This window comes from Pseudonaja textilis, chromosome Z, assembly GCF_049901715.1.
Source record: "Pseudonaja textilis isolate UNSWEBS1 chromosome Z, rPseTex1.2, whole genome shotgun sequence".
In the NCBI taxonomy this organism is placed as follows: Eukaryota; Metazoa; Chordata; class Lepidosauria; order Squamata; family Elapidae; genus Pseudonaja; species Pseudonaja textilis.
Genome location: NC_142008.1, coordinates 114,023,176 through 114,095,264, shown reverse-complemented (window position 1 = coordinate 114,095,264; position 72,089 = coordinate 114,023,176). Strand labels below are relative to the sequence as shown.

The following is a 72,089-nucleotide window of genomic DNA, read 5'->3' as shown; positions in this document are numbered from 1 at the left end:
CAACGTTTCGGCAGAATTTCATCTACCATCATCAGGCTTCTGTATTGTGTTCGTCTGTGAGTCAGACTTTTACAGTTGTTTCAGTTTTAAATTTGGGGCTAGCCTACTGCTGTGCCAGAATGGTTTTTTCTTCATCCTGATTGGTTGGAAGTCTTGGTCGGTGTTTATTGGTCTTGGAGTTTGCTGTATTCTGCTTGATTGGGGTTTCTAATTACTAATTCTGTCTGTTTTGTAGCTTTTTTTGTCTTGATTGGCTGGCAACATTATGTTTCCTGTATTGGAGGCTTTTAGTGTGGCTTAGCTTTGGGTAAATGGACAGCTATCATTTATTAGGAAGCTAGGTTTCATCTGGGTGCCTAGTTGGAGTGTGTTTGAGCTGGAGTTTTCGGGGGTGGTCTGTTTGTGCCCAGGTGCTTGCTTGGTTTGTGGTTTGGAGATTTTTTTTGTTTGTGACTGCAGGCTTCCAGATAATTAACAGTCTGGTGTCAATTGACAGTCTCTTCTCTTCATGGTTTCAGGAGTTTTTTCAATCTCTATGGCTTCTCTGATAATTCTGTAGCTGGGGTTTTCTATAGTGGCTAGGGTTTTGGTGCCATTGAAGTTGATGCTATGACCTGTTGCTTTCACGTGTTGGACTAGTGAGGAAATGCGTTGCAGATTTTTTACTGCGTTTTTGTGTTCATCCACGCGGGTACTTATTCTTTTATTGGTCTGTCCGATGTATGTGTCAGGGCATGATGTACAGGGGACTTCGTATATGCCTTGGTTTTCCAGGTTTTATCTTTGGGGTTCCTTAGGATGGCTGATATATTTCTGTCTGCTTTGAAAGCAGTCTTGATGTGATGCCTGTGAAGTATCTTACTGATGTTGTCTGTAGTACCTCTTATGTAGGGTAGGACAGTTGTTCCATAGGTCTGTTCATCTTCTAGGTCTCCATTATGTCTCAGTGTGTTTTTCTGGATCAGGCCAATGATTTTGCTTTTGCTTATGTTTTTCTCCTTGAATGGTTTGCATAAATAATAAAGGTGGAATAAAAATAAAACATAAAAAGATAAATAAAGTCATGGTGTATTCTTTCTTCATTTATGACTGCAGTATTAGAGGAATCCAAGGGTCTTTTAATCCTAGAATTTATACATGACTAAGGACAATTTAAATGGGCTATATGTTGACCATTTGATTTGAGCAGAAATGTAAAGAAGAAGAAAAATATAGCTTTTAGGTAGTGATGGGGATGGGGGTGAGAGTAAAATATTTCTCATATACTTTTAAAATACTTACAGGTACTGATCAAGCATATCATGAGAAGGAACACTTTGAAAAAATATCTGATTTGAAAGAAAGAAGACCTGATATATAATAGCAGCAACAATTAAATCTCCAGACTGATAGTACTTGTGAGAAATTGGAAGAGGATCTCTGAGGTTGCAGTTGTGAACAGGATAATTGCACATCAACTTAGGAAAAAAGAATAAAATCAGTGTTCTGAACAGAAGCAGCTCAGTATAAAATATGGCCATTGTAGGTATCAAAGGATAGCTTCAATGTTTCTATTCAAATAAGGATCTGGGTCATAATCAGTCTTTCAGGAATATTATCTAAAATGAAGTATTTCAGATTAAACATACTTCTTTTTTGTTTTCTCTACTTGTAAACCTGTACTTCTGAGCCTGTGTTAATATAATGCAGGTTTTTTTAGCCTGGGCCCATAGATTTTTCATGTTTACCAGGATTCCTTTGAGATATGGAGAAAAGAACAATGATGGTACTTCATTTAATAATTACTTAGAAGATAATAGCTTACTTGCAATACTATTTTTTTGCTTCTGTGAAAATGTCAAAATGAAACATATTGATTGAGAAAAGTGGGAACAGCACCATATGCACCAAAGAAGAAATGTTGGGACTTTTTTTTTTCTACAGATGGTGCTATTTGGCATAGATTCATACGGTATCTATGATCAGATTCTAAACTTCATTGATTGAAAAAAACAATTGTAAAAGGACTGAAGTCCATGGGTTACAGTCAATTTGACAATCTTCTGCTTAAAGCAGTTTTTGCTATGAAAAGTGGGAGCTTAACATAATTGATTTAGATCAAATATGGTTTGAAAGAGGGAAATAATATTGGAATATTCCATAAAGCAGGGACCCCTGAAGAGTAGGTTCATCTCCTTGAGCCTGCCAAATATAGTTCAAAGTGAACCTTTCTAGTGGGTCTGATGGGGCTTATGCTCACTTAAAAGAACACATCTATTTGTATCCATGATATCAATCGCTCAGAGACATTTTCTCTCCAATTGATTTATTTAGAAACAGACCTGGCATGTCAAAAGCAATTTCCCAAAGTGAAATTATTTTCGTGCATTGCTCAGAATCCACCTTCTCTCCTTCTACTTCCACACTTTATAAATCATGAGAACCAATTAACTGCAACTGGAATTTTTTAATATGACATACAGAATAACCTTGAACTTTTCAACTTCTCCACCCCACCCTTCCATGAAACGTGACAGCTGAGTTTTAAAGCTGATGGGCATCCCTACTTGAAAATTCCTCTTCCTAAAAGAAAGGAAAAAAAAAAACAGATACAGGGTTTAACACATTTTCCTTAACCCCCTCTCCTCCCCCCACAAGGACCCTTTGGTTTGTGGGGGAAATCCTCATGGAATTGGTTAACCAATTGATCAGCATGAACATCCCAACTCCTTTCCCAACTAGCATCTGAGAGAGGGTATCCTTTCCATAAGACCAAATATTGCAATTGGCCATGGTGTAATCGAGAATTGAGAATTTTTTTGAATTTCATAATGTGTTTCCCCCATACCATTAATGGTTTAGTGATTGGTGGTGGTCTTATCATTGATGTAGTAGCTGGTTTTAGTAAACTACAATGGAACACTGGATGAATTTTCCCCAATATTTGAAGAAGACTTAATTGGACAGTGACCGGATTGATTATCTTTGAAATTGGGAATGGATCCAAGAATTTTGGACCCAGCTTCTTACTGGGCAACCTCAATCTAAGATACTTGGTTGACAAATATACCTTGTCCCCTACTTTAAAAGGCAGTTGAAGGGATCTATGTTTATCTGCCTGTTCTTTATTATTTTTTGCAGCTTCAGTCAAAGCTTTTTTTGTATCTTCCCATCCTTTCTTTAATGAGTTCATCCATTCTGTTAGGGACATGGATGAGGTAGGTTGTCTAGGTAACTCTGGCATCAGGACAAAATCCATTCCAGTGTTGATTTGGAATGGAATCAATCCCATGCTGCTATGTACTGCATTATTGTAAGCAACCTCTGCAAAAAGTAATAACTCAGCCCAATTTTCTTGTTGATAATTTATATAGCATCTAATATATTGTTGAATCATGGCATTAGCCTTCTCCATTGCTCCATTACAAGCAGGATGGAAAGCTTAGGATAACACCTGAGAGGAGCCAATGGATTTCAGAAATTCTCTCCAAAATTTTGTGGTAAATTGTACCCCTCTGTCTGATATTATTCTACGAGGTACTCCATGTAGTCTATAGATATGGTTCACGAACAGCTTTGCAAGTTTTTTCACAGATGGAAGTCCATTGCAGGCCAGAAAATGGTCCTGTTTAGAGAATAAGTCAATTATAGTCCAAATGATCATATTCCCTTCACTCTTAGGTAATTCAATTCCATTGCGATCTCTTCCCAAGGTGGGGTTGGTTCAGTGACTTGTTGCAGGAGGCCAGGGGTTTTTCCAGTTCTGTGTTTCATTGTGGCACAAATTGAGCAACTTTTGACATAGTCCTCAACATCAGGTTTCATTTTTGTCCACCAGAACTGTCTTCTCAGTAAATGTAGGATTTTTAGGAATCCGAAGTAGCCTCCCAGCTGGGAGTCATGTCTACTCTTTAGTACCAGTAGTATTAGGGTTGTGGGTACATAAAGCTTAGTCCCTTTCCAAGCTAGTCCATCATTCATTGTCAACTCGGTTTGATGGTCTAGGAACCAAGGATCGGTCAATAGGACAATTTTCAATTCTGCAGTCAGCTTATCTTCCAGGTGTTTCGGGTTGCAGTTGGCTTGGGCTCAAGTAGTCACTTGGCCTGCTGATTGAGCTTCTGAAATTAAGGCTTGTACTATTTCCTCTTGGTGGCCATCAAACGGAGGTTTTCTGGATAGAGCATCTGCCAGGATGTTTTTCCCTCTGGGGATATATTTAATGTTAAAGTTGAATCGCTTGAAATATTGGGCCCAGTGGACGTGTTTGGGCGATAATCTCCTAGGGGGTCTTTAGAGAGTCGAGGTTCTTATAATCAGTCCATACCTCAGAGGTATCTGGTGCCCCTTCTAGAAAATGCCTCCAAGTCAACAAAGCCCATCGTACGGCAAATGCTTCTTTCTCCCAGACCACCCATCTTCGCTCTGTGTCTGTCAGCTGTTTGGATACATAAGTGCAAGGCATCAGTCGGCCTTGAGAGTCCTTTAGCAGGAAAACAACCGCTACATCACTTGCATCTGTTTGGACAATAAAAGGCTTGATCACGTCTGGGTGCTGGAGGATGGGCTCAGTTGCGAAGAGGCATTTTAAGGCCACAAAAGCTTTCTGACAGTCCATAATCCAAGCCAGAGGTTGACTTGGCTTCAGTTTGGTGGGCAACGGGCCCATTTTTAATAGCTCAATCAACGGAAGGGCAACTTCAGCAAAGGACAGAATGAATTGTCTATAGAAGTTGGCAAAGCCCAAGAAACTTTGAAGATGTTTTTGGGTTCTGGAGGTTTGCCAGTCCAGCATCGCTTTTACCTTTCTGGGATGCATTTCAGTCCCCAGGTTGGATATTCGGTAGCCTAAGTAGTCCAACGATTCTTTGTAGAATTCGCATTTTGAGAGTTTCACATATAATTTGGCAGCTAGAAGATTTTCTAGAACTTGTCAGACCAATTGAACATGTTCTTCCATGGTTTTGCTGAAGATAAGGATGTCATTCAGGTACACGAGGACCCCCCAGTAAAGGTGAGGGTGTAGAACCTCATTGATGAGCTCCATAAACACTGCAGGAGCCCCCTGAAGTCCGAAAGGCATGACTTTAAATTAGAAGCTACCCAGAGGGCAGTTAAAAGGAGTTTTCCACTCATCTCCCTCTTTGATGCGGACCCGGTAGTAAGCTTCCCTGAGATCTAGTCTTGCCCTTCGACAGGTGGTTCAATAAGTCCTTCATAAGGGGGAGAGGGTACGTGTTTTTTTAAAAAAATATATTTTATTAATTTTCAATAAGCAAACAAAACACAAAACATAAAAACATAAAACTTCTTTTTGGAAAGCGGCCTAGTCCCGGGTTACATCGTTTGGTACAGACATAAATCAAGTTCATGCTGACTTTATATACCATTTCATATCTTATTTACCATTGTATATTTTCTGTATGGCTTCTCCCTTCTTTTCACTCTCTTAATTCTATTTTATTTATTTCATCTCAATTTAAATCATTATACTAATATCATTTGTCCATTCTGTTTCAATCATCTATTTTTCTTTCCTCATTAACACAATATTTCTCCTGTGATCACTAATTGAAGTATGACGCCTTTATATCTTTCCCCTAAATTTAACACTTAAGATAATATATAGTTCTCATTCTGATTCTGCTTAGCACATTCTAAAACTACCTACTACATTTTAGGATAGAAAAATAATAAGTTTATAATATATTTGAAACAATGATCCATAGTATATTAAACTTTATCATTAAATCTTAAGCATTTTACACATTCCCTTTGGTATTTTGTTAAATCATATAAAAATCCAATTTTCTAACATTGTTACAAGTAAAAATACAACAATACAGTCTTATGTACTTTTGCAGAATCTCTTTTGTAATCCTAGTCTTTTTACCTCCCCCCCCCCCCGATCTCCACCTTCTTAGTCTCTACTCTCTTCTGTAAGCTATTTCCTTTAGCCCTTTCTTCTTTTTAAACTTTTTCTTCCTGGGATCTATGTTTCCCCTAAATTTAACACTTAAGATAAAACATAATTTCCATTCTGATTCTTCTTAGTACATTCTACGTACATTTTAAAATAAGAAAATAAGTTTATAATATAGTTGAAACAATAATCCATAGCAAATTAAAACTCTATCATTAAATCTTAAACATTTTACATATTCCCTTTAATATTTTATTAAATCATATAATATTCCAATTTTCTAACTCTATTTCAAATACCATACTATGATACAATCTTAAGTGCTCTTGCAGAATCTCTTTTTTAATTGTATTTTATCCTTTGTCTCTGAAAAAAAATCCATTTTTTTACATCTTGTTTCAAGCCTTTGTAACTTCTCTTCCCTTTTCCCCTTCCTTTCTTGTCCAATCTAGCCTTTTTACCCCCCATATCTTAATCTCCACCCTCTTAATGTCCCCTCTCTATTGTATTCCTCTTTTCTGTTGCTTTCTAACATTGTATTGATTTTTCACCTTATTTTCCCCTTTGGTTGTTTTTTTAAGTCTTGAATTCCTCATTCTCTCTCCCCTCTTTCCCTTTTCTTCCTCAACTAAAGTTATTTGTTCATTATAGATGGCTTCTTCATCAACCCAGCCATCTTGTTGTTGTAATTCCTGGTAGGTAGAAATCACCATTTCCAAAATGTGAAAAACAGATCCAGAAGAGCCTTCCCCTCTTGTTCCTCTTCTCTTAACTTTTGAAATTCCATTTTCAATTCTTCAACAGATAATGCCATTGTGAGATTTTTTTAAAAAAACCAAAAGTTTTAAGTCTTTCAAAAAATAGTTTCCAAAAGTCACCAAGCAATCCAAATCAACACAAACTGTTTTATTTAGCACTTTCTTCTTTTTATACTTTCTCTTCTTGGGGTAGAATCAATTGCAAAGTTCCAAAATGTATTTTTTAGAAGTCTTATTACAATTTGTCTCTGATCTGATAAGCTCCAAGCAGTCTCCTCCAACAAAGTCTTAATATAGATTCTTTACCTCTCCCTTCCCACTTATAGCAAAAAAATAATTTTTAAATTTTTTGATTCGAGTGTTCAGAAATCTTTAATATCCCCTTGGCTTTAATTTTCAAGTTTAATTACCTTCTGTTGCCAAGTTGGGTTTTTCCGATTTCCTTCTGCTATTTCCATAGGGAAGGAGAGTGAGAAAAAACAAACTTTCCCTTTTACTTTCTCCCGCCACTTTTTACGATCTTCTTAGGGAACAATGTATCTTTAAGAAAGTTGAATTTCCAGGGTATTTAGATGTTGCTTGTTATCCCGGTTCAGCCAAAAACTTTCACTTTCTCAGCTTCCTCCTGCACAGTCTTGGCCAGATGACAGTTTCTTTGTGGCGGCCATTTCTGACCACCGCTCCACCGCTCTTGGAAAAAGGAGTTAAGCCAGCTGAGGAGGGGGGTTGCGACCCCCAGACCCCTTCTGGGCCTCCTCTATCTTCAGTCACCTCTACAGGGTGACTATTAACCATCAAACCCAGCTGGATCGGGGGCACACCAGCGGCGAGCGCAGCAGGAACCGTGCAAGGTCATGGATTCCTGCCGCTGAAGCCTTTCAAACCGGAAGTTATTCTGGGTACATGTTTTTGATGCATAAGGCATTCACGCCTCTAAAGTCAACACACAATATCAACCCACCATCTTTCTTCCCCTTGAACAACTTGGGGGCAGCTAGTATTGATTTGGCAGGCTCAATAAAACCTCATTCCAAATTGCTGTCAATGTATTTCCTTAATTCAGTCATTTCAGCAGGCATCATGAAATACATCTTTGATTTTGGTAATTTTGCCCCAGGCTCTAATTCTATGGTGCAATCAGTGGCTTGATGGAGAGGTAAAACATTACACTCTTCTTCACTGAATGCTTCAGCCAAGTCTGTGTATTGGTCAGCTACCTGGAAGAAGGTGGGATGCCAAGGATGCTGGCTCAGTCTCTGGGTTCAAGCTGACTGGTGGCTTTGTAGTGGGTGGAAGAGGGGGCAATGGGCCTGGTCCAATGAGGATTTTTCTGAATCCATCCTCCCATTTGATCATCAGGGCCCATTTGTCTAGCTAAGCAAGTCCCCGTATGATTGATTCTGACATCTTGGGGGCCACTATGAAGTGTATGAGTTCGCGATGAGGCCCTAATTCCATCTTGATCAATTCAGTCATCTGAGTGGCTGCCCCCTCTCCAATTAAGGTTCCATCCACTTGCTCAAATCAGATTGGGCGTTTTAACTGGTTAGTCTTTATGCCCAATTGTTCAATGATGGGGAGTCCGATATGACATCTAGAACACCCAGTATCAATGACAGCTTCTAACTCCCCAGCCTCCTCTGTGTTTGGTACCACTAACTTGACCTTGACTATAAAAGGTATAATGGGATCACTCACCACTGGGTTGTCTTTGCAGGTCAGATTCTTGGGGATGTGATGGCAGTCTGGTGGTCCATTGCTCCCATCTGCGCAGACGGGGCTTTCCCAGCTGTGTTTGAGAACCCACCCCTGGCCAGAGGTCTTTCTTGATTCTTCCAACCTCTAACAGCTGGATTAGACTTTGACTGTGGAGCTTGTGGTACAGGAGCAGGGGCCAGACAGTCTGCTGCTCCATGGCTGACTTGGCCATATCGGTAACATTTCAGCATCCTGGTAGGTTGGGTATGAGCAGGTTCAGCTGATCCAGTCATTGGTCTTTTACCCACAATTCTCTTAGGTGGGAATGCCAGAACGGGTTTCCTGTGTCAGTTGATGCTGCGATCTAAGCTGAGTGATGCAACATACCACCATTTAAGGTCTCTGGGATTGCCCTAATTTCACAGGCCTTCTTTACTTCTGGATCAATGGCTTTTTTAAAATAGTGTAAATTCATTCTTTCAGGCCAATCCTTGAGGTGGCTTGCAACCCTTCTAAAGTCCGAAATATATTCTGACAAGGGTTACTTGCCTTGCCTCATTTCCACTAACTTCTCTTCATTCTCTGCTACCCTGTCTGGATTTTCAGATCTGAGTCTTAATAATTGAATAAATCCATTTACATCGTGTAATTCGAGGGCTTGTTCATTGTGTAGTTGGGCCACTCAGTCTGAAGCATCCCCTTAATTCATCCCATTTGTTATGGCCATAACCAAATTGTGCTCTGTGGCGTATTGCTCTCCAAATTGTTCTATATGGTATCAGATTCAAGTGAGGAAGTAATTGAAATGTTCATGGTGGCCATCGAATACAGCCTTAAACGGTATTTGGTCCAGCCTGGGTCATGGTTGCGGAGGTGGCACAGGCCAGGCCCCTGCAGGTTGTACTGGAATGAAAGGAACTGGCCTGGTGGCATATATAGGCTGTATGTATGCCATATCCTGTATCCTGGCTGGGTGGTGCCTCTCTGGAATAGGGGTCCCCGTGGCCTCATTGCCAGTTGGGGCTGCATTTGTGGTTGCCAGGAGGAAGATGGGTGTGGCCGGGTTCCCTGGTTGGGTGGAGGGAAAGTGGCTGCTGTCTGTTGTCTGGGCAACCCCCCTTCAGACCAGGGCTGTGTTGGTGATGGCTGCCATTGGCATTGAATCCACCCCTGGCCTGGATAAAATCCCCACCCTGGAGGGATACTCTGCAGGGGGCAAAATTCCCTCTGGAAAATGAGGGGATTGCCTCGGAGGCTGCAACATACCTCTGTCAGTTGATGCATCTTTCTGGCTTTGTCAAACTGGCATCTGTATAGTCTCCTCCAAACAAGGGCTTGCAGATTCAGTGAATGTTCCGGAGGGATGGCCCGCATACTCTCCCCCCTGCATATCTCTATCAACTTCAGGTGATTGTTGATCTTTCTCCATCTCTGGGAAAAAAAACTCTGGGGTATCAGCCAAGCCCCTTCAAAAAATAAAAGTGGACTTTGGGAAATAAATGTAAGGCATCCAGAAAATATTAATGATATCAATCACTCCAAGACATTTTCTCTCCAATTGATTTATTTAGAAACAGATCTGGCATGTCAAAGGCAATTTCCCAAAGTGAAATTATTTTTGTGCATTACACAGAATCCACCTTCTCTCCTCCCCTCTCTTCTCCCACTTCTACCCTTCATAAATCATGAGAACCAGTTAACTACAACTAGAATTTCTTAATATGACATACAGAATAACCTTGAACTTTTCAACTCCTCCACCGACCCTTCCATGAAACAGCTGAATTTTAAAGGTGACACTATTATCTATTCATCTATCCTGTTTTTCCTAAAATAAGACCTATCCTGAAAATAAGATCTAACATATTTTATGTGTACACTTAATATAAGCCCTACCCACAAAATAAGCCCTACTTAAAATCCTGCACAGCCACCCACCCACTCACCCATTTCATCTGCTTCACTGCCACCTGGTTAGGTGGGGCAGTGGTGGAACTACCCCATGTGCCCTGCACTGGCTTGCTTCAGGGACCCTACAGCCAAGCCATCAACATCCTGACACCTTCCTTGTTGTAGCAACACCAACCATCATGTGCCCATGTGGCCACCAACATACTTCTGCTTACTTCCTCAACAGATTCTTTCTGCTGAATGGTGTGCTGGTTTCGTAGCTATGGGGTGAGGGGGGTGTCAGGGTGTGGGGTGGCCTGTCTGCAGGGGCCCTGAAATAAGCCAGTGCAATGGCATGTGAGACAATTCCATTCCCGACCTTGCAGCAGCGGCACTGGCATATCGTGCACCTTCCTGCCTCCCCATGAGCAAGCAGAAGAAATGGGTCTCCCATACATGGGAAAAAATAAGACACTCTCCAAATACCCCCTAGTGCTTATTTGAAATCCAAAAGATAATAAGAAGCAGTTTTATTTTTGGGAAAACACAGGTTATCTCCTTATCTATATACCTACCTGCCTACCTATCCAACCATCCATTCATCCATCCATGCATCAGTCCATGCATCCATCTCTCTCTCTCTCATTCTAGCTCTATCCTATAATTAGGATATTACTGTGAATTTTTCTCTACATTTTTTTTAATGGTTGTGAAGAATATTTGGAGGGTTTTTCAAAGGGCAGGAGTGTTATAAAGTTTCTGAGCTGCAAGAGAAAACAAAGTAATTTCTTGTATCCCTATAAACAAGAAAGAGCTACAGAGAAGATAATGCCAAAGCAGTTTGTTGCATGAGACATTTTATTTGGTCATGTTGCCTAATAAAGAGAAAAGTGCAAAGGAAAGAAAGGAGAGGGCGATGCGAAGAGGTTCCTTTTGTTGGCTTTGATAATGGGAGTATCCTGGTGTTTAATAAAGATCTCCATACTAAAGCTGAGATGAAAGATTAGGAGATAGCTATGACCAGCAAAAAAATTCCATAAGTCAGGTAAAGTTATTGTTTTTTGAAGACAACTACCTCGATCTTTGTTTGGATAAAGATCTCTTGGACATGAAAAGCAATCACCTAAATCTGTTGAAAAAAGAAACAAAAAAGAAAAAGAATATAGTTTTTTTTAAAAAAATCAATTATTAATAACACACTAGATCCACTAAGGTTCTGTGACTTACATAGGAGTTCCGTTTCCTCTTTTTTCTTAAAATAATTCATGATACAATTAACATACAACATATTGTGGAATACTAGCTGCAATCTGTGCTTTGTTTTTTGCTATATATAGTTAAACCTTAGCCCCTCTTTCAAGAATAATACTGATGATAAACGTAAATTGGAAACAAAAAGACAGAACACATTCTCTGAAACAGCCAGCACCCAGGTAAGCATGGATGAAAAATAATAAATAATCAGGCAAAAGAATGCTGATCAAAGAAGTACCAAGGAGGAAATCATACACCAACCAAAAGGGCTAGGGAAAATACAGTATACAGACAAGGAAAAATCCCAACTTTTGCTCACACTGAAGAAGCAACTTATTCAGCAATGAAATATCTGCAAACAAAGCAACCAAACTAAGAGAGCAGCAAGGACTCCACAATTGAAACTGACATCTATATTCTCTTCCATTTTGCTACAGCATTTCAAATTGGACACCCTGATTTTTACAGCATTCTCTAGCTTTTGAGACATCCCATGTAAATTGCCCGGAATGTCCTTTACCCAAATGCCATTGGAAAACAGTCATTGGTCCACAGTACAGCAGCATATGCAGGTCTGGTTGTTTCATGGCACACCTGAGTTTTGCTACTGTTCCATGAGCTGTTGTGGGTTTCTAGTTGTTTTGCAGTGCTGCTCAAGTTTCTGATTCTCTCCTTTAAAGGCTGCTTGGATGCCTGGGAATAAAGTTATATGGAGTGTTTGAATGTGTGAGATAAATACAGGTGAGCAGAATTTCCTTTTTTTAAAAAAAAAAAAACAAGTTTTATTCAATTTTTACAAAACAACATAAAAAAAGCTCTTTTCAGTGTACAACATAATTCCAAGTCTCCACTTTTACATGCAATATGACAGTAATTATATATTCATTTTTACATTCAAAATTCTGTCTTGTCCATTTTTAACTTAATTCTATTATTATTTCTCCATTTCAACTTTTACATAAGAAAAGAAACAAACACATTCTAAGCATTTTCTCAATTCATTTCAATTTATTTCAAATATACTTCTTAAACATTAACATTTCTTTTAGGCGTGGCCTTTTCCAAAGTACTCTTTTCTCATTTTACCTCTCAACTTTTATATAAGAAAAGGAACAGGCAAGTTAATGCTATTCATTAATATTACTCTCATTCTAAACATCTTCTCAATTCATTTCAATTTATTTCAAATGTATTTCGTAACCCTTAACGTTTCTTTTAAACGTTGCCTTTTCCAAAGTACTCTTTTCTCTTTTAAATCACTCATAGTTTCCATATCTTCATGCTTATTCCCTTTTAATTCTTTTTTATCTTGTCAAATTTGCATTTCCATCGCATATTCTTTTCATAAAGTCTAGATTAATACAAGTTTTTCACATAAAACAAAACATAAATTTCCCCTCCCCTTTTACTAGTTTGGGGTGTCACCTCAGTGGCTTAAGTATGCCTTAATTCCCTCAGGTGAGAAGAATTTCTGAATGCAAATAGAACACCTAAATTCCCTCCATCATAGAGGTATAAAGTTTACATGCTGGAGGATACCAATAGCATTGTTTTCACATTATAAAACTACCCAGAGATTTTAATTCCTCCTTGATTTTCCTTTATTCGTATGAGTGGTCAACAATATTGTCTAATTTTTGAAAGAGCAGATTTAGAGCAGATATCTAGGTTCATGAGATTACTCAGAAAACCTCTCATAGTTACCATCATGTATATTAATGTGGTGTTCCAAGATGACACAGTACAGAAGACACAAACTCTACCAAAAAATTGAAAAGATAGAGGTCACAAACTGGAGTTCACATTTATATTGTTAGCTAAAATTCAACTTCATTTTTTTGTTAGTTGCTCTCTTGTATTCAAAGCAGGCCTCAGAATAATGATATAGCATTTTGGGAAAAAGATGCAGACCAGTAATCCAGCTGCTGAAGCCAAAATGGAGAAGATCTCCACAGCCACCATGTATTTTCCTTTGGTGCTCAGATAGGTAGGAACAAATAATATCCAGACACTACAAAAGACCAACATGCTGAAGGTGATAAATTTAGCTTCATTGAAACTGTCAGGTAAATTCCTAGCTAGGAAGGCTACTGTGAAGCTGACAGCAGTCAAGAACCCCATAAAGCCTAGTACAGTATAAAACATAGTGGTTGAACCTTCATTACATTGCAGGACAATTTCTTCAGCCATGGAATATATGTCAGAATCGGGGAAGGGAGGAGAAATTGCAAGCCATACCACACAAATAGAGAATTGTACCAGGGAGCAACATAGAACAATAGAGATAGCCGGTCCTTTTCCTACCCATTTCCTCATTTTGGAGCCTGGTTTGGTGGCCATGAAAGCAAGCACAACAATGGTTGTTTTCCCCAAGATACAAGAAAGAGCAATAGAGAACATTATGCCAAATGAAGTTTGTCGCATGAGACATTTCACTTGGTCAGGTTGCCCAATGAAAAGCAAAATGCAAAGGAAGGAGAGGAGAAGAGCAATGAGAAGAATATAGGTGAGATTTCTGTTGTTGGCTCTGACAATGGGAGTGTCCTGGTGTTTAATGAAGATCCCCAGCACCAACGCTGATATCACAGAAAAGAAGATTGCAATAATTGCCAAAGAACTGCCCATGGGCTCTTGGTAGGATAAGTAAATTACAATTTTTTGAAGGCAACTATCTTGATCTTTGTTTGGATATTGATCTTCTGGACATGCTAAACAATCATCTAAGTCTAAGAAAAAAGAAAGAAAAACAAAATATGTCATAAACACATTATTGTTTTTCACTATGAATATCACAGATTAGGTAAAAAAACAAGCTAGGTCTCACTTTTGGGGTAGGTTGTATTTTTGAGGAAACACAGTATAAGTTTAAAATAAATGTAGTATGCCCTGCATGAGTTTGGTTTCCTAATATGCTCTACCTTGAAGGACTGACCAAAATCTAATAGTCTGTCTTGGACACAGCTTTCTTTTATCTTATCATTGCTTCACTCCTTCAAATTCTACTCATCTTCTCATCACACCTCCCAGTTGAATTGTTGCAATGAAGCTGCCCTTGAAAACAATCTTGAATATGCAACTAGGCCAGAATTCATCAACAAAGCATTTCTGGGTACCACATCATTCACCTGAGTTACCTTAGTGATGTGTGACCTGCCCTGGTACCAGTTACTTTCTGGGTACACTTTAAGGTGGCTATTGTCACTTTAAAGTCCTGTATTGTAGCCAAAGTGTTTCTGGAACTATTTCTGGCTATTTTCCAACCATTGGTATAGGATGGAGATTGGTTTGGTGCCTAGTGGGGACGATATTGTTTTTATTCCTATTTTTATTGGTGGTTGTCAGTCATCTAAGATTATTATATTAGAATGGCAATGATAGAAGTTCTACAAGTTTGTCAATCAAATCAAACAACCATTACATCTGGATAAAATAGGATGTAAAATTAAGCAGAAACCCGTGGAAAAATAATTTCCACTGTCAATTTACCTTTACTATCAAAAGAAGATAAAAAGGAAGAATCATGTATAGTCTATCAACGAGTGCTGGTTTCTTCAACAGTGTTCATAATATTTTTTCAAGAAGACATGAAAAGGCACAACTGAAATCTGGGAAACTTATTGGTGCTTAGGCTATTTAAATTGAGCTGATTTTGTTATTTCACTGAACCATGAACAATTAGTTCAGATTTTCCCTTTTTATATTAATTTAACTAAGAATTACTATTATTATATTATATTTGGATATTATTATCCAAAAGTGATTAGAAAGGAAGTTTGCAAATTTAGTGTCCCTTCTAAAGTGCCAGCCAGTGTCTGAGTATGATGGCTTTTCTGCTACAGCACTAAACTTTTGGGAGACCATTGTTTTGTGGTCTCCTCACAAGGAGCAGCTGTCTGAAGATCTTCTGTAGGAGATCTCAAGAGGAATTATCTGAAGAGGAAATTATTGAACAGTCAGTCTGGTTGCTGGCTTTCATTCTGCCAGTCATTTCTGTTTTCATGGAGCCATCTTCATTTCACAATATCTTCCCTGGAAGCCCCAACAATTAGTTCAAAATTTTCATTGGTAAACTATACAAGATATTCAGCACTACAATATTATTAAAATTCACACTTAATAAATTATTGATATATTCAATACATTCCTTTGCTTACCCGTTTGGTCAGATATCTTCCCTTCTGCACATCGTCTACAATCATAGCAGCAAGATAATTTCCCTTCCACTTTTATCTTGCTATAGCCAAGGGGACATTTCTCATTACAGATGGAAAGAGGTAATGTCTGTTGATAAATAAAATCACATAAAGAAGTTTATGAGCTGAACAAGTTCTTGGATGAGAAGTGAAATGTCTTCAAAGAGAAACCAAAAAGTCCAGTTGCCTCTGGAAAAAAAAGGGGAAGAACATTTGGGATAAGGAAGTTATGTTATAACTTTTGATTATTGTTATAAATCATAACTTTTGAGTATCTTAGTGCTACAAATACTCAAAATCTTTATATCAAATCTGAAATTTGTTGGTCCATTTTTCAAAATTGTTGCTTGTTTAAATTACCCACTAAATTCCCCACATCTTACTAATGGTGTGTTTATGGTAAACAGTGTATTGTAAAACTCAGTTCTGAGAAAACCAGTACCAGAAGCTGCTTGGGCAATGTTTAATTCTGGAACCCTTAAAAGACAGTTTCCTTAAGATTTCAATCTTGTTTTGGGTTCCTACTCTTCTTAAAGCAATTTGTGTATTGGTAATCATTTTTCATGTGTATGTTTTTACAGATCCATATAAAATATTGAAAATAATATTAAAGCAATTGCATTTTAGTGAAATAAATCATTCTGATTTGCATATTGATTTATTATAACAATGCCAGAAACAAACTCCTCCCCATCTCACATCCACACATAAAACAAACAGTGCACAACATCTCAAACAAGATCCTCACCGAAGCCGAAACCAATGTCCTTTCGAAAGGATTCAACTTTGCTGTCGTGCCCAAACACATCCCCACAGAAACCATTATATGCCGAGTTGAAGCCAGCCTGACCAAAACCAACCCTGATGATGCTAACAGGATCAAACTCGAAATCACCAACATCCTCTGCACCAGCAAACCACGGAAAGCAACTTATCCAAAGAGGAACAAACTGCATTACTTAACCTGAAAGAAGAAACCAGCATAATCATCCTACCAGCAGACAAGGACAACAGGACAGTGGTTATGAACTCATCTGACTACCAAACCAAGTTAACCAACCTACTCCAAGACCCCACATACAAACCCCTAAACACAGACCCCACCACCTACCTAGAAAAAAACAGCAAGATCCAAAATAAAAGCCTCCCCCATCAGTGAAATAATCCAGCAAAGAATCATACCGAGAGAGAAATCATCCAGATGCCCTAAGCTTTTTGGTCTCCCCAAGATACACAAAGAAGGAACCCCACTTAGACCAATAGTCAGCTCCATAGGCTCACCTCTACGAAACCTAGCCAAATTTCTCACCAAACAACTACAGCCCTATGCAGAATCCATTAACTCACATGTAAGAAACTCATTCCAGTTCATTGACATCATAAAGAAACAAAACTTACAGCCCAGTGACCTACTACTGTGTTTTGATATCATATCCCTCTTCACCCAAGTGCCTATAAAAGAAGCCTTGACAGCCATCTAAAACAAATACAACCCCCCCAAGCACATCCTAGATCTGACCAACCACTGCCTACCCAATACATACTCCACCTACAATGGACAAAAATACAAACAAATAGAAGGAGCACCCATAGGATCACCCCTCTCACCTGTCATTGCAAACCTCTACACGGAACACTTTGAAACACAAGCTCTAGAAAAATATGATCACAAACCCAAACCCTGGCTCAGATACGTAGATGACACCTTCATAATCTGGCCACATGGGAAAGAAAAACTGAACAACTTCCTCACACACCTCAACAGCCTACACCCCAAAATACAATTCACCATGGAAACAGAAGCTAACAATCAACTTCCCTTCCTAGATGTCTTAGTGCACAAAAAAATCCAATGGCTCCCTAGGACACACCATCTACCAGAAGAAAACACATACAAACTGCTATCTACACACACTCTCACACCACCACCCAGCACAGATCAATTCCGTAGCCGAGACACTCATCTCCAGAGCAAAATGCTTAGCCAACGAACAACACCTAAAAACCGAACTACACACTCTCACTAATGTACTAACAGCCAATGGATACCAAAGAAAAAAGATTACCCACCTAATCCAAAAAGAAACCCCAACCAAAATCCAAGACAGAGAAAAAGAGAATGGCAAAAGCCTCCTCCCATATATATTAAAGGCACTACAGACAAAATCAGCAAGATCCTCCAAAAACACAACATTAAGACAGCATTCTGCACAAACAGAAAAATATCCACCATCCTAAGAAACCCTAAAGACAAAATTGAATTAGAAAATGAAGGAGTATACGAAATCCCATGCACCACCTGCCCCAACACATACATTGGACAAACCAACAGAAGAATTAGTGTACGCATTGAAGAACACAAGAACTCAATCCAAAAAGAAGAACCAACCTCTTCCCTGGACTAGCACCTCAAAGCCACAGGACATGAGTTTGACTTTAAAAATACCAGAACTATCGCCAAAACTGAACACTTCAACAACAGAACAATCAGAGAAGCCATACAGATAGAAAAACACACACACAACATGAATAAACGAGATGATACCTCCCACATACAAGCCATTTGGAAACCCGCTCTCATTAACAAATGAGTACTTAACATGAAGAATGACACCAGACCCACACCCACAAGATTCTACCGCCACATTCCACCTAGAAAGCAGACTCACACCCACACAGATGAAGAGACACGACCACGGACCAGAAGCCGTACCGCAACTGCATCACTACCCACTTCAAACCCCTCTGACCCATCCATGAAGCGAACTGATGCCACCATGAAGATGTGGCATGACCACGAATGCGGAGCCAAAAAACAGGATCACAGCTCACTAACTCAAATCCCCCGACAACTAAGACTAGCCTGAGCACAGCCAAGCCCCCACCTGAACAGAACACACACCCAGCCCATCAGAACACAGCTGAGCCCCCATCCAGTCAAGTTACACCCCCACTGGCCGTTAAAAGGAAGAAGCAGCTGCAAGCTCATATTACTCCGAGAAGCACAAAGCCGAAGACACAAGCCTGAAGATGATGAATGAGACTTCATTGAAACGTTGCCTAGATACTTCCAATCTTACGTGGGAGAAAACCCAAATAACCAAAGATACATACCTACGTACGTACACACACACACACACACACACACACACACACAAACACACACATATATATATATATATGTGTTATTCTGGGGTTTCGGGCATTTGATCCCCTAGATTATGCAAGTACCTAGAAGCATACCTACGTGAAGTTTCATTCATCATCTTCAGGCTCTGTCTTCGGCTCTGTGCTTCTCAGAGTGATGTGGGGTTTGAGCTATACATGAAGCAAACTGACACCCACCATGAAGATGCAGCACGACCACGAACTTGAAGCCAAACAGCAGGATCACAGCTCACCAGTTCAAATCCCCCAGCAACTAAGACTAACCTGAGCACAACCAAGCCCCCACCTGAACAGAACACGCCTCCACCCAATCAGGACACGGCCAATCAGAACACAGCCAAACCCCCTACCAATGAGAACACACCCCCACCCAATCAGAACACAGCCAAGCCCCCACCCAATCAAGTCACACCCCCACTAGCAGTTAAAAGGAAGAAGCAGCTGCAAGCTCACATCACTCTGAGAAGCACAGAGCCGAAGACAGAAGCCTGAAGATGATGAATGAGACTTCATCGAAACGTTGCCTAGATACTTCCAATCTTACGTGGGAGAAAACCTGAATAACCAAAGATCCACATACAATATATATACATACCCACACACACACATACATATATGTATATGTATATGTACATGTACATGTACACACACACACACACACACACACACACACACATATATGTGTGTGTGTGTGTGGCATTCAGCTTTGTCCAGGTATTTTCCCACGTTATTGTAGTTGTGCTTTTAAAGTTGTAGCAACGTTTTGGTAGAATCTCATCTGCCATCATCAGGCTTCTGTATAGTGTTCATCTGTGAGTCAGACTTTTACAGTGGTTTCAGATTTAAATTTGGGGCAGCCTATTGTGCTAGAATGGTTTTTTCTTCATCCTGGTTGGTTGGGAGTCTTGGTCTGTGTTTATTGGTCTTGGAGTTTGCTGTGTTCTGCTTGATTGGTGTTTGTAATATCTTCTGTTTGTTTTGTGGCTCTTTTTGTATCTTGATTGGCTAGCAACATTGTGTTACTTAATGGAGGCCTTTAGTGAAGCTTGGCTCCGGGTAAATGGATGGCTGTCATTAGTTAGGAAGCTAGATTTCATCTGGGTGCCTGGTTGGGGTGTGTTTGAGCTGGAGGTATCAGGGGGGATCTGTTTGTGCCCAGGTGTTTGCCTGGCTTGTGGTGTGGAGATTTTTTTTGTTTGTGAGTGCAGGCTTCCAGATAATTGACAGTCTGGTGGAGTCATCTCTTCTATTCATGCTTTCAGGACTTTTTTCAATCTCTATGGCTTCTCTGATAATTCTGTAGCTGGGTTTTCTATAGTGGCTAGGGTTTTGGTGCCATTGAAGTCGATGCTATGACCTGTTGCTTTCATGTGTTGGACTAGTGAGGAAATGTGTTGCAGCTTTTTTACTGCGTTTTTGTGTTCATCCAGGCAGGTACTTATTCTTTTATTGGTCTGTCCGATGTATGTGGCAGGGCATGATGTGCAGGGGACTTGATATATGCCTTGGTTTTCCAGGTTAATTTTATCTTTGGGGTTTCTTAGGATGGCTGCTATATTTCTGTCTGTTTTGAAGGCAGTCTTGATGTGATGCCTGTGAAGTATCTTACTGATATTGTCTGTAGTACCCCTTATGTAGGACAGGACAGCTGTTCCAGAGGTCTGTTCATCTTCTAGGTCTCCAAAGGTCTCAGTGTGTTTTTGTGGATCAAGCCAGTGATTTTGCTTTTGTGGAAGCCGTTGGCTGTCAGTACTTTAGTCAGGGTGCCTAGTTCAGACTTTATGTGTGTCTTGTCTGCCAGGTGTTTGGTTCTGGTGATTAGTGTTTTGGCCACGGAGTTTATCTGTGCTGGGTGGTAGTGGGATTGGGCATTGAGGTAGTGGTTGGTGTGTGTTTTCTTCTGGTATATGGTGTGTCCTAGTGTGCCATCTGTTTTTTTTTTTTTTTTTTGTAGATTAGTACATCTAGGAATGGTAGTTGTTTGTTGTTTCCGTTTCCATGGTGAATTTGATTTTGGAGTATGTTAGGAAATTGTTTAGGTTTTCTTTACCATGGGACTAAATCACAAATGCGACATCGATGTATCTTAACCATAGTTTGGGTTTGTGGTTGGCATTGCCTAGGGCTCTGGATTCGAATTCTTCCATGAACAGGTTTGCAATGATGGGTGACATAGGGGCTCTTTCAATTTGCTTGTATCTTTGTCCTATGTATATGAAATATATGTTGGTTAAGCAGTGTTCTGCTAGTTCCATGAGGTGTTTGGGTGGTTGGTGTTTATTTTTGATGATTTCTAGGGTTTCTTTTATCAGGATTTGAGTGAATAGTGAAACCACGTCGAAACTTACAAGCAGATCTTTCTGTTCCACATGTAGATCTTTGATCATTTCCAAAAGGTGGAATGAGTTTTGTACATGTGAAGCTGCCGCTTCAGCATGGGGCTGTAGCTACTTTGCTAGACAAACACAATACACAATCCTGATGATGGCAGATGAGATTCTGCCGAAACGTCTCTACAACTTTAAAAGCACAACTATAATGAGGTAGGAAAATACCCGAACAAAGCTGAATACCATAAATATAAATACACATGAAAATTTAAGAAAACAAATACACACACACACACACACACACACACACAGTTCAATCAGAATTCAAAATTGACTGAATATGGCTGAATATCCTTCAATTTGCTTGTATCTTTGTCCTATGTATATGAAATATATGTTGGTTAAGCAATGTTCTGCTAGTTCCATAAGGTGTTTGGGTAGTTGGTGTTTATTTTTGATGATTTCTAGGGTTTCTTCTATCGGGATTTGAGTGAATAGTGAAACCATGTCGAAACTTACAAGCAGATCTTTTTGTTCCACATGTAGATCTTTGATCATTTCCAAAAGGTGGAATGAGTTTTGTACATGTGAAGCTGCTGCTTCAGCATGGGGCTGTAGCTACTTTGCTAGACAAACACAATACACAATCCTGATGATGGCAGATGAGATTCTGCTGAAACGTCTCTACAACTTTAAAAGCACAAGTATAATGAGGTGGGAAAATACCCGAACAAAGCTGAATACCATAAATATAAATACACACATGTGGTGGACTGGCAATTGAAAAATGATGGGAGACGCAGAGAAAGACGTCTGAGCAACTGCCAGCCCCGAGAGCCCTCGAGTAGCAGTATTTATTAAGAAAATGCAAGTACAAAATCAAAACAATGACTTCAACATTAGCTCAGCAACATTATCTAGCTAGGCCTTGGCGAAGGTGATAAATTTCCGTGAGAAAGCAGGGCACCAAAGGTCCCATGGGGAATGGCTCAGATAGGTACTGTGAACTCCCACACATTCCTGTCCTCTGAGCTTTGCAGATAACAGGATCAAACTCTCATCATAAAGACACTACTGCCCTCATGAGGAGCGTTTGTGATACCCCAGATCTTACAAAGCTGTACAAGAACTTGCAGAATATGATGGATATATTACCACATTCCCTCCTTTTTATTTATTCAAAGATAGGGGGTGTTTCAGTGGCAAAATACACAGTTCCTCGCAAAACTTGGTTTCGTACACTTAAGGCTGAGGCACACATTTGAAATAGATTAGGAATACATTGAATACAGCAACATAACATAATAAGTGTAATAACAATTATTACAACTAATTGAAGCAATAAACGTAACCATGAGCTGTCAGGAAGCCAATCCCATAGCAAAGCCCAAAGTGACTTATTGAAGCCATCTTTTCCTGCTTCGTGTTCAGCTATGCGGTCTTCCATATCATGAACAGTTCTTGTAATGTTAGGCTCATAATTATGTATAAAAAAAACAACAATGTAAATGAATTAAAGCACAAACTCCTAACATTATATCTAAAGCATAAAGTAACTTGGCGAATTTCAGACACTTCTTCATTTAACATCTTAATATTCTCAACAGTATCATAAAACATAGCAACAGTAAAATTATTTAAAATATGAATATCTCTATAGTTCATAGCTATTCCAAAAAGGTGGGTACATACATACAAAGCTAACAATTAGTTACATTTAAACTCTTTGCTGCAATCCGAACGTCCTTGATGTAGGAATTTTCCTTCCATAAATTATCACCAAGGTCTCTAGTTTCTGAGATAATGGCAGCTCTCCGCCTCCGCATTAGAGTCCGTGGAGGCATAAGGCGAATGGAAAAAGAAGTTGTGTAAAAGTAACTTAGGCAACTCCAATTGACACCAATATTGTCCATAGTCTGAAACAGAAACTTTAAACAGGATCAGAGTTGTAGCACAGGCTGAAGATATAATATCCTTATCAGGTCCCGAGTAAAGAATGTCTTGACCCTTATGCCAGGACCAATATGCTGGAAAAATCAAAGATGCCGCTGTTTGCAGATTAATTTAGTCCAATTCCCCAAAGGAACCTGCTGCATACAAGTTGATAACCTCAGATAAGCAGTCATCTTTCCCAGCTTTCACAGCGCCACGCCTGGACTGCGGCATCAAGAGAATCAGGAACCACGGAAACGCCATCCTGAGAATCAGGAACCTCAGGAACGGAATCAGGAACCACAGGAACGCCATCCTGAGAATCAGGAACATCCCTCACTGGCACCTGCGAAGGCGCTTGTGAATGATCAGGCCGGATACATCGACCAGGAACCCAACGAATTTGACCAAGATGTTCTACTGCTGCATAACCACGTCCCCACGTAATCAGCTCAGCGGGAACCCATGCCGGATCCGGAAGGAATCGCACCAACACTCGAGGCCTCACTGCATCTGTAGAAGGGGAAGAAAAATGCCTGCTGGCGCGCTAGGGAGGTTACCAGACAAATTTAAAAATTTAAAGTATACAAAGCAAGATTTAAATGATCTTGAATTGCCGGAAGCCCCAGGAGCTTCCCTCCTTTTTTATTTAATTTAGCTAACATGTTCTTGAGCGTGCCATTATAACGCTCCACAATAGCTTGTCCTGTGGAATTGTATGGAATTCCAAATTTATGTTCCACGGACCACTGTTTGCAAAACTGATCAAAGACTGTGCTCCGATAAGCCGCACCATTGTCTGTTTTTAAAGTTTGAGGCGTACCAGCGACTGAAAATGTCTTAATGCAATGATTGATGACATGTTTAACGCTTCACCTCTTTGAGGAGTAGCCATTAGAAATCCTGAATAAGTATCCACAGTCACATGTATATACTTCCAAGGTGCAAATGATGGATACTGAGTAACATCCATTTGCCAAATCATTGAGGGTTTCAACCCCTGGGGTTGACTCCCATAGGAATAGCTGTGCCTTGCTTTGAACAAGTTGGACATTGTTGAATTATGGCAGCAGCTTCTGCAGCAGTAAGCTTGAATTGATGTGCCAACGCTTTAGCATTTTGATGAAAATAACTATGGCTGTCCCATGGCTGGACAGTGAGAACTGAAGTTACAGCACTGTCAGCTTTGGCATTGCCTTGTGATAAAATTCCAGGTAAATTACTATGACTACGGATATGGGCAATAAAACACACATTCATACGCTGCTCCAAACATTCTTGCAACAACAAAAAGCAAACGTAGAATATTAGGTGATATTCCAGGAGACAAATAAGAACCTGCTACAAAGGGTAACAAATTATATACATACAAAGAATCCACTATTAGATTAAAATCCTGATTTTGAAAATTTTGAAAAGCCAAAACTACAGCAGCAAGTTCTGCCTGCTGGGCAGACTTCTGCTCTGATGTCACTTTTGTATGCCAAATTCCAGATTTATCTTTCCAAACACAAGCACCAAAAACTTTCCCTCCATCAGTAAAGACTGTAGGAGCATCTGATATAGGCTGATTTACTGATTTAGGTCACACCCTGTCCCATTGATCTCTCATTTTGCTGACTTTGACCCCCAGGAGCCTGACATTGCGCTTTAAAATGTCCAGGCTTCCCACAATTAAAAAGTTTCTTTTTTAGCATTTCCTGCCGGAGAGCCAGAACTAAAGTCTCCATGTTAAAGTCTGACTCCCCACCTTTTGGCAATCTGCGTTAGCCTGATCTACTGCTAACTTCAAAAGCAATTCATTCCGGGCAAATTGATTGTCAATTTGCCTTTCAATAGCCACTTTCAATCTGCTAATGAAATTTTCATAGGGTTCATTGTTTCCTTGTTTGATGTTAGTAAAGGTCTTCTCACCACCTTCGCCGTCAGGGAGAGTCCGTACGGCTTGTAAATTTAACTGTGGGAGAAGAACGAACCCCTCCTCAGGCATTCTATCTCTCTGTTGATTTAAAGCAACGTCCACACCAATTTCTACTGGATTAAGTTAAATCTCCACTCCAAAATCTACCAAATCATCTCCTGATAATTCCCCTCTATTTGTTGCTTCTTGAATAGCTGCAGTAACTGCATCTACTTGAACTCTTAAAGGCAAACTCTTCTCTTCTGACAAAGTATTTTCAGTGCCTGACAGCCCTCTGGATTTATCTGGAGGTGCTGTCGGTGGCAATATCGTACCGCATTGTAAGGCGGCAAACCTTCTTCGAGGGGTGATAGGAGCGGTTGTTCATGCGTAGCTAATGCATCCATAACCACCCTCCAGGTTAACAAAATTGAAGAAGGGGCACGAGGCTCCTCGTGCAAAAATTTCCCTATCTTTCTCCAGCGCTCTACTTTAATACTACCTCCCTCTGGATAACACGGAATATGTTTCCAAACATACTGTAATAAATCCTCAATTTCTTTCTTTCCTACTTCATGTCCTCTACTATGAACTCCAAACTTAAAACTATTCCCAGCGATCTCTCTCATTTCTCTAAGGTGCTTTGTCTGAGCTTTAGAGAGACCTTCCCCCATACTCACGAAAAGAATCTGTCTCCGTCCAGCGAAGAAGATGAGGGCCCAGTCGAATCCGCGACGGTGAGTATAGGATGCGGGAAACGATGCGCTTTCAAGCTATCACGCCAAAACGTATAGCCTTTCAAAGCTATCACGTCGGGGTCACCACTTGTGGTGGACTGGCAATTGAAAAATGATGGGAGGCGCAGAGAAGGCGTCTGAGCAACTGCCAGCCCGAGAGCCCTCGAGTAGCAGTATTTATTAAGAAAATGCAAGTACAAAATCAAAACAATGACTTCAACATTAGCTCAGCAACATTATCTAGCTAGGCCTTGGCGAAGGTGATAAATTTCCCGTGAGAAAGCAGGGCACCAAAGGTCCCATGGGAATGGCTCAGATAGGTACTGTGAACTCCCACACACATTCCTGTCCTCTGAGCTTTGCAGATAACAGGATCAAACTCTCATCATAAAGACACTACTGCCCTCATGAGGAGCGTTTGTGATACCCCCAGATCTTACAAAGCTGTACAAGAACTTGCAGAATATGATGGATATATTACCACACACACACACACACACACACACACACACACACAGAGTTCAATCAGAATTCAGAATTGACTGAATATGGCTGATATTGCCAGTTATGTGGATATTGCATTTTTGTTTGAAGTGTGCACCAGATTTAAAACCAAAATGATTTTTTAAAAATTCTCTAACATTAGCTTTGCTAAAAATATTGGTCATAGATTTTTTTTCTCCTGTGTCTAAAATATTTTTACTTTGGATACATCCACCAATGATTAAAAAGAGTTCCCTTTTACTGAGATCCACATTAATTTGGGGGATATGATTCTCTGATTTTTTAAGATAAGATTGCATATTATATCCTTTATAAATCAAATTCAGCATTCTAACAAATGTAGAGAAAGACCACAAACCAATTATTTTCCATCATGTTTCTTCCTTAACTGATTAGTGTGTTGTTGTTATTTAATATCTTAACTCCCCTTTAAAAAAAAGACTTTTATCAATATTATACAATTCTAATAGCATACTTGAATTAGAATGGATGAATGGAGTCTCCAGTAAAAAAATATTTTCTAGTATAAAATTTATGTTAATTGATCAATTTCAGCGGAGGTAACTGAAATTTTAATTTTAATGAGTTAAAATCATGAGCATATGTATCTCATTTAAAAAAATATTATTTCTCTGTCAATAAAAAGTTTATTTTCAAAGTAGAAATCTCAGAAGTTGTATAAATTTCTAGATATCCATTTTTTCTTAATGTAATTAGAAGCACATCCTTTATATTAGGATAATGTTGCATTGGAACTTTACTGTATCAGTAAGACAATTGTCAGAGAAATGTAATAAATAAATATCATACCCCAAAGGAGGGGAATATACTTATATATACATGTGTCAGTAGCTGACTGATTTCATGATGGTGAAAATTGGGACACACCTGTTGAAATCTGTGGGGCCAAATAATGTCCTTGGTAGAAATGGTGAGCAGACTGCCTGGAGTAGCCATAGACTCAACTTTTCCAACTTTAACTCTTAGAAATGACTTGTTTGGGAATGTCAACCAATTGGATATATCAAATCCAGTTATTAATTCCCCATTGGAGCCAAAAGAAGTATGTTCCCCGGCAGTGTTATTAAAGGAGAGCTGTTGCAGAAAATAGTGGAGCTGAATGAGAAAGAAAGAAAGAAAGAAAGGGGGAGGGAGGATCACCAGAATTCTTTAAAGAAATCTCAGTTTCTTCCTTATTATTTCAGTTACCAGGAAACCTTCATGGAGAGGGAGGGAGGGGAAGGAAGGAAGGAAGGAAGGAAGGAAGGAAGGAAGGAAGGAGAATTTTTTTGAAGGGGATTGACAGATTCTTCCTTTCAATTTGGAAAATGGAAAATTGACTTATGACCTCTCTACCCACTTCTAAAACTGAAAGAGAAATGTGTTCACCATCGCATATTTTTACTACCTTATTCCCTAATATTTGTTTTCATTAAAACAATTTCGGATGAAAATTCCATCACAAAATCAAGAAAAAGGAATTTCATAGATAACCTTGCATCGATTAAACAAACAACCCAACAATAATTATTTAACATTGTTTTCATAAAATGTACATAAAATAATCTCTATCATATAAAATTGAAAGCCTTTTCTTCCAAATAAGAATGGCCTTTAAAAATCTGAAAATATAATATAATAAAAATGAACTTTATACAATTCATTGGCAAATGTGCTATCACTGTAATTAATATTCTCATTTCCACAAGATTTGTCTTTCCTCTCTTTTCATTTTGCCTTAGGATGAGAATTTTATAATGAGAGAATGGAGGTAGGGAATAGTATTTAAATTTTCATGGATTCCTGGAAAACCATAGTAGCTAAGAGATTGCACTGTACTAAAAATCAGGAAAGCCATCCAGTGGATCCAGACATGTAATTTACATTTCTCTAGGAAGAACAATTCATGTGCCCATGTGCTTAGAAAGGTTTTTCCCTTTAAATCTTAGTCTCACCAAAATTAAGACAAAAGAAATGCTAATGCTACCCAAGTAGCTGTCAAGATTTAACACATCAATTTGTCAAATGTTCGTACATACATAACCCATTCCTATATGAACACAAAGCACACACCATTATTAATTAAGGTAGACAAGCCTTCAGGTATTTTAAGAAAGCAAATTCTTCTCTATTTGCCCTCTGGTATTAAGCAAATTACTTGGTAACCTTCCTGAATTTTGCATTAGCCAAAATTACCTCCCACTGTGACTGAAAGAAGAGCTTCCATTTCCTCTTATCAACTCTTTGGCCATACTTGATTTTAGATGAATACAATTGCCTTAGAGCATGTGCCACAGCATAGACTGCATTGTAGATGCTGTAGCTATGGCCAGTCATGCTCATTTCAAATATAGATTGAGAAAGAGTCTCCAGCTTCTCTTTCCCAGTACAAGTCCTTTCAGAGTTCCCATCCCTAATGTCACTAGAGAACGAACATTCAAATGCATCTTTCCAAAAGTCTCTAATAAAGCCATCTTCATTTTCTAAGTTTGGATTTCTCTTCTGTATAAATTCTTGGAATCCTGTCAGGTCTTTTGACCGAATTGCAAATGAAAGAGCACCATGGAGAAAATCAATGGGCAATTCTCTTTGCACAAGAAGGGAAGTGAATTCCATCTGGGCTGTCATGATCCAGATTTTGGTACTTCTCTGCTTTGGAATAGTGTCAGAATCTAATGCGTAGATCATTAATCTCAAAGCCACCAGGCCTGTAATTTCAGCATTCAGGATCACTGCAATGACTGTACTCCTCATAATGACTTTGTATAATTTATCTGCCTTATCTACCATCTCACCTACTTCATTACCATACATTATTTGAGGGATACTTTCTATAAAGTCAAAGCAGATTCCTTTCTCTGTAAACATGGAAAGACTATTCTGAATGAATCTCTCTTTATCTTCCTCAACAAAGCAAACTTTCCCAACCCAGGTCCATCCAAAATGCAATAGTAAATGTAGTATTCCATTAAACTGGTGCACCTCAACGGGGAACATCCATCTGACAAACAGTGCTGCTATTTCATCATTCATCAATGGAGCTGATCCATATGTGATCTAAATAGGAGTAAGGAAACAATAAAAGCAAAAAAGAAATTGTTCTAAAGAACAATGTGTGGTGCTTACATTTGTTTAATCAAACTTTCTGAGCTTGAGCGCAATACAGGAAAAAAACTTTAATGCTATGGTTTTACAGCTTAACATCTGGAAGTAGAGGGCTCTTCATCGAGAAAAACGTGTAGCAATTTTGGTGATTCCTTTTCATAAATGTGACCCTTTTTTGCCTCAAATGTTTCAGGCTTCTTGTAAAAAGAGTTATCATGAAGATCCGACACCTGAACTTATTAAAGAGCAAGTCAACTCACCATCTTGCTCCATATTTATATCTTACCTGGGGAAATTTGTAGTTGCACAGACTGGTTGCCATGTTCAGACAGGTCCTAGAACGGGGTCCTCCAATGATAGCTACCGTGTTGGTCTGGTCATTACATTTATAGTTGGGGATAAATTTATTTTTTGTAGATAGAAATTCCATTGCTAATTGATAAGTTGTAGTTTCCTCATGATTGTCAGTAGCAATGTGGAAGCCCAGAGTAACATTGGGTAATATTTCTGAATGTTCATTGATCTCATTAACAGCAAATGCCAGAGCCAAAGTATGTTGGTAATTATGAGTGAGGTACCTTCAGTGAGAGTTATAAATTATGTCAATATATTTCTTATTCAAATTAGGGCAGGTGATATACACACACGTATGTATATGTATGTGTGTACATAATCATAATCCCCTAAAATGCAGTGTTTATCATTTACCCTTAACATATGGAATGTAGTTTTTAGCAAGCTATAGCCCTAGATTTTATTGTTTGGATTGCATCATGTGGGAGATGGTTATCTAACATCGAGCTGAGACATTTGTAGATTGGCTACTGATGTTCTTAAGTTTCATTTTCTTAAAAAAAAACTGTCAAAGCCATTAGGCATTCTGCAGTTAGGTTTCTCTGAGCTCTAGAATATAGGTATTCATAAGGACTATTGGAATAGGGTAAGCATTCTACATTTGAGCAGGAAAGTGAAAAAAGAAAGGCGGGGGAAGGAAAACACAGTATTTAGGTGATGATGTGACTGAGTTTGAGGGCAAGGGAAATATATTTCTTACTATTTCTTGCATACTTACAGGTACTGATCAAGCACATCATGTGAAGGAACACTATGAAAAATGATCTGATTTGAAAGAAAGAAGACCTGATATATAATAGCAACAATGATTAAGTCTCCAGACTGATAATACTTGTGAACAATGGAAAGAGGACCTCTGAGCTTGCAGTTGTGAATAGGAGAATCCCATATTGTCTTAGGAAGCAAGAATAAAAACAGTATTCTGAACAGAAGCAACTCAGTATAAAATACAGTCATTGTAAGTGTTAAAGTGTTGCTCCAATTTCACCATTGAATGGATGGTCTGTGTCATAATCCACCAGCCTCTTAGGAACTTCATCTAAAATGAATTATCATGAATCAAATGTGCATCTTTCTTATTCTCCCTATTTGTAATTATATATTTCTGAGCTGATATTAATGTAATACATTTTTTTAACTGGTACTTACTGTTTTTTCATGTTTACTGGGATTCCCTTGGGACATGGAGAAAAAAAATGCAATAATGATACTTAATTTGGTAATTACTTAGAACATAATAACTTACTTGCAATAGTACTTTCTTTGCAAAATGTCAAAAGGAAAAATATGATTTTATATCTGCAAGACTGCTGTAATGTTTTGAACTTTTAAAATTTAATCATGAAGCAGAAAAGGGGGGCAGCACCGTATTTTTTTTGAAAGACATTACCATGTTGTGGTATACATATCTATAACCAGATTCCAAACTTTCTTGATTTATAACATAGTTTAAGAAGAACAGGAGTTCATTTGCTGCAATTATTTTGTCACTCCTCTGCTTAATGTAGTTTCTGCTCTGAAGAATGGCAGTATGACTGTTTGAGATCACAGATGGTTTGAAAGAGAAAAAATAATGCTGAAGTCATGCTACGGGTCAATGAGACAAGATGTACATACCACAAAAATAGCATAATTACAATAAACGTATCAACCACATTAATATAAACCCCATCATCTATAATAGATTTTGTCAGCCACAGAGCCACCACAAGACATTACTAGTTGCCAGAGACCTCCAGGTCTGATGACAAAGCCAGGTCTTCAGGGGCTTCCAGAAAATAAGGAGGGATGCAACTGACCTCATTTAGGGGGAGAAGGCTTTTATAAGGCAGGTACCATGGCCAAGAAGACTCACCTGCCTGAGTATGTAGTTCCCAGAGAGACAGGACATGTAGTATGCATTTCTTGTAGGGTCTGATGGGATAGAATAGAATAGAATAGAATAGAATAGAATAGAATAGAATAGAATAGAATAGAATAGAATAGAATAGAATAGAATAAGCTGAAAATTTTCTAGTCCAGCCCTCTGCTCAAGCAGGTGATCCCATACCAGAGAAGTCAAATTCAAAGCCTGCAGGCTGGAACTGGCCCACAGGGTGCCTATACCTGGCCCATACCATCCTAGTAACAGTAAAGGGTTGGCCCACAGAGCCTCTGCCAGAAAAAAATGGAGTTTGGAAGGGTCGCATGCAGCCTTCCCAAGCTCTGTTTTCACTGGCAGAGAGTTGCAGGATGCTATCATAGCTGAAAATAAAGCTCAGGAGGGCTGTAGGCAGCCCTCCAGCGTTCTGTTTTCTCTGGCCAAGAGTTGTAGGAAGCTGTCATAGCTGAAAACTGAGCTTAGGGGTCTTTTTTTGCTGGAAGAGCACTTGGACCATCACAGGTACCCCTGACAAGGGTGATGTCAAGCTAGCCACACCCACCTGGCCATGTCTCCTGCCACCCCTGAGGTCAAACAGAACCCTGATGCAGCCCTCAATGAAATTGAGTTTGACACCTCTGCCCTATACCATTCAGATAGGTGGCTGTCCAGTCTCTTCTCAAAAAACTCCAGTGATAAAACACCCATAATTTCTGAAGACAAACTATTCCATTACTTAATTGTTTTCACTGTTAGGAAGTTACTCCTTATTTCCACATTGCTTCTCTCCTTGATTAGTTTCCATTCATTGTTTCTTGACCTGTCCTCTGAAGCTTTGGAAAATAAATTGACCCCCTCTTCTTTGTGACAGCACCCAAATACTGGGATACTGGTATCACGTCCCCCCTAGCCCTTTTTTTCTCTAGACTAGCCAAACCCAAATCCTGTAACCATTCTTCATATGTTTTAGTCTCCAAGCCTTTAATCATCTTAATTGCTCTTCTCTGCACTTTTTCCAGTTTCAACATCTTTTTTTGTAATGTGGTAACCAAAACTAGATGCAATATTCAAGGTGTGGTCTTACTAAGGCTTCGTAAATTGGCAGTAATGTTTCACTTGATTTTGATTCTATGACTCTGTTTATATACCCAAGATTATATTAGCTTTTTTGCAACACACTACTGGCTCATATTTAAGTGATCATCTACTAGGACTCCAATGATACTCTCACAGTTACTGTTTTTGAGCTGTTTTTTTAGGTTTCACCTAATCTGTATTTATATCTTTGGTTTTTCCTGCCTAAATATAAAAGTTTGCACTTCACATTTAAATTCATTTTGTTGGATAGAGTCCATTGTTAAAGTCTGTGAAGATTCTTTTGGATCCTGAACTTGTCTTCTGGGGTGTTGGCTATTCCTCCTAGCTTAGTGTCATCTGCAAATTTGATAATGTCAAATTTAACATCATCAAATGACAAAATTAGTAGAGCCTATATCTATATATTAGTAGAGCCTATCTTTCTCTCTCTCATCTACTTTATTTTATTGTCATTACACCTTGTACAATGAAATCAAGCACTATCTATCTATCTATCTATCTATCTATCTATCTATCTATCTATCTATCTATCTATCTATCATCTATCAATCTGTCATCATCATCATCATCATCTAGCTTTTAGTTAGCTCTCTAGATATTGATAGAACTCTTTAGTCACAATGGTTGTCTTAGTAAGACCACACCTAGAGTACTACATTCAGTTTTCATCACCACACTATAAAAAATATGTTGAGAGTCTAGAAAAAGTACAGAGAAGAACAACCAGGATGATTAGGGGACTGGAGACTAAAACATATGAAGAATGGTTACAGGAACTGGGCATGACTAGTCTTGTGAAGAGAAGGACCAGGGAGACATGATTGTAGTGTTCCAACATCTGAAGGGCTGCCACAGAGAGGAAGGGGTCAAGCTATATTCTAAAGCACCCAAAGGCCAGACAAGGAATAATGGATGGAAACTGAACAAGGAGAGATTTAACCTAGAAATAAGAAGAAACTTTCTGACAGTGAGAACAATCAACCAGTGGAACAGTTTGCCCTCAAAAGTTGTAGGAGCACCATCACTTGAGACTTTCAAGAAGAGATTGGACTCCCATTTGTCAGAAATGATGTAGGGTCTCATGCTTTGGGCAGGTTTGGACTAGATGACCTACAAGGTTACTTCCAACTCTGATTATCTGTAATCCATTTATTTGTTATGTTCTCTTGATGCTCTCTAACTACCTGATTTCTTTCACTTTATTCGGATTCTTCATATATAGAAAAAGAGAGAAGTTATAATATCTGTCATGGTGTCAAAGTAAGAATAAAAAATATACCTATGTTATTTCCCATCAAATTAACTCAGAGAGACCAATGTTTACAGCATTTGCACAGTGATATCAATGTAGGAGAGGCATGTAATTGATCCTGTTGCCTAGGGGATTTTGTCACCAGGATCTAGGATCTGCCCTGGCCTCAACCCTATTGGGCCTTCCAGAAACTCCCTAAAATGTGGTTTTGACAATAGGCCTGGTAATCATATGATAGAATGGGATGTGAGCAGCCTACTCCCAGAAGAATGAAATATTTTGGGAAATATTTAAAAAGGCAGAATATTGTATTTCCCTAAAGAAACAGATAAATATATTTTAGAGGCAGAAAGCAGCCCCCAGTCTTTCTTAATAGCCCACAGCAGATGCCACCACTTATTGAAAGAGAAAACCAGCTGTCTAGATGGCTCCATTCATAAGCAAAGCAAATACTGCAGACAGAAATCTGTTCAAAAGTATTTTGAAACTCCTTGCAGCAAAGTTTGACAGCTAACAAAAGCAGAATGGTAGGATTAGAAGAAGAAGCTCCTCACAAAAGACCCAATGCAGGACAAAATCATTTAGCCACAAGAGGAATTACCCCAAATCCTTTCAGAAACACAAAGCTCATATTGCACAAATCCCAAACTTCAAAGTTACAGAAATTATAAAGATCCATCCACCTATTCAGCCATTTGTTCAGCTGACCCAGAACTGCTTGCTGTCTTTGTGTGTGGTTCTGTTCATCAATAAACTTTCTTTCCAATCAGTCTCCATGTTGTTTCCAGAGTCTTTCTTCCATCTTGGAACTGAACCAGATTTTCCTTCCAACAGGGGACTAGTAGATAGTTACAGTATATCTTTGAATGCATGAGAAATGCACTCTCTTGTATCCTTTCTTACACTCTTTTTACCATTTAAATTTGGTTGCATTTTTTTAATGTATATAGACTCTATGTACATTGCTTAGAATAATTACATGAAGTAGAGAGGAATACAAAAAAATTGATCAATAAACAATGGCTCACCAAAGCAAGCAAACTGACAAAGATAGGGCAATTTTCATCATGAATAAGGTGAATTATACCAGGGTAGCTGAGAAGCAATTTGCAAACATCATCTTTTTCCAAGGTCTCTCCTCAATTACCGCAACAAAAAAGGTACAACACCAAGATACAAGAAATTGTAAAAATAATCAATTCTGCTTCATAATTTTTAAAAATGGCTGCAAACATGGATGCTGCAGCTAACCGCTTCTTCTTTCAGTATATGGTGTGTATGATTCTGTGTGTGTTTTGGATCCTTTCCTTGATTGAATCCTGTGGGGCAAGGAGCATATATAGTCGGCAAGCCTTGTTACAAATTGGACAGAAATGTGAAAAGGCTATTATGGATGATTTTATACATTCTCATAACATACCGAAGAAGGCAGCTAGGCCCCTGGGGGAGCCATGGATCACTATCCCTATAGGAAGGAGGAAGAGGTGGAGAAAGAAGAACAGGAAGAGGAAGAGAGGATGCCATGCTGGGGTTTTCTTTAGGCTGAGTAAGTTTACACACAAGCCTTCAATTCCAAGTATATTTCTTACCAATGCAAGATCTCTGACTAACAAAATGGATGAATTAAGGCTCGTTTTTGTCCTGGATTGGTCTCCCCCCCCTCCCCCCCCTCCCCCTCCTCCTCTCCACCTGCGGGCCCTTCTCCGCCACCTTGGTCCATGCTTGGTTCAAGACTAAATTCATCAAGAACTGCTGTGTTTTGCTAATCACAGAAACTTGGCTTCATTCACTCGTTCCAGATGCAGCTGTTGAGCTAGAAAGCAGGACGGGAGTAGAGATTCTGGCAAGATCAAAGGGGGAGGTTTAAGCCTTTATGTGGTGTATCAATACAAAGACTGTAGACAGCCACTGCTCCATGGATTTGGAGTATATGACTCTTAAATATAAACCTGTATATCTTCCATGAGAATTCAGCGTGGTTTTGATTACTGCAGTCTATATCTCACCTGACGCCAATACTACCATAACTTTGGGATTCTTGTATAACATTGTTAGTAATCAGCAGAATAAGTATCCTGATGCTGTGCATATCATAGCGGGGGACTTTAATTAAGCTGATTTAAAAGAAGTGCTCCCTAAATTCTATCAGCATGTTAAGTGTGCTACTAGAGAAGCAAACATATTGGACAAAGTATATACCAACATCAAACATTGGTATAAGGTTATACAATTACCACATTTGGGACAATCAGACCATATGTCACTGCTTTTAGCACCAGCTTACATCCCTCTTAGGAGACAGGCTTTGTCTATAATAAAGACAGTGAAATCTTGGCCAGAAGATGCTGCTCAACAACTTCAGGATTATTTTGAGAACACAAATTGGGACATCTTTTACCACCCTGACCTAGAGGTGCACACTGCAACCATCTGTGCTATATCAAATGCTGCACAGATATTATCACTGTGGATAAATGTATTAGGATCTATCCAATCAGAAACCCTGGATGACCAAGGAAGTCCAGTGCCTCTTGCATGACAGGACCAAGGCCTTTAGGTCCGGTGATGGGGCAAGATATAGTGTTGCCAGAGCTAATCTGAAGAAAGGTATTTGGAAGGCCAATATTGGTTGTAAGAGGAAGATTGAGGATAATTTTTATAGCAATAACATGAGGTAGGTGTGGCGAGGGATTCAACAAATTACAAACCATCAACCGACCAATGTCATCCCTGCTGAAAGGGATGCTTCATTGGTAGAGGAACTGAATCATTTCTTTGCTCGCTTTGAAGTGGAGACATCAGAGACAGATAAAACACAACTACCAGCCAATTGTAGCCCCCACCTCATTGTGGAGCAACAGGAGGTAAGGAGCATTCTGAGGGCTGTGGACTCTAGAAAGGCTGCCAGTCCTGATGGTATCTCTGGTCCAGTGCTTAAAGACTGTGCTGATCAGTTGGCTGGAGTCTTTACCAGGATCTTCAATCGGTTTTTATCCCAGTCCACTATTTCATCTTGTTTGAACGCTTCCACCATTGTTCTGCTGCCAAAGAAGTTCCCTATCAATAACCTCAAGGATTACAGAACAGTGGCACTCACTCCTATCATCATTAAGTGCTTTGAGAAATTGGTCTGCCAGCACATCATTTCTGGTCTTCCACATACATTTGATAAACACCAGTTTACATACAGAAAAAATAGATCTACAGAGAATGCTATGGCCATCACTCTTCACACTGCTCTGACTCATCTAAAACAGTGGGAGGGCTATATGAGGATGCTTTCTGTGGATTTTAGTTCTGCATTTAACACAATTCTTCCATATAGACTAGTGTCTAAACTTCTGGACCTTGGACTTTCTAATTCAATCTGCCTTCGGATTATGGATTTCCTCTCTGGCCGCTCACAGAGGGTCAGATTAGGTAATCATACCTCTTCAGCCCTTATTCCTAACACTGGTACACCACAGGGTTGCGTGTTGAGTCCCTTACTCTATACTCTTTATGTGCATGACTGCATTCCCACTCACATTAGTAATACTATTGCTAAATTTGCAGATGATACAACAGTGGTAGGACTTATCTCCAGGGGGAATGAGTCTGCCTTCTGAGATAAGGTGGACCAGTTGCTTTTGTGGTGTGGAGACAACAACTTGGTCCTCAACACCAGTAAGACCAAGGAGCTTTTAGTGGGTTATAGAAGGAACAGATCAGACATCCAGCCCTTACTTATCAATGGAGACCGAGTGGAGCAAGTGGCCAGTTTTAAGTTTCTGCATGTTACCCTCAAAGAGGACCTGACCTGGGATGCCCATATTGCAGCCCTGGTCAAAAGGGGTCAGCAGAGATTATACTACTTGAGGCTTCTCAGAAAACAACAACTGAATGAGAAACTGCTGGTGACCTACTGCTGCACCATAGAGAGCATTTTAACATACTGCACCTCTGTATGATTTGCCAATTGCACAGTGGCAGATAGGAAAGCACTCCAGAGGGTTAATGTTATTGCCCAGAAGATCATTGGTTGTCCTCTCCCCTCTTTGGAAGAACTTTATAGCTCCCGCTGCCTTAAGAAAGTTCAAAACATTCTTAAAGATCCATCTCATCCTGGGAACCCTTTTTTTGAACTATTACCATCTGGCAGACAGTACAGAATAATAAAAACAAGGACAAATAGGCTGAAAAACAGCTTCTATCCCAGGGCAGTAGATCTTTTGAATTCTGCTGTATAGTGCAATGTTGGTGTGGTGTCGGGAATTTCCAGTTCAATGTGTGAAGGGTGAAGGATGTGTGGTTGTGTTTATTTACATGGTCATGGTCATGATGTGTACTGAAGATGGTGCTTGATTTTGTTGAACGAGGTGCAATGACAATAAAGTAAACTAAATAAGAGGGATCGTGCATAAAAATTAGTTTATCTTTTTTTAGTTGCTTTTTCTTATTAAGATCAGGTCTCAGTATAATGATATAGCATTTTGGGGGGAAAATGTAGACCAGTAATCCAGCCACTGAAGCCAAAATAGAGAAGATTTCCCCTGCCACCATGTATTTTCCTTTGGTGCTCAAATAGGTAGGAACAAATGACATCCAAACATTGCAAAAGACCAACATGCTGAAGGTGATAAATTTGGCTTTATTGAAACTGTCAGGTAAATTCCTAGCAAGAAAGGCCACCATAAAACTCACACTTGTCAAGAATGCCATGAAGCCAAGGATAGCATAAAACATCATGGTTGAACTCTTATTACATTGCAGGAGAATTTTTTTAGCCATAGAGTGTATGTCAGAATCAGAGAAAGGGGGGAAATTTGCTAACCACACTGCACAAATAGTGAATTGTATCAGGGAGCATGGTAAGACAATAGAAAGAGCTATCCTTTCCCCCACTCATTTCCTAATTTTGGAGCCTGGCTTAATAGCCATGAAAGCAAGAATAACAAGGGTCGTTTTCCCCAATATACAAGAGAGAGCCACAGAGAAAATTATGCCAAAACAGTTTGTCACAAGAGACATTTCACTTGGTCAGGTTGTCCAATGAAGAGAAAAGAGCAAATGTAGGAGAGGAGGAGAGCGATGAGAAGAGTATAGATGAGGTTCCGATTGTTGGCTTTGACAATGGGAGTGTCCTGGTGTTTAATAAAGATCCCCAGCACTAAAGCTGAGATGAAAGATAAGGAAATTTCTATGGCTACTAAAGAAATCTCCCAAGGCTCTTGATAAATCAAGTAAGTCATGTTTTGTTGATGACAACAATCCTCATACTTGTTTGGATATTGATCTTCTGTATATGGGAAACAATCATCTAAGTCTGTGGGAAAAAAGAAAAAAGAAAACCATTCATGGAAACACTAGCTTTTTAAAACATCAATTATTAATTACACACTAGACCCAGAAGGGTTCTGTGACTTACACAGGTGTTTTGCTTGTTTTTTTCTTAAAATAATTCATAATACAATTTACAATGTGCTGCAGTGGGAACAGCAAACACCCAGATAAGCATGGGTTAAAAAAAAAGACAAATAATCAGGCAGAAAAGTAGGCTAGTCAAAGAAGCATCAAGGAGGAAATCTATACCTATCAAAATTGGCATGGAAATCACAGTATATAGACAAGGAGAAATTCATACTGAAGATGTTATCAATTCAGTAGTGAAACATCTGCAAACAAAACAACCAAAGCGTCAGCTCCTACAGGAGGTCGCTGAAACTGGTTTAATAAAACACTTCACTCACAGTCTTGATGTAGCAATGTGTGTTTATTATGGCTTCCTCCAACAGCAGCAACAAATGGAAAGTCCGAGTAAAGCCAGCGCTGAGAGCGTCTGCCTCTCAGTGCTGTTTATATTTCCCGTTCACCCTCCATTAATTAGCTAACATCCACCCTTAGCAAAACACCCAACATCCATCTACAGCAATCTCTCACGCTACCACCCAACACCCCAAATAACACTTTCCCCCTCCCCAAGTGTCATCCTTCCACCCCAATCCATCCGATATCCCCTATGTGGAATGCTGACCAGCCAAAACAACATCCCGAAGTATTTCCTGGCTGTTAAAGGAGAAGAATGGGAGGCGTTGTGCTTAGAGCTTTGCAAAACGCCAAACAACTGGTAAGGCATTTTCCCAGCCAGTTGCATCAAAGTGGGGAGGGGCGGTTGCGCCTGGCTTCATCAGCTGTCATCGACATCAACTCGGAACCTTCAAGGTAGGTAGCTTTCCCCCAACCATAGCGATGTGTCGGGCTTAATTCCATCAGCAGCATTGTTGAAGACTGACACAAAGTAAGAGAGCAGCAAGGACTCCATAGATGAAACCTGAGACACTCTATTTTGTTACAACACTTCAAATTCACCAAACCTTGATGTTTCAGCATTCTCTAGCTTTTGTGACATCTTATTTGGATTGCTAAAATGCCCTCTACCTGAAGACTATTTGGAAATAGCAACTGGTCCACAATGCAGTGGCTGTGATGACCCGTAGTCTCTCAAAATAACCCAAAACCCAAAACATATATTAAAGTCCGGTAAGGCCTTCAACTTAACTTCACTGTTTTATTAGTAAATCTCCACACCATTAGCCATACAAGCACCTGGGCACAAACAGACCCCCCCTGATACCTCCAGCTCAAACACACCCCAACCAGGCACCCAGATGAAACCTAGCTTCCTAACTAATGATAGCCATCCATTTACCCGGAGCCAAGATGCACTAAAGGCCTCCAATAAAGTAACACAATGTTGCCAGCCAATGAAGATACAAAAAGAGCCACAAAACAAACAGAAGATATTACAAACACCAATCAAGCAGAACACAGCAAACTCCAAGACCAATAAACACAGACCAAGACTCCCAACCAATCAGGATGAAGAAAAAAACATTCTGGAACAACAATAGGCTGCCCCAAATTTAAATCTGAAACCACTGTAAAAGTCTGACTCACAGATGAACACTATACAGAAGCTTGATGACGGCAGATGAGATTCTGCCGAAACGTTGCTACAACTTTAAAAGCACAACTACAATGATGTGGGAAAATACCCGAACAAAGCTGAATGCCATACATGTATGTACCAGCGAAAACTTGAGAAAACACAAACACACACACACACATATACACACACAAACACACACACACACACACACACACACATATGTATATATATATGTATATATAACAATAGTAAATAAAACACTCATTCCATTCCAATTCAATTCTATCATTAATATTAGTTAAAATCTTAACATCTTTAATATTTCTTTTCAATTGAATATCATACTTCCTTGTGAACACTTATAAACTTTCCATAATGAATTCTTTTTTTCCCTATTTCTCTTCAGTTATATTTTTATAAATCATTAATAATAATTAAAATGTTCTCATCTTTTCCTAATTTCATTCTCTCATTCATTTTATTTCATTTATTTATTAACAAACATTCCACTGCATAACAATAAGTATTTTATCCATCATTTTAATCATACATTCTTTCATATTTTCTAAAATTATTTCTATTTCTAATATAACAATATTATCTTATGTACCTTTGCAGAATCCCTTTTTCAATTAAATTTTCACCCATTATCTCTAAAAGGCTTATACTTTCAATCCTTATACATTTTCCCTGTTTCTCTATATCTTGTTTCTGTCTTTTATAACTTCATTTCCTTTCCTTCTTTCCCCCTCTTTTTCTCCTTCCCCTTTTTGCCCCCTTGTCTCTCTCTACTTCTAATTCTCTCTTCTGTGATCCTCTCTTCTGTTGCTTCCTAATATTGTAATTATTTTTCAAACTATTCTTCTTTTTTTGGTTGTTTTTTCAAATCTTAAACTTTTCACTTTCTTTCCCCCCTTTCCTTTTTTTCCCCACATAAAATTACTTGATCATTAAAGATGGCTTCTTGTTCCAACCTTCTTGTTCTACAAGCATTTCTTGTTGTTTCTCATAGTTCCAGATCTCCATTTCTAAAAATTGAAATACGAAGCCAAAAAGAACCATTTCCTTCTTGTGCATCTTCTTTTTTTTGTTTTTTTGTTTTTGAATAAATTTTATTAAATTTACAATTAAAAACAGAACAACATTACATCTACAACAGGGGGAGAAAAAGAAAAAAGAAAAAAGGGAATAAAAAAAAACGCTCGGTCTTGCGAACCGAAAAAGGAGAAAAAGAGGTATAAAAGAAAGAAGAAAACAAAGAAATGGAAGAAAAAAGAAAATACATTAAAAACAGACAGATATCCTTTTTGACAGTCTGCAAGATCCAATTCTCCTACCTTACTTTAATTATACACTATTTATGCTTAAATTACCCATTGTTCATTGAACAGTTTATCTCTGAGATAACCAATTATACCACACATTCCAATTATCATAAAATGCTGAAGACTCTTTATTTTTAAGTGCTATGGTTAAATTGTCCATTTCTGCACAGTCACATATTTTCTGGATGACCATTTGATCTGTAGGTATATAGGATGATTTCCAGCACTGGGCAAATGCTAATCTGGCCGCAGTTAGAATATGAATTGTTATATATTTCATCTTTTTAGGTAAATGTTTATCAGAGATCCCTAGTAGGAAGAACTCTGGTTTGTATTCGATTTGTTCTTTGGTTATTTCCTCCAACCATTTTCTAATTTTTGCCAGTATTTCTGGGCTTCCTTACAGGACCACCACATATGAAAGTAGGTTCCCTCTATGTTTTTACATTTCCAACATTTTGGACTAGAGTTTGGGTTCATTTTCGCTAACCTCGAAGGGGTAAGTGCCATCTATATAACATTTTATACATATTTTCTTTGTACGCCTGTAGATTTCGTAATCTTAATGATTCAATTCCAGATCTTTTCCCATTCTGTTAATGTAATGCTTCTTCCAATATTCCTACTCCACATTATCATGTTCCCTTTCACTATCTCTTGCTCTAATTCTACCTCCAATAAATATTTATAAAATTTGGAGATATTCTTTTATTTGATCCTAATAAGATTTTATCTAAATATTGTAATTTGCTATAGATTCCAAACTCTTTGATATCTTGTTTGTATCTGCTATGGATTTGTATATATAACCACTGGTCAATTTTAAATCCCTGTTCCTGTAAGTCCTGTTGAGTTCTTAATTTTCCTAAAGGGTCTAATAAATCTTTATATTTAGTCATTTTTGTTATATCGAAATTGTTGGGATGAACCATTGCCTCCATTGTTGAAAGCCAAATCGGAATTTTTAAATAATGTTTTTGCATATTTTTTTCCAATTAGTTAATAGTGAATCTCTAATAAGATGTCTATGAAAATACGACTGTTTAGTTTTCCCACATCCCATAGAAATGCGTGCCATCCTCTCTGAAGGTCGTGCCCTTCCAAGACTAAAGTTCTTTTATTCAGTAAATTGACCCAGTCTTTTAACCATAATAAGTTGGCTGCCCAATAATATAATTCCCAGTTTGGGAGCGCTAGCCCACCTCTACTTTTGCATCTTGTAAGGCCTTAATACTGATTCTAGCTTTTTCCCTTGCCAAATAAATTTAAGAGTTACCTTATTTATATCTTCAAAAAAAATTTTTGGTAATTTTATTGGGATTGTCTGGAATAAGTAAAGGAGTTTTGGTAAGATGTTCATTTTGATCATGGCAATCCTGCCCAGTAGAGAAAGCTGCAACTTATTCCAAGATTCTAGATCTTTCTTAATTTGCTGTAACAGTTTATCATAATTATTCTCTTTGTTTTTTAAGTTCCATTTTCAGTTCTTCTAAAAGTGATTCCATTTTAAACACTTTTAAACAACCACCTGATTGATTTTAGTCCTTTAAATCCAATAGCCAAAAATCCAAAAATCACCAAGTAATCCAAATAATCCAAAGTTGTTTCTTCTTGTTTATTTTTTCCACTTTCTGTTCCTGGGGTTCTCTTATCTTGTTACAAAGTTTCAGTTAAAATGTATCTTTTAGGAATCTTGTTAAAGTTTCACTGCCAATTCCTTTCACTTCCAGGTGGTCTCCTCCATTTTTCCAGATCCCACCTTTTTATTCTTTCCTTTTCTCTCCTTTCCTGCTTTTAAAGGTTTTTAAAAATCTTTATTATCCCTTTGACATTTTATTTTCAGCTTAAATGCCTATTGATGTCAAAGTGGATTTTTGTCAATTTCTTACTTAAATCTCTTAGCTATCAGTATAAGGAAGGGAAGGGGGGAAAAAGCCAAATCATTCCCCTTCCCTCTCTCCTTCACTGCTTCAAAGTCTTCTTTGGGAACAATGTTATTTTTTATAGTTCAAATTCCAGGGTACCTTTCATTGTTGCTTTTTCAATTTAACCCAGTCAACCAAAACTTTCTCTTCTTATCTTCCTCCTGAACATTCTTTTCTTTGAGGTGGCCATTTCTGACCACTGCTGCAACCACCTTTGGAAAAGGGAGTAATGGCCAGCTAGAAAGAGAGATGTGGCTCTCCTTGACCCTGCTGGCAGTCTCCCCCTCTTCACCACCTCTACAGGATGGCTTAGCCCTGAATGCAGCCAGCTCAGGGCACTCTGGCAGCGAGCACGAATCAAAACCATGGACAATCATGGATTTCAGTCTGTCGCCGAAGAAGCTCAAACCGGAAGACTCATAACATGATTCTTGAGGTCAAGGATGGTTTGAAAGAGGGAAATGATGTGAACTCATGGTATGAGTTAATGAAATAAGATTTTTTTTTTATTGATCAAATTTCAGTCTCACAAGAAATATCTCTGAATTGAGTACTAGAAAAAAGTGTGAAAACAATAAACAGAACAGGTAATAGAACAGAGATAACAGTATAGCAGAGTTGGAAGGGACCTTAGAGGTCTTCTAATCCAATACCCTTATCAGGCAGGAAACCTTATACCATTTCAGACAAATGATTGTTCAATCTCTTCTTTAAAATCTCCATTGTTGGAGCACCACAGTCTCTGGATGCAGTTCATTCCAGTAATTAATTGTTCTCCCTGTCAGGAAATTTCTTCTTAGTTCTAGGTTGGTTCTCTCTTTGATTAGTTTCCATCCATTGCTTGTCAGGTACTTTGGAGAATAAGTTGACCCCCTCTTCTTTGTGACACCCCCTTAGATGTTGGAAAATCCTTGTCCTTCATCTCAACCCTTGCCTTCTTTTCATTAAACTAGACATATCTAATTCCAGAGCTATAAAAAGCTAATTATAATAGAGTTAATCAACAATGGAACTACCTCAAGATATCACATATTCCTGAGATCTGCAAGCCCAATGACAAAGCCAAATCTTTAGAGGTTTTTTTTTTTTCAAAAAGAAGGAGTGTTGGGGGCTTCAGAGGATGGAAATTCTTTTTTGCCCTGAAGCCCAACCTATAAAAAAATGTTCCACCAGAAATAAAGTTTTTTTTCTAATCCAGTTGGAGTTCTGGAAGGCCATTAAAAGGTGATTTTGAAAACTGGCCTGGGGATCTCTTGATAGAATGGAGCCTACTAGTTGGTTATGTCATAATTAATTAGATTGTAATTTCTTGCGTCTTTTTATTGCACTTTAATTTTTTATTCTATATGAATGATATTATAAAAGGAGAATATTTGTAGCTCAAGGTTGAAACAAGGGGTCTTTGGTGCTGTCTGATTTTGCTTGTTTTCATGCAAATGTTTCTTTGCCCTAACTACGTAACATCATCAGGGCTAGTAAGGATTGTTGTTTGGGGGACAGTCTTTGGTAAACTGTTTACTGGTGGCTCTTTGGCAGTTTCTTGATTGGGATATTGCTTGCTTCATTTTTGATCTGAAGTTGACCGTGAAGTTAATCTATGCTGATTACTAATGGAGAAGTGCTGGAGTTTATCTTTGGGCTGGTTGATTATCTTTTTTTGCATAGTCTATAGATGTTGTTAATCTGTTGTTAATAAGATCTTGCTGTCTATGGATGGGGCACTTGTCATCATGAATAAGGTGAATTACATCAGGGATGGTGAGAAGCAATTCTTCAACACCACCTTATTCCAACATATCTCAATTCCTACAACAACATACTCACTGAGGTCTGAAGCTTACTGGAGGATTAAAACTCACATTTCCCAATTCTAGTCCAGGCCTTGATTCATATTGTTAGCTAAAAATTAAATTTTATTTCTTTGTTAGTTGATCTTTTGTATTCAAATCATAATAATGATTTCATTCATAATAATACAGCATTTGGGGGGAAAGGTGCAGACCAGTAATCCAGCTGCTGAAGCCAAAATTGAGAAGATCTCCACAGCAATCACATATTTCCCCTTGGTGCTCAAATAAATGAGAAAAAATGACACCCAGATACTGCAAAAGACCAACATGCTGAAGGTGATAAATTTGGCTTCAGTAAATCTGTCAGGTAAATTCCTAGTTAGGAGGGCAACTGTGAAGCTGACAGCAGTCAGCAATGCCATAAAACCAAGGACAGTATAAACATAGTGGTTGAAACTTCATTACATTGCAGGAGAATTTCTTTAGTCATGGAATGCATGTCAGAACAGAGAAAGGGGGGAAATTTGCTAACCACACAACACAAAAAGTGAATTGTATCAAGGAGTACGGTAGGACAATATAAAGAGCCATCCTTTTCCCCACCTATTTCCTCATCATTGAGCCTGGCTTAGTGGCCATGAAAGCAAGAACAACAATTGCTGTTTTTCCCAATATACAAGAAAGAGCTACAGAGAAGATAATGCCAAAAGCAGTTTGTCACGTGAGACATTTTGTTTGGTCAATTTGCTGAATAATGAGAAAAGTGAAAAGGAAGGAGAGGAGGAGAACAATGAGATGGGTATAAGTGAGGTTATGGTTCTTGGCTTTGATGATGGGAGTGTCCTGGTGTTTAATGAAGATCCCTAGTATTAAAGCTGAGATGAAAGATAAAGAGATAGCTATGACTATCAAAGAAATGCCCAAAGGCTCTTGATAAGTCAAGTAAGTTATTGTTCTTTGAAGGCAACTTTCCTGTTCTTTGTTTGGATAATGATCTTGTGGACATGGAAAACAGCCATCTAAGTCCGTGGAGAAGCATGCTTTTCAGTGCCAATAATCAATAATACACCTGTTCCAGTTCGGGTTTCTTAGGATGGCTGCTATATTTTGAAGGCAGTCTTGAAGTGATGCCTGTGTAGTATTTTACTGATTTTGTCTGTAGTACCTCTTATGTAGGGCAGGACAGCTGTTCCATAGGTCTGTTCATCTTCATCACATATGGAACAGCTCTCCTGCCCTACATAAGAGGTACTACAGACAAAATCAGCAAAATACTACACAGGCATCACTTCAAGACTGCCTTCAAAACAGACAGAAATATAGCAGCCACCCTAAGAAACCCCAAAGATAAAACTGACCTGGAAAACCAAGGCATATATGAAATCCCCTGAACATCATGCCCTGCCACATACATCGGACAGACCAATAGAAGAAAAAGTACCCACTTGGATGAACACAAAAATGCAGTAAAAAAACTGGAACACACTTCCTCACTAGTCCAACATGTGAAAGCCACAGGTCATAGCATCAACTTCAATGGCACCAAAACCCTAGTCACTATAGAAAGCCCCAGCTTCAGAATTATCAGAGAAGCCATAGAGATTGAAAAAAGTCCTGAAAGCATGAATAGAAGAGATGATTCCACCAGACTGTCAATTATCTGGAAGCCTGCACTCACAAACAAACAAAAAATCTCCACACCACAAGCCAGGCAAACACCTGGGCACAAACAGATTCCCCCCTGATACCTCCAGCTCAAACACACCCCAACCAGGCACCCAGATGAAACCTAGCTTCCTAATAAATGATAGCCATCCATTTACTCACAGCCAAGTCGTACTAAAAGCCTCCAATACAGGAAATACAATGTTGCCAGTCAATCAAGACAAAAAATGCTACAAAACAGACAGAAGATATTAGAAACACAAATCAAGCAGAACACAGCAAACTCCAAGACCAATAAACACAGACCAAGACTCCCAACCAATCAGAATGAAGAAAAAACCATAGTGGCACAGCAGTAGGCTAGCCCCAAATTTAAAACTGAAACAACTGTAAAAGTCTGACTCACAGACGAACACAATACAGAAGCCTGATGATGGCAGATGAGATTCTGCTGAAACGTCACTACAACTTTAAAAGAACAACTATAATGACATGGGAAAATACCTGAAAAAGCTGAATACCATACATATAGATACCCGCGAAAACTTAAGAATATATATATATTTTCTTATATATGTGGATCTTTGGTTGTTCGGGTTTTCTCCTGCGTAAGATTCGAAGTATCTAGGCAACGTTTCGATGAAGTCTCATTCATCATCTTCAGGCTTCTGTCTCCGGCTCTGTGCTTCTCAGAGTAATGGAGATTGCAGCTGCTTCCTCCTTTTAACTGCCAGTGGGGTGGGACTTGATTGGGTGGGGGCTTGGCTGTGTTCTGATTGGGTGGGGGTGTGTTCTCATTGGTAGGGGTTTGGCTGTGTTCTGATTGGTTGGGGGTTAGCCGTGTTCTGATTGGCTGGAGCGTGTTCTGTTCAGGTGGGGGCTTGGTTGTGCTCAGAGTTAGTCTTAGTTGCTGGGGGATTTGAGCTGGAGAGTTGTGATCTTGCTGTTTGGCTTCTAGTTCGTGGTCCTGCTGCATCTTCATAGTGGGTGTCGGTTTGCTTCATGTATGGCTCAGAGGGGTTTGAAGTGGGTAGTGATGCAGCTGCAGTGCAGCTTCTGGTCCATGGTCGTTTCTCATTTTCTGAATGGGTGGGAGTCTGTTTTCTACATGGAAGTGTGGTGGTGGCATCTTGTGTGGCTCTCTCTGGGTGTGGGTCCGGTGTCCTTCTTCATGTTAGGTACTCGTCTGTTCATGAGGCGGGTTTCCAAATGGCTGGAAGGCGGGAGGTGTCATCTCGTTTGTTCATGCTGTGTGGGGCGTTTTCTATCTCTATGGCTTCTCTGATTATTCTGCTGTTGAAGTGTTCGGTTTTGGCGATAGTTCTGGTATTTTTAAAATCAATTTCATGTCCTGTGGCTTTGAGGTGTTGGACCAGGAAGAGGTCGTTTCTTCTTTTTGATTGAGTTCTTATGTTCTTCAATGCGTGCACTTATTCTTCTGTTAGTTTGTCCAATGTATGTGGTAGGGCAGGCAGTGCAGGGGATTTCGTATACTCCTTGGTTTTCTAATTCGATTTTGTCTTTGGGGTTTCTTAGGATGGTGGATATTTTTCTGTTTGTGCAGAATGCTGTTTTGATGTTGTGTTTTTGGAGGATCTTGCTAATTTTGTCTGTAGTGCCTTTTATATATGGGAGGAGGGCTTTGCCGTTTTCTTGTTCTCTGTCTTGGATTTTGGTTGGGGTTTCTTTTTGGATTAGGTGGGTAATCTTCTTTCTTTGGAATCCATTGGCTGTAAGTACGTTGGTGAGAGTGTGTAGTTCGGTTTTTGGTGTTGTTCATCGGCTAAGCATTTTGTTCTGGAGATGAGTGTCTTGGCTACGGAATTGATCTGTGCTGGGTGGTGGTGTGAGAGTGCATGTAGATAGCGGTTAGTATGTGTTTTCTTCTGGTAGATGGTGTGTCCTAGGGAGCCATTGGATCTTTTGTATACCAAGACATCTAGGAAGGAAGTTGATTGTTGGCTTCTGTTTCCATGGTGAATTGTATTTTGGGGTGTAGGCTGTTGAGGTATGTGAGGAAGTTGTTCAGTTTTTCTTTCCCGTGTGGCCAGATTATGAAAGGTGTCATCTACGTATCTGAGCCAGAGTTTGGGTTTGTGGTCGTATTTTTCTAGAGCTTGTGTTTCAAAGTGTTCCATGTAGAGGTTTGCGATAACAGGTGAGAGGGGTGATCCCATGGGTGCTCCTTCTATTTGTTTGTATTTTTGTCCATTGTAGGTGAAGTAAGTATTGGATAGGCAGTGGTTGGTTAGATCTAGGATGTGCTTGGGGGTTGTATTTGTTTTGGATGGCTGTCAAGGCTTCTTTTATTGGCACTTGGGTGAAGAGGGATATGACATCGAAGCTTACTAGTAGGTCGCTAGGTTCTTATATATATATATATGGCATTCAGCTTTGTTCGGGTATTTTCCCACGTCATTGTAGTTGTGCTTTTAAAGTTTTGGCAAACGTTGCTACAACTTTAAAACATTGCTACAATTTTAAAAGCACAACTACAATGATGTGGGAAAATACCCAAACAAAGCTGAATGCCATACATGTAAGTACCCATGAAAACTTAAGAAAACACACACAGAGAGAGAGAGAGAGAGAGAGAGAATCTTGTTAACTTTGTTTCTTTTAATCTTTGTTTATTTAGTTCCCTCATTTTTGAAGAAAGTCTTCTTTAACAACAGTGTTGTTAAACACACCAACAACAGTGTTGGAGAACAGATTTATTTCGGTCCCAATGGGGAATTAGAAACAGGATTTGAAATTTTCAATAGGGGCACATTCCCAAACAAATTCTTTTTAAGAGTTCAAGTAAGAAAGATCAACCCCCTGGCTTTCCCAGATAAGCTCCTCAACATTTCTGCCAAGGATGTTGTTTGGGCTTCCATGTTTAACCAGATCTGTCTTATTTTTCACTTTTTAGGAAATCATTTAGTCACTGTCTCCATATCAATAAATGATTTAAATACAACACACTTGAATTAAATGTTTAGCAACCTCAAAACTATGGCTATGTAGTTACAGTGGCTCTAGCACTTAGATTATTTGAGATGAGTACTCCAAGATCCTTGACAAAGTTTTTGTCATCAACAAGGTCTTGATTATTCAGCCTGTATTTTATTTTCTGATTTCCGCCCCCCCAATATGTAAGATAGAGCATTTATTTGTTGAGATTTGAAGTTGGCATTTGTTGATGCTTCTGACACATAGTCTAAGTCTTTTTGAAGGGTAGCAACATTGTCAGTGGTATTGAATAGCTTTACATCATCAGCGAAAAGAATGCTGTTGCTCTTAATATAATCACAGAGGTCATTAATATAGAATATGAAGAGAGTTGGTCCTAGAACATTGCCTTGGGGGACACCAATGTTAACAGGTACAGAATTTGATAGGACGCTCCCAATTTTGACCATTTGTTGTCTGTTTGAGAGGAATGCTTCTATCCAGTTATGGAGATATCCAGAGATACCATAAGACCTTAATTTTAGGAGTAGTTTGTCATGTACCTCTGAATCAAAGACTTTACATAATATATTATATTTATACATTCTATAAAATCAAAGCAGATTCCCTTCTCTGAGTACATGAAAAGATTCTTTTGAATGAACCTCTCTCTATCTTCCTCATACAGAGATATCAACCCAGCCCAGGTCCATCTAAAATACAACAGTAAGAGTAGTATTCTTTAAGCTGGTGCATCTCATCTAGGAACATCCATTTGACAAAATGTGCTGCTGTTTCCTTATTCATCAGAAGAGCTGATCCATATGAGATGTAAATAGGGGGAAAGAATACAAACAAAAAAGAGATTGTTCCAAAGTGGATGACATTTCTGTCCCCAGCAACCTAAAACTAATAAGAATACCAGTGCATGCAAAATAGATGTTTGTGCAGGTAAGATTATCAACCTTAATGCCAACCAAAACGAAGTATTTAATAGTGAATGCCATACCAAGTGCCTTAATTAAACAGGTGGCAAGAAAGTAGGGGCAGACAGGTACAACACAGATTATGGAGTCAATAAACACAGTGTCAGACATAAAGATCTCAAGTGCCTATATACAAATGCACAAAGTCTGGGGAACAAACAGGGTGAACTCAAACTAAGAATACATGAAGGTAAATATGATATAGTTGGAATAACAGAAACTTGGTGGGATGAAATCCATGACTGGAACATACTGCTAGAAGGATACAAACTATTAAAGAAAAAAAAACAGACCCCATAAAAGAGGAGGTGGAGTTGCACTGTATGTAAAGGACCACTATATTGCTACAGGAATTGCATGAAACCAAAGATGAAAACCTCCTAGAATGCATATGGGTCAATATAAAAGAAAAAAAGAATGACATGGCCATAGATGTATAGGCCACCCAATCAAGCAGAAAAAATAGATGTCCTTTTTGTCAGCCAACTAACAAACATATGCAGGAAACCCACAACAATAGTAATGGGAGACTTCAATTATCCTGATATCAATTGGAAAACTAATTCTGCACCAAGTGAGAAATCAAATAAGTTCCTAACCAACCTAGCTGACAACTTTGTTGTCCAAAAGGTAGAGGTGAAACTAGAGGGACAGCCTTACTAGACTTAATTCTTACAAACAGAAGAAGTGATAGAGGGAGTTGAAACTGCAGGAACCTTGGGTGAGAGTGACCATGTCATGCTAGCATTCAACATAACACAAACACAAGCAACAGAACATAATGACACTAGAGTTTTGGATTTTAAAACAGCTGATTTCAATAAACTCAGAGAGAACTTGGGAAAGATTCCATGGATGAAAATCCTAAAGGTGAAAACAACTCAAGAATCTTGGGAAACTCTAAAAAGTATGATCATAGAAGCCCAGACCAGCACAATACCACTGAGAAAGAAAAACAAGAAATCCAAGAAGAAACCAGCATGGTTGCACAAAGATCTCTCTGGCAAATTGAAAGAAAAAAAGGACAAGTACAAAAATTGGAAATAAGGATGTACAACTAAGGCAGAATATCAGCAGATAGCTGATGGCTATTTTATATGTGAAATTATGAAATGAATTTGAGTAGAGATCCTGGGAAAGTGTCAGAATAACAAAATAATACTTAGACGGACCTTGGGGAACCCTATACCATTTCAGAGAAATGGCTGTCCAGTCTTTTCTGAAAAACTTCCAGTGATTGAGCACCCAGAACTTCTGGAGACAAGCAGGCCCACTGGTTACTTGTTCTCACTGTCAGGAAGTTTCTCCTTAGTTTTAGGTTGCTACTCTCTTTGTTCAGTTTACATCCATTGCTTCTTGTTTGCATTGTGCTTTTTTGGAAAATATATTGCCCCTACTTCTTTGTGGCAGCCCTTAAAAGCCTATTGCATATCACACTCTTTGGCAAAGCATGTGAGCCATTTCCTCCTTTCAGTCATTCATGAAAGTACATCTATAGTATGCAGATAATAAAGTCAAAAAAAAGGTGAATAACATTTTTACAGAACTATAGATATTTTTATTTATGTATTTTGTCAAACAATTATGAGATAACAGGTATGTATAAACATGGTTATAAATACATGAAATAGATACAAATAAGAAAAAGAAAGAAACAATAGGACATCTTTCTTGTTCTCTCTACTTTTAATTCTGTATTTCTGAGGTGATATTAATGTAATGCAATTTTATTTAACCTAGGTTCATAATCTCATGTTTATTGGATTCCCTTGATACCTGGAGAAAAGAACAATATTTTTTTTTTTGAAAACAATTGTATTGGTTTTTTTAAAAACAAACAAAACATAAAAACATCAGCTCTCTTCCGTACATATATACAAACAGTGTGTCGGTTGGTTCATCAATTTTGTGCATTCATTTCGTAGTCTCAATTATGGTTATGTTACATAATAACTCTTATTATCAATCCAAACTTATATGTCCTCATATCATTATTAAAAAATCATTTGACTATAATTTTATTCATTCATGCTTTATGAGATAACTATAATTTAGGTAATTTATTCTATAACAAATCATATAATCATACCAAATCTATCCTAAAAAACACTTTATAGATATGATGTCAAATAACAAAAGAAAAAGAAAAAACAAAGATATTCCTTATTATCTAACATTCTAAATATTCTATTATTGTATTATATCATCCAACCATTGATAGAAAAGATAGATAGAAAATTTTATAGAATTGTTTATCTTCTTGCTCTCTAATTTCAAATGTCAATCTACTCATCTCAGCACATTCCAATATTTTCTTAATAATTTCTTCCTGCAATGGAATTTTCTCATTTTTCCAATTTTTAGAAAATACAATCCTAGCCGCAGTTAATACATTTACAATCAGATATTTCAAGTCTTTACTATATGCATCTGGTAAGATTCCCAATAAAAAGAACTCTGGTTTCAAATCTATGTGTTTCTTTGTCATTTTTTCCAACCACATGCAGATTTTAGTCCAGTATTTTCTAGCATCTTCACAAGTCCACCATATATGGTAGTATGAGCCAGGTATCTGATGACATTTCCAGCATTTTTCAGATTTATTCTTGAACATTCTTGCTATCCTTGTTGGGGGAAAATGCCACCTGTAAAACATCTTATACAGATTTTCTTTATAAGCTGTTGACATTGTCATTTTATAATTTTGTGACCATAATTTTTGCCATTTCTCTAAATCGATCCCATATCCAAAATTCCTCCCCCAAGCAATCATAGTTTCTTTAACTTGCTCTTCCTCTAGCTTAATTCCCAGTAAATAACCATATAGTTTTTTAATCACCTTTTCATCAGTACCTGTCAATATCTTATCTAAATCAGTCTGTTTATCATAAAATCCCTTTGTTTTAGAATCTTCATCATACCTTGAGTGTATTTGCACATATGAAAACCAGTTCATCTTTATACCTTGTTCCTCTAGATCTTGTATCGATTTAAGTTCACCCTTTTTATCAAGTAATTCCCCATATTTAACTGTTTGTTCCTTCTTATAGATTATAGGGTAGGAAAATGCTTCTATAGTCGATAACCAAACTGGAATTTTCAGATAACATTGTTTTTTTATCTTCTCCCAGTTTAACCACAAAGACTCCCGTATATAATGTCTTCTAAAGTAACCCTGTGTTTTAGTTCCCTTATACCATAAAAAAGCATGCCAACCCAACAACAAATCATGACCTTCTAGTATCAACAATCTAGTCTTTCTTAGTGTTATCCATTCCTTAACCCACATCAAATTTGTAGCTTGGTAGTATAACTCCCAATTAGGCAGGCCAAAACCTACTCTAATTCTAGCATCTTGCAAGAGCTTTAGCTTTATCCTCGCTTTCTTACCTTGCCATATATACTTCAACACAATTTTATTTAAGTCCTCAAAATAGTCTTTTCCGAGCCTAATTATATTGTTTGAAACAAAAATAAGATTCTGGGTAGAATATTCATCTTGATTGTTGAAATTCTCCCTATTAATGACAGTTGTAAGTTTTCCCATTTCTTCAGATCTAAGGCTATCTGTTGTTTAAGTTTAATATAATTATTCTCTTTTAATGTACTACATCTTGATGTCAAATATATCCCCAAATACTTAACCTTGTTCGTAACTTGGTTTTTCAACAGGTCTGCCAGTTCTTCTCTTTGTCTTAGTAACATGTTCTTTGACAAGATCTTTGTTTTATCTTTATTTATTTTCAGACCAGCCACCTCACCATATGTCTCTATCTTTTCCAATAGCTTCGGAGCTGTTTCTAAAGGATCTTCCAAAATAAAGGCTAAGTCATCCGCAAAGGCTTGCAATTTGAATTCTTCCTTTTTAATTTTCATTCCTTTTATACTTTTATCTTCTCTAATATTTCTGTTCAACACTTCCAAAGTCAATACAAATAGCAAAGGAGATAGGGGACATCCTTGTCTTGTGCCTTTTCTTATATTAATAGAGTCTTTAAGTTCTCCCTCCATCATTACCTTTGCTGTTTGCTCATGATAAATAGCTTCTATTGCTTGGATAAATCTTCTGGCAAAACCCATCTGTTCCAATAGAAGTAACATAAATCTCCAATCCACGTTGTCAAATGCCTTTTGGGCATCTAGGAATATCAAAGTCATTAGTTTTTCAGTACGTGCCTCATAGTATTCCAAAGTATCCAGAATTACTCTCATATTGTCTCTAATTTGTCTCTGGCAGAAATCCATTCTAATTGGGATGAATAAAATTATTCAGGTATTTTTTAAGTCTTTCTGCTAAAATTGAAGCAAAGATTTTATAGTCTGCATTTAATAAAGAAACCGGTCTATAGTTCTTAATTGGCAGTGGATCAGCCTCTTCTTTTGGAATAAGTGTAATATAAGCCTCTGACCATGTTTTAGGTATCATCTTCTTTGACATAGTTTTATTCATGACTTCTAACAATGGAGTGCTCAATGATTCTTGTAATATTTTGGAGAATTCTGCCGGGAACCCATCTGGACCCGGTGCTTTCCCATTATTTTGCTTCTTAAGTGCTTCACTTAATTCCATCATTGTTATATTACTTTCTAGCATTTCTTCAGTCTCTTTGGATATCTTAGGTAAGTTAGCATTCTATAAGTACTGTTTAACTTTTTCCTCATCAATATTCTCTTTCTTATATAGTTGTCCATAGAAATCTCAAATAATTTCCTTTTTCTCCTTATTACCATAATACACTTGGCCTTGGTCATCTATTAACTGCAATATTTTCCTTGACTCTTTCTCCTTTCTCAGTTTATATGCTAGCCATCTACCTGGTTTATTTGCATCTTCAAAGTAATTCTGTTTAGCATTTCTAATTTTCTGTGCCAGTTCTTCTTTCTCTATTAAACCCATTTTATGTTTAGTTATGTCCAATTTCAATTTAATATCTTTTTTCTGTGGCATTTTCTGTAATTCTTTTTCAAGTCTTTTATACTCATCTTCCAAGGCTTTAGTGGCTTGCCTTTTCCTAATATTCTTTTTTCTTATATAATCTATTATCAAACCTCTAGCATATGCCTTCATTGTATCCCAAACATTCTGCATTGAAGTATCTTCTTTTTTATTTTCTTTAAAGAAAAAAGCCAGTTCTTTCTCAATCCATTGTATAAAATCTTTCTCCTTTAAAATAGTATTATTTAACGTCCATCTCAATCTTTTTTTTTGTCCCTTCCATTTAATTGTCATTGGGTTATGGTCTGCCCAAGTACTTGTTTCAATATTTGTTTCTTGAACACTAGATATTAATTCTGTTGAAATCCAAATCATATCTAATCAGACCATGATAAATGTCTATTTGAGTAGAAAGTATATTGTTTGGTTTTAGCGTTTCTTTCTCTCCATATATCTTTTAAAATTAGTTCGTCTGTCATTTTAAAAAATGATTTAGGAAGTATCTTTCTATTATGCTTTTGCTGTTGTTGCTATATAGTCTAATTTATTGTCCACGATTCCATTAAAATCTCCCATCATAATTTTATTAGCATAGTCCAGTCCAGTTATTTTCATATGTAATTTTTTATAAAATTCTTCTTGTTTATCATTTGGGGCGTAAATTGCAATCAAAAGTATTTTTATATTATTATCCATCATTTCCACCATTAATATTCTTCCATCTTCATCAGTGTAGATCAGTTTTGCAGGGATAGCCTCTTTAATATATAAAACCACTCCTCTTTTCTTACATTGAGTCAAAGAAGTAAATAATTTCTCTAATTTTGGCTGCACTAACAATTGTTCATGTTGTTTTTTAATATGTACTTCTTGTAAGCAAATTATGTCAAACTTTAATTTCCCTAATTTATGAAAAGTCTTCCTTCTCTTAGCAGCTGAATTCAGTCCGTTTATGTTCATTGTAATCAATTTTTTCTCTTCCATGATGATATTTTATATTTAGACTTGGCGGGTCTCATACATCTTGGTTCACGTTGATCTTTGATATCCACCTGTCCACCTATTACGCCTTCTTCTTTTTCCATCTCCATTTGTTCCTCTTGGGATTCAGTTAATAAGACCTCTTTTTCTGCCTCTTCCTCTCTCCTTCCAAAAAAATCTGCGTAGAAGAGTTCTGCTTTCTCAACTGAATCAATTCTATATCTCTGTTCTTGCCATATAAACATCAATCCTTCTGGGATCAGCCATCTGTAATTCACCTCCTTTTTCAATAACACTTTGGTCAGAAATCGATATTCTCCTCTCATCTCTCTCACTCTTCTAGGTATTTGTTTTAGGACCAGGATTTCTTTACCTTTGTATTTCAACATCTCCTCTCTTGCCGCTTGTAGAATTTGTGTCTTAATGGATTTTTTAGTAAATCTAATGTGAACTTCTCTGGGTAGGTTATTTCTCATCGCATATCTTGTGGAAACTCGGTATATCTCATCTACTCAATCCATCATCTTTTCCTCTGTTGTTTCCAAAGAATCAGCCAAGATTTCTATCATTATCGCAACCAAGTCTTGCCCTTTTTCTTCCTCTATATTTTGGAATCTAAGATAAAATTTGGACCTCTCCATCTCCCACTTCAACATCCCGCTTTTTTCTTGTTCAACCACCAGTAATCTAGTATGAATATTTCCAATCTTCTCCTCTCTTCGTTTACCCTCTTCTTCAACTTTTTGAATTCTCACATCATACTTCACCATCATCTGTTGGATATTTTCCACCTTTTCTTCAGTCTTCCCTGTTCTTTGTTCAATGATATCTATTTTTATCTTAAGGTCTTAAATTCCTTGCATGATCGTCAGTAAAGTTACTTTTTCTTGTTCTTTATCTTGCTTTGACATTACCTGCATTGAACGTTGTCCTCCAGGTGGTGAGGAAGCAGAAGTAGATATGGAAGCACCCGGGGGTATGAGTTTCCTACTCATTTATAGGTGGTTCAAAATCTTCAGATTCTTTCAAATTTTAATCCAATTAAAAACGTAGCCAATTATAATCCAAAGTGGAAAAGTCCAGCAGCAAAAAGTCCAGTAGTGAGGGAGAGAAAAAAAGAAAAGAGGAAAAAAGGAAATTCTTCAGGTTCTTCCTGACCCTAATCCAATTATAGATTAATCCAAGATAAAAAATAAAAATAAAAAAGCGAGCCCAGTAATAATAATAATAATAATAGAACAAAGCAAGAGAAGAAGAAAAAAAAGAGGGAGTATCTTCAGGTTCTTCAAACCTTAATCCAGTTAGAAAATCCCAATTTAAAAAGAAAAAAAAAGGAGACCAAAATAATCCAGGAGCATAAATAGAAAAAACAAAAATCCCAATAATATATTTTATATTTTATATTTAGATTTGGCAGCTCTCGTAGATCTTGGTTCACGTTGGTCTTTGATATCCACCTGTCCACCTACTGCACCTTCTTCTTTTTCAATCTCCATTTGTTCCTCTTGGAATTCAATTAATGAGACCTCTTTTTCTGCCTCTTCCTCTCTCCTTCCGAAAAAGTCTGAGTAGAAAAGTTCTGCTTTCTCAATTGAATCAATTCTGTGTCTCTGTTCTTGCCATGTAAACATCAGTCCTTCTGGGATCAGCCATCTGTAATTCACCTCCTTTTTCAATAGCACTTTGGTCAAGAATCGATATTCTCTTCTCATCTCTCTCACTCTTCTGGGTATTTGTTTTAAAACCAGGATTTCTTTGCCTTTATATTTCAACGTCTTCTCTCTTGCCGCTGTAAAATTTGTAAAATTTGTGTTTTGATGGATTTTTTTGGTAAATCTGATGTGAACTTCTCTGGGTAAATTATTTCCCATCACATATCTTGTAAAAACTCGGTATATCTCATCTACTCCATCCATCATCTTTTCCTCTGTTATTTCCAAAGCATCAGCCAGAATTTCTATCATTATCGCAGCCAAATCTTGTCCTTTTTCTTCCTCTATGTTTTGAAATCTGAGATAGAATTCTGACCTCTCCATCTCCCACCTCAGCATCCCACTTTTATCTTGTTCAACCACTGTTAGTCTGCTATCAATATTTCCAATCTTCTCCTCTCTTCATTTACCTTCTTCTTCAATTTTTTGGAGTCTCTCATCATACTTCACCATTATTTGTTGAATATTTCCCACTTTTTCATCAGTCTTCCCTGTTCTTTGTTCAATGGTGTCTGTTTTTATCTTAAGATCTTGGATTCCTTGCATAATCATCTGTAAAGTTACTTTTTCTTGTTCTTTGTCTTGCTTTAACATTGCCTGAATTAAACGTTGTCCTCCAGATGATGGGGAGGCAGAAGTAGATGTAGAGGCACCCGGAGGTATGAGTTTCCTGCTCATTTAAATGGTTCAAGATCTTCAAATTCTTTCAAATTTTAATCCAATTAGTAAGGTAGCCAATTATAATCCAAAATAGAAATGCCCAATGGTAGAAAGCCCAATAGTAAAGGAAAAAAAAGAAAAAAGAGAAAATTCTTCAGGTTCTTCCAGACCCTAATCCAATTATGAAATAATCCACAATAAAGAATAAAAATAAAAAGAAGGAGAAAACCCAATAATAATGATAATAAAAAAGAACAAAGCAAAAGAAAGATTTCTTCAGGTTCTTCACATCTTAATCCAGTTAGAAAATCTCAATTTTTTTAAAAAAAAGAGAACCAAAATAATCAGAGAGCATAAATGGAAAAAGCAAAAATCCCAATGGAAAAGGGAAAAAAAATAGAAATAAAAATGAAAAATTCTAAGGCTTCCCCTTTAAAATAAAAGGTAAGAATAAAAATATTGCTAAAATAAAAGTTTACAGTAATGCTGGTAAGGAGGGGTAGCGGAACTAAAAAGAAATAAAAAAAGAAACAACACACTGCACTTTCTTTAATTGTCCAAGGCTCTTGTTATGACTCTCTTCTCTTCTCAACAAGCTTCAAAGCCAAACCTCAAATATTAAATTGTTGATAGAAGTCCAGAAGAGCACCTGTAATAATATTCTGCCATGCTCTTCCCTCTGTCTTATCAAGTTAAAGTGTCCTTGAGAAAAAGAAGTCTTTCACAGTTCTCTCCACTTTAAGTAAAATATTTTCAAGCCTCTAGTTGGCAGTGTTACAAAGTTTCTTAATTCTCACTTTCCCCCTCCTCCCAGGAAAATATAATTGGAGTTAAAAAAGAACGGAAACACCTCCAAAAACACAACATTAAAACAGCATTCTGCAGAAACAGAAAAATATCCACCATCCTAAGAAACCCCAAAGACAAAATCAAATTAGAAAACCAAGGAGTATACGAAATCCCCTGCACTGCCTGCCCCACCACATACATTGGACAAACTAACAGAAGAATAAGTGCACGCATTGAAGAACATAAGAACTCAATCAAAAAAGAAGAAACGACCTCTTCCCTGGTCCAACACCTCAAAACCACAGGACATGAGATTGACTTTAAAAATACCAGAACCATCGCCAAAACTGAACACTTCAACAGCAGAATAATCAGAGAAGCCATAGAGATAGAAAAACGCCCACACAGCATGAACAAACGAGATGACACCTCCCACCTTCCAGCCATTTGGAAACCCGCCCTCATGAACAGACGAGTACCTAACATGAAGAATGACACCAGACCCACACCCATGAGAGCCACACAAGATGCCACCACCACACTTCCATGTAGAAAATACAAAGACTTATTAGACCCACAAGGAAATTTGAAACCGAGGCTGGATCTTCAAGAGCAAGGACATAAAATTGATCAATGGGTTTATCTTCAGATTCAAAGCAGATATAAACAAGACAAAAAAGAATTCGGAATTAATAACAAACTGCAACAGTTAGATAAAATTTTATTAGGATCAAATAAAAAAACATAACAAAATTTTATAACTACTTATTAGAAACAGAACTAGAAGAAGAAATCGTAAAAGGAAATATGATTGCTTGGAGTAAGAATGTAGGCGCAGCATCACATTAGCGAATGGGAGAAAGTTTGGGGCAGAAACAATAAGATTACCAAATCGGCAGCATACAAAGAAAATCTTTATAAATGTTCTATAGATGGCATCTCCCCCTTCGAGGTTAGCGAAGATGCACCCCAACATGAGTCCGCATTGCTGGAAGTGTAGGAAAAAGAAGGAACCTTTTTCCATATGTGGTGGTCCTGTGCAGAAACCCAAAAGTATTGGAAGAAAATCAAAACTTGGTTGGAAGAAATCACCAAAGAGCAGATCGAATACAAACCAGAGTCCTTCCTACTAGGGATTTTTGATAAGCAAATTTCCAAAGAAACCAAATACATAACAATACACATTTTAACAACGGCCAGATTAGCCTCTCGCTCAACATTGGAAACAACACCAAATTCCATCAGAAGAAATGATTATTGAAAAAATCTCAAAATGCGCAGAAATGGATAAATTGACTTTGGCTAAAAAACAAAGACACTTCACTATACTATGACAGCTGGAATTGTTGGTATAATTGGATTGACCAAAGATAAATAATATATTATAAGGCATAAAAGAAAAGTATCAATACATAACAACGAGGTAGCGATATAAGTTAAAAACAGGTGTGGTTATATGACACAAGTTAAGGTGATGAAAACAAAAGAAGATCTTGCAAACTGTTAAAATAAGAATACTTTTAATCCTGTAACCTCTTTCTTTCTTTCTTTTCTTAAATTCTTTCCCTCTCTTCCTCTTCTCTTTTCTTTCTTTTCTTTCTTTCTTTCTTTTGCTTATTTGTGTATGTATTGTGACTGGTTTTAATTGTAAAAATTAATAAACTATATTTAAAAAAAAAGAAAACAGACTCACACCCACTCAGAAGATGAGACACGACCACGGACCAGAAGCCGCACTGCAGCTGCATCACTACCCACTTCAAACCCTCCGAGCCATACATGAAGCAAACCGACACCCACTATGAAGATGCAGCACGACCACGAACTCAAAGCCAAACAGCAAGATCCCAGCTCACCAACTCAAATCTCCCAGCAACTAAGACTAACCTGAGCACAACCAAGCCCCACCTGAACAGAACACGCCTCCAGCCAATCAGAACACGACCAACCCCCATCCAATCAGAACACAGCCAAACCCCTACCAATGAGAACACCCCCACCCAATCAGAACACAGCCAAGCCCCCACCCAATCAAGTCACACCCCACTAGCAGTTAAAAGGAAGAAGCAGCTGCAATCTCACATCCCTCAGAGAAGCACAGAGCTGAAGACAGAAGCCTGAAGATGATGAATGAGACTTCATTGAAACGTTGCCTAGATACTTCGAATCTTATGCAGGAGAAAACCTGAACAACCAAAGATCCACATACAAATACCCGCGAGAACCTCAGAAAACATATATATATATATATGTAAGATTCGAAGCCGGTAATCTACTAAGTAACAATAAAGTCTGGTAGCAAAAAAAAATAAAAAATAAAGAAAAGAAATAGCCAAGCCTCACTTTGACATCTCCCTTTAAAAAACACCACTTATTCAGTTTTGTCAAAAATCTCACAGATTTCTTCTTATAATCAAAGTGTCCTTTCAAGCCTCAAAATGTTTTTTAAAAAAGTTTCTCACCCAGCCGACACACTTTCTCTTTCAGCCTCTTCCTTTCCGGAGCTGACCCGATTTCAGCAGCTTTGGGGCTGCCTCTCCACCACCAGCAAAAGGGACTTCTCCTGGGTCAACCAGGGACTTTGCAGTGTCCCTGGGATCCACAGGGTGTACCCCTCATGATAACCATCCCTACGGGACAGTTTAGGTCCGTTTGGACCAGCCAGGGGTTAAGATATCGGCTGCAATCTTAGAGCTTGATTGCAAACCATACCGTCGCGATGCCAGCTCCTCCCCTCTCCCCGAGAAAAGATCAATATTTTTTTATTTAATAGTTACCTGGGAATAGTATTGCAGAATTACCTTCCTTGCATTTTTAAAAAAATGTCAAAAGGAGACATGTTGATTTGATCATAGCTGTACTGCTGTGAACTTTTAAAAACTTAGATGTAGAGCAGAAAATGAGAAAGAAACTTGGGAAAAATTGTTCTAAATGTGTTTGTATGTTGGACAGAAACATATGCAAGGTCCTTAGTGCTGTCTGGACTTGGTTGTTTCCTTTCAAAAAATTCATGACCCAAACTAGATAGCATCATCAGTGCAGCAAAGTTGATGTTACCTAATTTGGATAATGAAACATCTGCAAGAAAACAGCCAAGCTCAGAAAGCACCATCCACTCCTCATTTCAACCCTGAGCTACAAATATTCTCCTTTATATAATCAAGTCCCATATTTTTTCCTTTAAGCATAGTTTAAAAAGAAGGTAAATGCAACTGGCTTAGGGATTACATGATGGAGTGCAGCCTATTAGATGTTTATAACATAATTAATTGGAATTCATGCTCTTGCATCTTTTTCCCCATTTTGTTTTTACCAATTTAACTTAAATTAATTGAATTTAATCTACATGGATTGTATTAGTATGTATGCTTCCCAATGTCATGACATGAGGTGAGGGTGGGTGGTATAAATAAATAAATAAAGGCACATTAAATCATGGTCTTAAAAAAGGTGAATTACATCAGGGAAAGTGAGAAGAAATTCTGCAACACCACTTTCTTCCAACTTCTCAGTTCCCACAACAGCACATCATCTGTGACATAGGGGAGGATTACAATTCATTATTTCTCAGCTTTTTATCCAGAACCTTGCCTCCTAACCAGATTTGGGTTAGAGATATTAATGTGAATTTTCTTCCACATTTAAAAATAGAATATGGAAGTTATTAGAAGGGTTTTTCTTTTTTTGGAGAGGCAGGGATATTGTGAAACCTATAGGTTGAATTGACTTTCACACAAAATTGTCTTAGGCACTCTATTCTGAACAAGGCCAGAAAAATTAACATTTGAAAGAATAGATGTGGAAAAAATCTTGGAGGAGATTGTCACCTTGCATGTCACCTTGATTTGCTCGTGTAGGGAAGAATGCAGAACCACCAAATTTCACAAAACCTATATGCTGATAGTAACCAATCTGGCTTCTTTCAAAGAGTCTAATATAAAAATAAGCTTCATTTCTTTATTAGTTGCTCCTTCTTGTTCAGGTCAGATCTTAGAATAATGATGTAGCATTTGGGGGAAAAGATGCAGACCAGTAATCCAGCTGCTGAAGCCAAAATGGAAAAGATCTCCACAGCCACCATGTATTTTCCTTTGGTGCTTAGATAGGTTGGAACAAATGATACCCAAACACTACAAAAAACCAACATGCTGAAGGTGATGAATTTGGCTTCATTGAAGCTGTCAGGTAAATTTCTAGCTAGGAAGGCAACTGTGAAGCTGACAGCAGTCAAGAACCCCATAAAGCCAAAGACGGTATAAAACATAGTGGCTGAACCTTCATTACATTGCAAGATAATTTCTTCTGTCATTGAATGCATGTCAGAATCTGGGAACGGGGGGAAAGTTGCCAACCATGCTAGACAAATAGTAAATTGTATCACTGAGCAAGGTAGGACAATTGAAGCAGCCAATCTTTTCCCTACCCATTTCCGCATTTTGGAACCAGGCTTGGTGGCCATGAAAGCAAGAACAACAATGGCTGTTTTTCCCAATATACAAGAAAGAGCTACAGAAAAGATTAGGCCAAAAGCAATTTGTCTCAAAAGACATTTCACTTGGTCAGGTTGTCCAATGAAGAGTAAAGTGCAAAGGAAGGAGAGGAGGAGAGCAATGAGAAGAGTATAAGTAAGGTTCCTATTGTTGGCTTTGACAATGGGAGTGTCTTGGTATTTAATGAAGATCCCCAATACTAAGACTGAGCTGAAAGACAAGAAGACTGCTGTGGCCAGCAAAGAAATGCCCAAAGGCTCTTGATAAGTCAAATAAGTTATGTTTTTCTGAAGACAACTATCCCGGTCTTTGTTTGGGTATTGATCTTCTGGACATGAGAAACAATCATCTAAGTCTGGAGAAAACAAACAAACAAGGAAACCATTAATGGAAAAAGTATTTTTTTCCAGCATCAATCATCAATAAAACAATAGATCCACTAAGGTTCTATGATTTACATAGGGAATCTGATTACTTTTTCTTAAAATAATTCATAGTATAATTTATGGTATGTTTCCTGAGAATGCTAGGTACATTTGAACTTGGTTGTTTGATATGAAGATAAAGTATATTTAATTCAAAAGAAACAATGTATACCTAAGAAGGAAACCAGGACAAAACACATGCTCTGAAATCTCTAGCTCCAACAACTGTCTAAAACAAGGCTATCAAAGTCACGGTACCATATTGCCACTACATGACATTTCATGACTTTTTTCTGTTTGCAGAACTGGGATGGGCATGGCCTACATATGATGCATCTGGCCCATGGGCTACTAGTGTGACACCCTTGGTCTAAAAGAAAAAAATGAACAACTTTCTGCAAGGAATATAAATCCTTCCATCCCTCACCATCTAGTCAAAGCTGAAGAAGCTTGTTGTATGACAAGTGAAATGTCTTCAAAGAAAAACTCCAAAGTCCATTTGCCTCTTGAAAAAGCAGCCATGACCTGGATGACTGAGAATCTCTATAGCCAAGCTCTGAAACATCTAACAGCCAGATAAGCATGGATTAAAGCAAGACAAACTATCTGAGAGAAATCTATGCCTGTCAACCTGCAAAATGACTTCAGTTGAAACTATTCTTTCTCATGCTTACTCCTGCTTTGTTTCTTGGTTGACATCCATGGTGGGGAGGGATGGGGGAGCTTAGAAATGTGGTGCCACATCTGCTAGTCATAACATCAGCCAGTGTGTGAATGAAGGTCACATTAACAGACACCTGTTGGAGCCGAGTGGGAACCTGTGGCTGAATTGATTGGCCCATGTGGTCTGAAAGATACAGGGGGGTGAGGAATTTCTATTATTTTAACTAACCCTAAATGAGGAAACCATTTAGAGCTAGCTTCTACTTTCTAAATGCTGATATGATGTACTTAATAAAGGGCTTCTTGAACCTGTGCAAACTGTCAAGAGTCTTGACTGCTTTGAGTTCATTATTTGGAATGATTACAAGACTCTAATCATGGAACTACTTAAGAAAAAATAATATTTCCATCAAAATGGCATCACAATTTACTGCATAAAGACAGGAAGAAAACCCAACAGTGACTTGTGCTGTGAAACATTTGCTAACCAAAAAACCAAGCTCAAAGAACATGAAGAACTCAACAATACAAACCTAATATTCCCATATTCTACTCTGTTGTGCCATAGTTGGGCAGATACACATCTGCAGTCTGAACCCTGATTTTTATAGCATTCTTTAGCCTTATTGAAGTGCCAAGTGGATTGCTGGATGTCCTCTACATGGGACTTCCATTGAATACCATTTGAAAACAGAAACTTTTCCCCAATGCAGCAACACATGCAGTTTTGGTACAACAAACAATTGAAACAATTGAAAGAAACAGATACTCGCTTACAGTATCTGTTTCTTTCAATAAGTCAGCTAGATGAACATATTGTAAGTCTCATGCATTAAGTGTTGTCAACTGATGGGAGTTAGAAGGGTACTTTCTCAGTAAATGCCCAGGCTTTTCCAATATTCTCTCCTCTGAATTTTCAGGTAGTCCTATCTTTTTTATCCCTGTACTAGGCTGGAAAGACTTGTCTCCTGATCGAAATGTTGGTCTAGGATGGGACAAGAATGAGACAATTAGCTCATTCATGTAGGGCTGGTGGGAGAGTATTTTTATAATTTTTTTAACTTATTGTGGTGATCCATCTGCCGTAGGTGTAATCACCTAGGTTGATGACATGAGATAGGCAGCCATATAAGATCAATAAGCAATAAACATTGTGAGGAAATAGGAAGTAAAATCCAGTGAAAAGATCACATCTGCAGTAAATGCAATCACCATTACCAGTTACCTTTACTTCCAAAAAAAGAAGGTACAAAGGAAATATTTCAGATACTCTACCTAGAAGAAAATTTAATTTAAAAAATAATTGAGTATATTCAAAGAAGTATTAAAAAGGGACAATTCAAAACTGGAAAATCTGCTGAACCTTCTAGTTAGAGTAAACTGATTAGTCTTATCATCAAATATCCTGTGGAGGTATGAACATTCAGTTCAAATATTTCATTGTCAAATAATTAAATGTGATGTGAAGCTCAAGATTTTCAGTCATGATAATTTTTGTTCATAATTGAGCCCCCAATTATAATTATTAATATAATAAATATATTCAATATATTCCTTTGCTTACCCATTTGGTTTGCTATCTTCCCTTCTGGACAATTTATACAGTCATAGCAGCAAGATAATTTCCCTTCCACTTTTATCTTGCTATGACCAAGAGGACATTTCTTGTTACAAATGGAAAGAGGTAATGTCTGTTCATAAATAAAATCAGAATTCTTTCACATGAAAAAATTATGCTTTAGGGTTATTCTTTTCATTGCTTAGACATACCCAAATTGTTCATATTGAATCTAGATCTTGCTATTCCATTCCCAGGTTGGTTTCTGGCTTAAATTCCCCACTCCCTCAACTGCTCCTTATTTCATACCTATCATACTAATCAACCCAAGAATACTACTCTAAAGATTTGTTCTGAGAAAATCAGAACTAGAATCTGTGTGAAAATGTTTAACTTGGGAGCTCTTCAAATATGCTTTCCTTGAGGTTCCACATTTTGAGGTGGTCTCCTACATCTGTAATAGCTGTTTCAAAACTTGCTTGATTTTTCCATCATTTAATGAGACTTTTGTGATTTTAAATAGCAAAAATCTGATTTTCAAAATTCAGCATTTTCTGTCTGCCTGCTTATAGTAGAATGATGTCATTTTGGGAGGCTTTTGTATTTGTTTGAAACCTGGAACAGATTGAATACAAATGTAATTTGATCTTTTCTTTAAGGATTGACAGATAATACAGATCATTTACTCTCTCACAAACTTCCAAAAGATCTTTTTTTCTGTGGTACTTCCATTAAAGTTTTTTTGTCCACAAAAATTGAGAGGTGGATATGAGTGTCTGAAAATATTAAACTAAACAGGGATATGATGCTTTTCTAAATCAAGTGTAGAACTCTGTCATACAGATGTAGAAAGAAAGATTTTTATGTCACATGATTAATTTATGGGTTTTTTTTGGAAAATGAATTTTAGGTGATGTATAATCATATTTCCAATGGTAATATACTTTGAAGAGATAGACAGACTGAATTTCTGAAATTATTTTTGAATAATATATTTCAATATTTTAAATTTTGCTATATATCAAATATATTTGAAATATATTTTGAAAGTAAAGTTTCTTTAGGCTATTTCAAGAATGTGAAGCTGCTTAAATTTTAAGCCAATTGTTCTTATTGTATTTACATCATTTATTGATATGGGGCAGTGACTTAAATGATTTCCTAAAAAGTACAAAATGAGACACACCTGGTTAAATGTGAAGGGCCAAGTAATATCCTTCACAGAAATGGTGAGAAACTTATCTAGGGGAGCCATGGGGTCAATTTTTCCAACCTGGACTCTCTGAAAGGACTTGTTTGGGAATGTGACCCAATTTAGAATATCAAATCCAGTTACTAATTCCCCATTGGGTCCAAATGAAATCTCTTCCCCCGCACTGTTGTTAAAGGAGACTTTCTGCAAAAAATGGTGAAGCTAAATGAAGAAAAAAGAAGGAAACCAGAAAGTTAACAGGACTTCTTAAAAGATACGAGAAAAAAAACAAAACAGTTTCTTCATTTCAATCTGGATTATGCTTAATGAAAAGTAGCCTGTTAAAATTTTTTTGCTTCAGTCTACACTATTTAAAATTGAATGGGAATATATTTCTTTTTTAACTTGAAATTTTTTCAGAGGAAAATACCATCACAAAATCCAAAAGCACACTTTGCTCTGTTCAAATGAGCAATCCAAAAATTGTGACTTTACATTGCTTCCATTAAATGCAGGGAATATTAAGTTCTCCACAGAATCCTCAGGGAAAAAAATATGAGTAAAGATGGCCTTTCCTTCCAACTTTAAAAAAAACAAAACTAAAAGAATAACTGAAAACAAATTTATGTGGAAAATCCATTTGAATTAACATTAGAGATAGTCCTTGACTTAAAACAGTTCACTTTTTGACGATTTAAAGTTACAAGGGAACTGAAAATAGTGACTTATGACCATTTTTAACATTTATGACCATGGTCATGTGATTTACATTTGGATGCTTGACAGATGGTTCATACTTATGACAGTTGCAGTGTGCTGTGGTCATGTTATCATTAAGGTTTTCAGGTCTGGTTTAGTAAAATAAAAGACAGAGTTGAGGTGTCTGTGATGATAAGCCAATGTGTTTATTCAGCATTGTGGAAGGAACCCAGATCTATGCAAGGAAGATAGTAATAGATTTCTTTAACTTTCATTTTATTACATAATATGCAGCTGGCATCCTACAATAAGATATAGAAAATATAGAAAGCATCAAAATAGTCAAGCATGGTTCTATGGTTTCAATCACATGCCTAATCCACAGGCTAATGGTTTCCTGTGAAACTTTCCATGGCTTCAAAGGCTTGCTGAGGCCTAGTCTTAAGTTCTGTCATCTCACCATATGTCTCACTTGGGCATTCATCAGAATCATCTGATTCCTGACCAACAATATGGCCCTTTTTTTGCAAACATCTGAAAAGCAACATCAATGAGGCAGCCAGATTCACTTAATCATGTTACTAATTTAACAACTGCAGTGATTCACTTAACAAATGTGGCAAGAAAAGTCATAAAATGGGATAAAATTCATTTAACAAATTTGTCACTTAGCAACCTATTCTGGGTCAAGGACTGCCTGAATTAAATTTCAGCATGAGTTGTTCATATCTATTTTCCTTTTGCCTCATGTTGATAGTTTAATGAAGAGGGAATAGAGTTTGGAATCATCTTCAGGAATTCTTAACACATCTCATAGAGACCTAGAAAACTACAGGGTTTTTTATTATTTATTTATTTATTTATTTCATCAAGCAAGCATTTGATAATATATATGTATAAACATGACTATGTATACATTAAATAGATATGAATAAAAGGGAACTTTAAGACAGAGACGGTAGGCACATTGGTGTGCTTATTATGCACGCCCCTTACAGACCTCTTAGGAATGTGGTGAGGTCAACAGTAGACAATCTGAGGTTAAAGTGTTTGGGGTTTGGGGAAAAAACCACAGAGTCAGGTAGAGCATTCCAGGCATTGACTACTCTGTTGCTGAAGTCGTATTTCCTGCAATTGAGTTTGTGTGGTTTACCCTGAGTTTGTATCTATTGTATGCTCGTGTATTGTTGAGGTTGAACCTGAAGTAGTCATTGATGGGTAGGACATTGCAATGGATAATTTTATGTACTATGCTTAGGTCAGATGGAAGGTGGTGTAGTTCTAAGTTATCTAAACCCAAAATTTGAAGACTCGTGGCATAGGATATTGGGTTGCAAGTAGAAGAGTGGAGGACTCTTCTCATGAAATATTTCTTGACTCTCTCAATTGGATTAATGTCCAATATGCAGTGTGGATTCCAGACAGATGAGCTGTATTCAAGAATTGGTCTAGCAAATGTTTTGTAACAGATAGGTAACAGATCAGTCTGGAAAGCCCTACACTGGATCCTGCTATTTGTCTAGGAAATAACAATACATGGGCCATCTAGGATTGCCTAGAAAAGTTATTATTTATGAGTTTTAGTCTTTCCAACATTAACACGGTAACCTGGATTACTGAACAACATATGCACAGTGATTGAAGCACTAGCATTCTTCTTCTCTCATTAAAAAAGAAAAGGGAAAATTAATAGGATTCTTTAAGGGTATGCACAAATCACACTTTGTTTCTTTTAATTTGGCTTTGCTTAATGAAAGATTACATGTTAAATTTCACATCAGTCTGCACTATTTAAAACTGGAAGAGACTTAATGTTCTGTATCATATTCATTTTTCACCCTACTGCATAACTATAGTATTTCAAATGAAAATATTTCAGATGAGAATTCCATGAAAATATTAACACATGAAGAAAAGCAGTAGATCATTTGCTTTGATTAATTGATTAATTCAGTGTTGCTTATATACCTGATGACTTTCCTGAATTTTGTATTAGCCAATATTACCTGCCATGGTGACTGAAGCAACATCTTCCATCTCCTTTCATCAGTTATTTGACCATCTTTGAATTTGGGGGTTTGGCAGAAAATGGCCCTCAGAGCATGTGCCACAGCATAGACTGCATTGTAGAAGCTGTAACTATGTCCACTCACAGTAGTCTCAAAGACAGAATTAGGAAGAGTCTCCAGCTTCTCTTCTCCAGTGCAGATCCTTTCAGCATTCCTATCTGTCATCTCACTGGGGAATGAGCAGTCAAATGCATCTTTCCAAAAATCCCTTATAAATCCATCTTCTCTTTCAAAGTTTGGACTTCTCTTCAACATAAATTTTTGGAAACCTATTAATGATTTTGAATGAATTGCAAAGGAAAGAGCACCATGGAGAAAATCAATGGGCAAGTGTCTTTGCATTAGAATAGAGGTAAAATCCATCTGAGCTGCCATGATCCAAACTTTGGCTTTTCTTTTCATTGGAATATCATCAGCATCTAAAAT

At 37.8% G+C, this 72,089-nt stretch overlaps 2 protein-coding genes across 2 annotated transcripts; both read right to left on the bottom strand.

The window, feature by feature from the left end:
* Positions 1-12,559: 12,559 nt before the first annotated feature.
* LOC113454856 (vomeronasal type-2 receptor 26-like) lies at positions 12,560-30,784 on the bottom strand. The gene is made up of 6 exons (XM_087918361.1): positions 30,444-30,784; positions 29,658-29,949; positions 28,463-29,323; positions 27,155-27,382; positions 15,657-15,783; positions 12,560-14,228 (listed from the first exon to the last, which is right to left on the bottom strand). Exons 1-6 carry the CDS (start codon positions 30,680-30,682, stop codon positions 13,333-13,335), a joined length of 2,643 nt encoding a protein of 880 aa, XP_087774487.1. The 5' UTR covers positions 30,683-30,784; the 3' UTR covers positions 12,560-13,332.
* Positions 30,785-64,516: 33,732 nt separating this feature from the next.
* LOC113452217 (vomeronasal type-2 receptor 26-like) lies at positions 64,517-71,639 on the bottom strand. The gene is made up of 4 exons (XM_026723664.2): positions 71,601-71,639; positions 68,890-69,117; positions 67,710-67,836; positions 64,517-65,412 (listed from the first exon to the last, which is right to left on the bottom strand). Exons 1-4 carry the CDS (start codon positions 71,622-71,624, stop codon positions 64,517-64,519), a joined length of 1,275 nt encoding a protein of 424 aa, XP_026579449.2. The 5' UTR covers positions 71,625-71,639.
* Positions 71,640-72,089: the final 450 nt, after the last annotated feature.

What these genes read in the sequence shown, in the direction of transcription:
- LOC113454856 (XM_087918361.1), bottom strand. Translation starts at nt 30,682, where the DNA reads ATGACTGTATTTTATACTGAGTTGCTTCTGTTCAGAATACTGTTTTTA. An exon ending in GCAACTACAAATTTCCCCAG is followed by an intron (nt 29,324 to 29,657) that starts GTAAGATATAAA and finishes ACTCCTATTTAG; the next exon opens with ATCACATATGGATCAGCTCC. An exon ending in TCTTTCAGTCACAGTGGGAG is followed by an intron (nt 27,383 to 28,462) that starts GTAATTTTGGCT and finishes TTTCTCATTCAG; the next exon opens with CTCCACTATTTTCTGCAACA.
- LOC113452217 (XM_026723664.2), bottom strand. Translation starts at nt 71,624, where the DNA reads ATGTTGCTTCAGTCACCATGGCAG. An exon ending in GGCCCTTCACATTTAACCAG is followed by an intron (nt 67,837 to 68,889) that starts GTGTGTCTCATT and finishes ATTTATGAACAG; the next exon opens with ACATTACCTCTTTCCATTTG. An exon ending in GAAGATAGCAAACCAAATGG is followed by an intron (nt 65,413 to 67,709) that starts GTAAGCAAAGGA and finishes TGTTTTCTCCAG; the next exon opens with ACTTAGATGATTGTTTCTCA.